The 72089-nt window shown below is 26.6% G+C and overlaps 4 long non-coding RNA genes across 4 annotated transcripts; all 4 read left to right on the forward strand.

Moving 5' to 3' along the window:
- The first annotated feature begins 1108 nt into the window (after positions 1-1108).
- LOC129957051 (uncharacterized) lies at positions 1109-7897 on the forward strand. The gene is made up of 3 exons (XR_008782726.1): positions 1109-1294; positions 3367-4620; positions 7651-7897. It is a non-coding gene; the product is annotated as an uncharacterized LOC129957051 (long non-coding RNA).
- A 7863-nt stretch (positions 7898-15760) lies between these two features.
- Positions 15761-20652, forward strand: LOC129957084 (uncharacterized). The gene is made up of 3 exons (XR_008782735.1): positions 15761-15848; positions 17655-17793; positions 20467-20652. It is a non-coding gene; the product is annotated as an uncharacterized LOC129957084 (long non-coding RNA).
- A 23143-nt stretch (positions 20653-43795) lies between these two features.
- On the forward strand, positions 43796-45785 carry LOC129957088 (uncharacterized). Its single transcript, XR_008782736.1, has 2 exons — positions 43796-43828; positions 45559-45785. It is a non-coding gene; the product is annotated as an uncharacterized LOC129957088 (long non-coding RNA).
- A 21916-nt stretch (positions 45786-67701) lies between these two features.
- LOC129957077 (uncharacterized) lies at positions 67702-70516 on the forward strand. The gene is made up of 3 exons (XR_008782734.1): positions 67702-67715; positions 68858-68887; positions 70304-70516. It is a non-coding gene; the product is annotated as an uncharacterized LOC129957077 (long non-coding RNA).
- Positions 70517-72089: the final 1573 nt, after the last annotated feature.

The raw sequence follows: 72089 nt of genomic DNA on the forward strand, positions 1-72089 counted from the left end.
ACTAAGACAAAATAAAAACGGAACTAATAAAAACTGTTACATTTCATTAAAAGATATTAACTAAATTTTCGTTAACTTAATCAAACATTTTGAGATATTTTTAAAAAAAATTAAATTCGCATTAATTTGAAAAATAAAATTATATATAAACAAAACTTTAAATAGGAAACTAAAAATTAATTTAAATAATTAATATTTTTAAAATAATTTTAAATTATTTTTAAAAATTATTTAATATAAAATTATTAACTAAAATAAATAATCAATTTAAATTCGTATGGAAATCATAATAATTAAAATTATTCAAAACCATGCTCATAAAAAATAACGAAATGTATAAATATTTCTAATCGAAAGCTTAATAAGCTAATAACAATTTTTCAATAGATTTTAAAATATTAAATTAATTATGCATTAACACTGTGCCTCGATGTAGGTAAGAGACTCATTCTATAGAGGGTCGTTTTCCTTATATAGAACACAGATTAATGTACAATTACAGTTTCATCCATTACTAAGATTTAAAGCAACAAATTTCTTACTTCTTGATATAATTTTATCCTCAGAGAATGGAATTCTGATATCTGGCTAGTTTGAGCCATCCTGATTCAGAAACACGGTTTTCAAATTTGAATATATTGGAAACGAAAAACATATGACTTGTTATATATCAATTACAGAAACAAAGTTTCCGTACATCTCATTATCCAATAAGTAAAATAACTTCAAATGAAATAATTTCGTGAAAAACACAATTAATTTCTATCGAAATCCATCTTTCTGCTAGTTAAGATCCAAGTATAAAATTTGAGAATTCCGTCAATAAATGTTCATACTCAACAAAAATATTAGTCATGAAAATATAGATGGGTTATAAAAATATCTCTTAAAAATGAATGAATGTCTTCAAAAAATTCTTAAAATTTATTTATTATAATAATTTGGGAAGCCATAAATCAATTTTTATAGTTTTGTAACAGATCTCTTTTTGCTAGATATCATATTTAATCCATGCTAAATATATATATATATTTTATTATTTCCACCTGCCTTTTCTTGTTACTCTTGTGCAGATTTTATTGCTTTAAAAACACTGAAAATGGGATTAAAGTTTTTCAATGATTTATTTTAACTATCATTCCTATTTTAAACCCTGTGTGTGATTCATCTCGAGAATATATATACTTGAAGCCAAGTGTCCCAAACTCAGTTCAAGCCCTTTAGCAGAGAACAGTCTTTACAATGCTTTCCAAAGTTTTGAATGTTTTGGCTTTTGCCGCTCTTTTAGGATTGGGTAAGTGTCCTTTTAAAACATGATTTTAACTTATTTAATTTTTATTGTATTTAATATCTACATAAATCTTAGATTCAATCTCATAATATTCTGCTCGAAAACAAGATTCTAAAGGACAAGACATCAGCATTCTGTTATTTTCCGTGTTAGTCCTAGTACATTATTTTCTCTAAGGTAATAAAAAATCTCACTATTATATAAAATTGACGAATAAAAATGGAACTGTCAATTAGAGTTAACTAGGAAAAATAATCATACGTGATAGAGGAAATATTTCAGAAAGAAAAAAATAGAGTGAATATAAGAAACATTTTATGAGAGGAAATGGAATGTCCAGATAAATATTCAGTACTTCTGTTAACTTCGGTACGTAAATCCTCATCCTGTGCTTAAATTATGGGCAGCATGCATCGATACAAAAAGAAGATTCTTCATATGCGTAAAGAACCAAATATCCTTCAGCAAATATTGTGAAGAGGAAGTTTCCGAGTCCAGATATCATCATCATCATTCCCCAAATATCCACTTTGGAGCTTTTTAAATTTCATATTTAAAACGCGAATGAATATTTATAAAAGGGCAGAAACTGTTCTAAAAAGATACAAAGAAAGATTTATCAGTAGCCTTCTTACTTGACCACTTAAATCTACTGATTTAATCTGTTTCTAAATTTGGAGTATAAGACGAGAAAAATTTGAAAATATAAAACCCGGTTAAAATCAAATAGCGGGGTCTCAGTTTTTTTTTTTTTTTTTTTTTTTTTTGAAAGAGACATAAAATATATACGTTCTTTGATAGTAAATGTTAAGCTAATCCAATACAAATTATAGTTTTGTTGATATTCCCAAATTTAAAAACTTTCAGTTTAAATCGTTAAGAAATTCTTTCGTTTAACTCTATGTGGGTAGCTAACATACCCTGTCTCTATTCCTACTTTATACGTTAGCAATTTAATCGAATTTTGGGATGTTGATTCAGATTAGTCAATTTGTCTTCATTTTTGTCAAAAAATCATATGATTTGCAAAATGCTCTTTTATGTTAGTGTTTAGTCTGCCGAAAATTACGGCAAGCTGGGCAACATTAATGTCAAATATAAGAGGAAATATAACGAATTAATCTACAGAGTAAAAGAAAGAAAAGTCCGGAAAATTACCATTATAGGTAAATATACTTGCAAAATAGACTTATAATTACTGACTAATTAAAAAATATATGATCAAATTCACATGCAGATATTTCAAAAAGACATATGACCCTTGATTACTGATTATTTTGAACACGCTTTTTCATGCGAACTTTTCTTAGTCGGATGTCGCCAACACCCAAGCGGGCATGTGCATTGAAAAAAAAAGAATATGAAATATGACAAATTTCTATATTATATTATGCAAATCATACTGAGAAACATGCAATACCAGATATATAAGCTTCTGCATCGGTTATTTCAAATAATTTTGGAAGATAAAATTGATTAATCCTTAGTAAGGTAAAATATTGAAAATAATAATAGTTGTTTATGTAATTATATTATCACATTTGAAATTTTAAGTCATTTTTATTTAAAACAAATTATTAATAAAAATTTTCGATATCAAAAGCCTCATGTCATCAAAATGAACGAAATGCAAGAAAATTAGTAGATGCTCATTTTTTATACTTGCTATATAATTTTCGAAAGATTTGTAGAACATTTACAAATAATTATCTCTATATCGAAATTTAAAAGGCTTATGAGCCAAAAACTATTTTTTTTAATATAAATCCCAGCTAAATTCTAATTAAATTTCTTAATTACCCACTAATGTATATTTGTCAAATTATGACTTTATATGCAGTTCTGAAATATAATTTTCAAACATATTATTTACATAATATTAAAAACTACATTATGTTTTTTTCTTTTGTTTTTTCCTTTCATTGTTGATCAAAATCAAGTTGCTGATGATTAGACAATTTCGTTTGAAATTAAATGTAAAGTTTTAATAAATTCTGAATTTCATAAAAATCAAGAATTTATTGATATTCCTTTATCAAAGCTTTAATTAAAATTTCGTCCCCTTTTTATTATAGCCTTGGGTAAGAAAACATTATCTTTTATTTATTTTCAACATTAAAGTAACGTGTACTTGAGAGGGCGACATTTCCTTCATGTAGTCTAGAAAAATGAAATTGATGACTATTTTGATTAAATGATATTTTGATAAAAAACTATTGATAATAGTTTGATGATATTTGATTTAAAACTATTATTTTTTTGCAAAAATTTTAATCAAGCTCTCCACTTTGTTCGTAGGCTAATTAATATATTATTTTTATCAAAATTATGTTAATATTATTTTGCAAAAATTGTTTTCTAATCGCATTATTTTTTGTTACAGCTGAACGTAAGTTAATTTACATGCTTATACTCAATGATCTTACCTCTTAACGCCATTAATGTTTTAAATCATCTTTAGTGCATCTACTATTAATATGTAAAACAAAATCAATGAAATCTTCAGAGTTGAAAAGTCAATAATGCTGAATAAAAAAGAATGAATTAATTTAAAATTATTTGAAAAGCATTATATTTAATTTAAAACTAAACGTTCAATATTTTGAAAATAATATTTTTAAAATTACTTAAAAAGTAAAAATTTTGAAAATGATTCAAACATAACTTATATGAATCATTTATAAACTCAAAGGCTATATTACTATTTAATTTATCCATGAATGTGTAAAGTATATTATTTATATTTGAAATATTCGCAGAATTCTCTCATAATGGCATTAATTATTTTTATTACAGCGGAACGTAAGAAATGTTTCATTATTTTATATACATAAGCATTTTAGTAACATTTTTCTTTTTCAAGGATGATGTGTTATAAAAAATTTAAAAAAAAAGAAATTAATAAAATTTTCTCTTAAAAATAGGAAATAATAAGATATATGCTCTTTTGTTGCAAAAAAATTAAACATTATTTAAACATAAAATGTCAATACTTACATTTTTTTTTAAAAGATATATATTTTTTATTCTTAATTATAATTGATAATTTTCGATATCCTGAAAATGCATAATTTTTAGACCTAAATTTATATTGAATTCTATGAATAATATTGTAATTTTGATAAATTTAATCATTTGTTAAGAAAATTTCTTTCAAATATAGAACTGTTTTTCATTTGAGTAATATTAAACTATTCAACAAAAGCAGAAAATATTTGAAATAAACTCCTGCAGATTATTTAAAACTTTCTTTCCTTGAATTGTCAAATAAACATCATAGTTATAAATAATATGTGTTTTTTCGTATTTTTCAGCCGGTCACAATGGCAGTAAGTATTTAAAAATGAAGTTTTTAATTTCTTAAATATTTTTATAACCTTGAGGCAAACTAATTGAAAACTGTTCAATATCTTTGAAAAAATACTTTCGACATTTGATGGTCCTGAATTTTTGAAGTAAAAGCACAAAACTATAAATAATCGAGAGTATAATTTCATTATAAATGCAAAATAATGCATTTTACGTAAGAAGTATTATTATAACAGTTTTAATAAAGAAAAAAAAGGAAAGCCCATAAAAGACCTAAGACTTAATTTTCTTACAACGATAATTAGCTTAACTTGCTTAAGTTTTCATATAAAATACAGTTCCATCACCTCACCATAATTTGAAATAAATTTACTTTTTAATTTAATAACAATAATATCAATGATAAACTATATCTTTAAATTGCATTTAAATGCTTACTTTGTTCGAAGTAGCCAAAGTGTAAAGCGCCGAAATCACAAAATTCTCATATGGGATGGAGGCTTTTGTTCATCCTACATCGTTCCAGTATTGAAATATCAAGATCAACAATACTCCTACAATAGCAATAGCCAAGATTAAGGCTCGATATTAAAGGCGTGTCAGTGTGTTATTATTCTGTTCTTTCTTCCCTTCGGACTTTCTGCCTTTCATTATCTCATGAAATGGTAAACAGCAAGCTTGTGCCATTAATGTTCTTTCCTCTTCTGAACGAGGATACGTGATAAAAAGTAAAACTATTTTTGAAATTCCTTCCATGGTGCATAGAATTTAAGAATGTGACAAATATTAAAAATTCTTCTTGAATAGAGAAAATTGTGAATTGATAGCATCTTAGAGAAGGCATTACCGTTCATGCAGAATATCGCAGTTGTTTTCAATGAAATCAGAATAATCAGTGCCATCTATATCTATGTAAGAACTTCCAAGCAAACAAAAGAACATTAAAATTCAACACAGACACCCAGAAAATGAATATAAAAAAAAATATTAACCAACCCTCAGAAGGAATTTGGTAAAGGAAGTTATTCTTGGTGTTCCTTTATCATTATTGTCGAAGTTAACAAGATTCCATGCATCATGTTCCAGTCTTAGGAACTTGATATTTGAGGTAATAAGTGACATAAATTCCGTTCCCGATTGATCCGAAAGCTCTGCAAATATTTTAGAAATAAATCGGAAATATGAAAAATTATTCCCATACCTATCTGGATATATTTTTTATGCTAGTAATAGCACAGGCTTGTGAAGCAGACATTAACAGAAAATCTCTATAATCAGCTAACATGTTTTTATTTGAAACATTTAAATTGATTCTTCTATTGAAATGATTATTGGATATTACAGGATAATAATTCTCCAATCTTAAATTCTCCTTAAAATTCTGCACTATTTCAGCCTTTTAACTGTTACTTGTATAAAAAACATGAACATCAAAGAACGTATTTCAAGTATCATATGGAGAAAGAGAAATTCCTTTTCTAAATCCATACTCTATTAAAATATAGAACTTATAGAAATCAATCAAGATGGCTTAATATATTATCTTTCCCCCATCCAAAATATAATGCATTGTAAAATAGTTTAATTCATGTAATGTCGAACTGATATCTTTTCAGCGAGGGTGAAGAAATCGCAGTCCATTCTAGACAGGAATGATATATGAGAACAACTTCATTGTTTGATTATCCTTAAGACATTTATTATACATATTTTCAGAATGGCATAGAATAGAATTATAATCCAATTAAATGTTGCGTGTTTCAATTCTTTGGAAAAAGAACCCTTTGAAATATTTCGGTCTGGAATAAAACTTAATAGTGTAAATTTTGAGCATTTAGCTTAATATAAAAATGCAAAATTCTATGCATGGCCCTTGATACCATGCAGTCCGTCTTTATAATGCTAAATTGATTTTAATCAGTAGATAACATGCAATAAAAATAAAAAAAATTTCTTTTATTTCTTCTGATTAGGGTGTTTTTTACTACAGTATCTAACAGGAATATTTTAGTTAAGATCTTCAGATAATAACTTTCTAATTATCTGTTTTTAAGTTTCATTTTTGACATATATCCCTTTTCAACGTACTTTTTACTTTTAATTTTGGAAAATTTCCTCCAATTATTAGGCTGATATTAGATTCCTAGTTTGTTTTCTAAAGAAACGTTGTGGAAAACTTCGCATTGGAACATTATTTTTTAATAGGATTTCACAAACAGAATTTCATGATGTACAATCTTAATTTATGCAAATCTAGGATTCACATATTCTCTTTTATGACGATAAAATGGAGTCAAAATCCTTCAACTGATGTCTTTAGTAAAACATTAATCGTATTTTCTTCGATTTTTATTTATTTTTTCTTAATTTACTTCACTATTATACTGAGACACTGGATATCAAATATTGACTTCAGGACACTTCAATTTTTACTTTTACTAAGCAAAAGAATGTCTTCACTTTAACTGTAATAAGTTATTCTATTTTATGCAATAATTTTTACATCTAAAACATGTTAAAACTAGTTTATCCAATATTGTTTCACGAACTCTTTGACAAATTATTAACATTCAAATGAATTAAAGTTACTGCAACTGATTGTTACAGTAATGTAGTTTTAATTGAGCAAAGAATAGTTTTTTTTGTGAATTATTTAATATAACCTTTAAACATGTTTCTTATAAATAAGTAGTTTTCTCGCATAATATTTATAATTATTTTATTTCATTAATATTATTGTTACAAAACGTGAAAATTACTTTGCAGGTAAAAATAGTCAAAATTACAAAATAAAAATTCTTTAATCTATAATCATAACTCGAAAAGACTTTCTCCCATTTTAAAATGAAAAATTATTTCACAAAGAATTTAATGTTGAATATGAATCTGCAGTTGTAATAAATTGAAGTAACCTTTTACAAACGAAAAATTGCGAATTATTTTTCCAAATTATATCCGTAAAATGTTTAAACGAAATATTATTAGAATATTATTTAGAAAAAAAGTAGTAATCCAGCATAATTAATATTAAAAAACTTTTCTTTTTTCAGATATATTTGATGATGCCGCCAGTGTTTTGGACAACTTCTTCGGAACAGGATAAATTTCACGGACATTCCTTAGAATGAGTTTACTGACAACAGCAATTATGGATACGACTGATTGAATCATATATTGCAATAATATACGTCTATACACTTTAAACAACCGACTGTAATTAGCTAAAGTCTATTCCTGTAATTTATTAAATACCCCCTGAATGCAAAAATTTTAAAAAATAAACATAATACAAAAGAATATGTCTAACATTTATTTCATTTCCTTAATGTCCATTTTATTTTTGCAGGTAAGAACTAAAATAAATAATTTTTAATTGTTTCCTTCATACATAGAAAATGATTTTTACAAACTAATTATATTTATTTATTTCTTCGGGTTTTTTCCTCTTCTACTTTGTGCCTTAAATGTTGTATCAAAAAACAATCATTGATTGCACATTTCATTTATCCGATACAATTATCATCAAATAATAAAACATGATTAAGGAAATCCAGTCCATTAACCATATTATTTGAGAAAAAAATGTGATATATTCAGCTTATTTAAATATTTATTTTGTTATTTCAATACAGTAATTCGTAACAATTTCTTTAACAAATTAAACTTTCTTTCATAAAATAATAAGAAGAAACTTTTAAGTTTGAAAGGTAAATATAATACTTTTTTAAATAATTACTAGCTAAAATTCCATATTTTAAATGACGATTGTCTTATAAAGGTTAAAGATATAAAAATAATGAATTTGTATAAAACTTGAAAATTCTTTTCAATACAAAATCACGCATATCTCTCTTATTTTTGATTATATTTGTATATCTTATTTATCCTTATTTGCAACTGCAAAAATACCTGTGTACTTAGCACAGATGAAGAAATAATATTTAAATTTCTTAAAGATGTTACTATCGTACTATTCTTTTTTAGCTAGATTGTATCAAATCTTCTTTATCAAATATCAGTTTCGCCAAGAATTAAAGATATAAAAAATATTTATCACAAAGTTTATAATTTTATTTCATTTTTCTTTCAATATCCGAGTATTAACTCTTTCGTGGTCCTTTCCTGTCCACGGAAATTTCTGTTCTTCAACGCATTAGTACAAATAAAAATGAAAGCTCAAACAATTAAGCATTTATAATTTGTTACTCTTGAAGCGCGTTACGGGTGTCCTGCAGAAATTTCACTTGAACACGCTAGACGCGTTGTGGAAGACGAAGAGATTAACTTATACATCATACACCATACATACAAATACACCATAATCGTCTTTCTCGTTATAAATAGAAACACAAAAAAAATCAATAGGCACTATTTCTTTTTTTTTATTATTTAATGAAAACTTCTTAGCTAACATTCAGGATGTTAGCTGATTATGATTCAACACAATGGTATTCCACGATGTTAGATGATGCATTGCAAATTTCTTTCCATTTCATATTGACAATATTTCTACAACTTTAACTGCAAAAAGTTAATCTGCAATATAAGGTGAAAATCACCAAGTGTAATAAATATAAATGAATGCTTTCTGGTATAAAATTTTATAAATTCACCTTTTTTATGTATAATATAAATGATCCCACACGACTTCTTTGAATTTCGCTATGAACCTAAACTTATTGATGTTCTATCTAAACGTCGAACTGGAATACAAATATTTCTATTGCAATTAGCTAAAATAATATCTTATTAATGAAACTGAAAAATAACAAGCATCATAAACCATCTCCCAAAAATGTTTTAAATAAATAGAAATTTTAGGCACTTTCAAATTATTTTTAACAAACATCATCCAGTTAAGGTATCCGACTACGCTGAAAACACTGGTTATCGACCACATTGGCGAATTCTTTTTTTATTATTATTTCTTGTAGTTCAGGCTTTCCTCTTTCCAAAATAGTATTTTCTAGGAAAAGGAAGGTCTGACCTATCATCCAGGAGAAAATTTAAAAGATAAAGATTAAAATTTAAATTAAAGATTAAATTTTAAAGATTAAAATTTAAAGAAAAATTTTAGCTAAAAATTATTTAACTTCAATTTTCTCAAACTTTAATTTTCATAAAAATTATCCACCGTTAACATGATATCTCAAAAACTAATAGAGGTATTTACATAAAAATATCAGCGTGTGTTTCAAATAATATGGGCAATTAAATGAACCAAAAGTTTTATTGTTGGTGAAATACCTTTTCATTTATAGGTGTTTTTAGAAAAATTAAGTTGTAAATTTATGGAAAAAATGTATATATACATATATTTTTACCCATAATTTCTTTGCATCTCAAAATGTTTCTTAGATTTTGGTTCATTTAATTCATCATTATATTGTATAACTTGTGTATAAAGAAAAATAAGATTGCTGCATTACAATTTTGTATAGAGTGTTAACCGTTTTGGTAAAATTTCATTAAAATTTACTACAAATTTTCCTATTTCTCAAAATATATTATATTTCCAAATAATTTTTTTTGTATGTATAGTATTTATAATTGACAATACATCTAAAAACCATAAATAGTTTTTAAAAAATCCATATATAGTTTTTAAAAAAATCCAATTGTTCAAAAATATTCCTTCGAACGTAGTCGGTTACCTTAGCTGCAAAATAAAACATTCTATGTTTTTGCAATATTTTTGCCTTTATTTGATGCTCTGTTTTTAGAAAAAATGCTGTAAACTGCAATGTTTTACAGAAAGATAATTTCAAATATAATATATACCAATATATTGATATACCAATTAAAATAATTTCATGTATATTAATTTTAACATAAAAACTATTTTCGTATGAAATATGATAAAAAAACGCCCTTTTTCCAAGATAAATGTATTGAAATGAAATTAAAAATTCAAAAAAAAATAGTAACGGAGTAGCTTAATTGTCATGCAAATCATCTGCGTAAAATTTCATTACTTAAAAAAATACGTTAAACTTTCTAATTATTTAATAATAATTTAGATTAAAATTGCATCAAAGTAAAGAAAATTTGAAAAGGCAGAATGTTTAACTTGAAATAATATAGATCGTCCGATGTGTCTGGAAGAAAATGTCAAAATATCAAATACTTTCTTATCGTCTGAAGCAGCTATTGTCGTGAAACATCTCAATATACTGTTTCAATTGCTGTTTTACTGTTTATTGCTGTAAATACTATTTCATTTGCAGAAAAGCATTACTTTTCTTACTTCTGTTTGAGTGATTGACTTTTACCTTCTTTTAAGCAATTAGTTAAGTCACTAATTTAAGACAATCGTTAATGTGGTAAAAATCATATTGAAATAAAGAAATTTTTAAAAGATGGTGTTAGAATTGTACAAAATTAAAATTAATCTTTATGAGTGTAATTTTATAAAGTTAATAATAATTTAGAGAAACAGAACGAAGGAATAAAATTGCCGCTGCAAATTTCAATTCCGAAGTTACTTAAAAATGTTTCTTCTGCAATAATCTTCCCTCAGAATTATTGCTAAAAAAGGCCAGATTTTGGTTAATTTCTATATAATTGAAAGTTATGTTAATTTTAAAACTTAGTAAAATTTATAGTATTCTTTCTCTTATCTATACTTATAATAAAGCTCAATGTGTGTGTGTGTGTGTGTGTTGGCGCTCTACAGGCCAGGTCATTTGACATACAGCTATCAAATTTGGTACATGTATACCTTAGAGGTCGAGAATGTGCACCTGGGGTCCCTTTTTTTGAAATTTTAATTATTAATTAAAAACTAACTTTCCCGCCAAAAAAATCTTCCATTTTTCCCACCGCCAACTTTTCCGCCAAAAAAATCTTCCATTTTCCCCACCGCCAAATAAGTAAGGCATCAGTTGTTTTTTTCTCCCAACAGTAATGAGGCTAGGGTTAACAGTTTTCGACAGATTATTTCAAACGATTCTGTTTATTTTCTTAATGTTTTATGAATTTAAAATTAAACATTGTTAATTAATCCATGTTTCAGATTCCTTCTGAAGTACTTTTGAATTAAAATAACACAGAAAATAGGAAATTAAAAATGTCTAATCTGCATAGCGTTACCCCAACTGGCGTAGAAAAATTTACGCATTTGCGTTAACGTAAACTGGCGAAGAAAATCCACGCATGCGCATTGTTCTGATTGTTGGCATGACAACCAACGGACGATTTAAATTATTTTTAGGTTAGTTGCATGCTTTTGCAAGTAAAATGTATTTATGTTAGTTATATATTTTTTGTATATGCTTATAGTTTTAAGTACATCGTTTTTTAAGTAGTTTTTTTAAACCTGTTTTCGACCGATTATTTTAAACGATTCATTTTATTTTCTTAGTGTTTGATGCATTTAAAATTAAACATTGTTAATGAATCGATCTGTTCATGATGAATCTGAGAAATTTTTGTTGACAAATTCTTGAGATATTACATAAATTAAGAAAGATATTCTTTAGTGACCATAAAGTTTAAACGCTCAGTGACTCTATTATCAGTAATCATATTATTAAAAAAATGCTTTGTTTCAGTAAAAAATATTATTATACTAGCCGCCTTTGGCGACCAGCCGGTTCGCCAATCTTAATGTTCGTTAAAATTTTAATAATTAAATATTTTATGCAATTCCTACTTTAATAGCTTCTTCATCAAAATATTTTAAAACTTCACATTTTGATAGTCATATAATTCTCTCATAATATTATAAACGCCTTCAGTCATAACGTAATATGTATCTCTCTCATTTTCAGTTAGTTCCCGTAGAATTTATACTATAAATTAAAGTGGAAAAGGATTAATCTGCAATTAATATAATAATATTTTTTACTGAAACAAAGTATTTCTTTATAATATGATTACTGAAAACAGTCACTGAGCGTTTAAACTTTATGGGCACTAAAGAATATCTATCCTAATTTATGTAATATTTCAAGAATTTGTCAACAAAATATTCTCAGATTCATTATGACCAGACCGATTCATTAACAATGTTTCATTTTAAATGCATCAAACACTAAGAAAATAAAACGAATCGTTTAAAATAATCGGTTGAAAATAGGTAAAAAAAACTAAAAAAACGATGTACTTAAAACTATAAGCGTATACAAAAAATATATAACTAACATAAATACAATTTAATTACAAAAACATGCAACTAACCTAAAAATAATTTAAATCATCCGTTGATAATGGTTGTCATGTCAACAATCAGAACACAATGCGCTTGCTTGAATTTTCAACGCCAGTTAAGGTAACGCAAATGCGTTTTTAATTTCCTTTATTCTGTTTCATTTTAATTCAAAAGTACTTAAGAATGAATCTGAAAGATCGATTCATTAACAATGTTTCATTTTAAATGCATCAAACATTAAGAAAATAAATAGAATCGTTTCAAATAATCAGCCAAAAAATCTTAAGCCTAGCCTCATGACTGTTGGGAAAAAAAACTGAAGCCGTACTCATTTGGCGGTGGGGAAAATGACAAGATTTTTTTGGCGGGAAAATTAGTTTTTAATTAATAATTAAAATTCTAATTAAAAATTCAAAAAACGGGCTATCCTATCTTTTAAGTTAGATCAAACTGCACACGGTGTGCAAATTTGATTAAAATCGGTTAAGTAGTTTAGGAGTCCATCGTGGACAAACAACGTGACACGTAATTTATATATATTAAGATTAAATGCAGATTAATCATTTACACTTTAATTTAAAGCATAATTTCTACGAGGGGTAACAGAAAATTAGAGAGATACATATCACGCTAAAACTGAAGGCCTTTATAATATTATGAGTGAATTATATGACTATCAAAATTTGAAGTTTTAAAATATTTTGCTGAAGAATCTATTAAAGTTGGAATTGCGTAAAATATTTAATGGTACGACCGGAGTTTTATCCCGTGCTTGGCGAAATTTTTAAAAATCGCAAACAACGGCCTTGCGAAATGTTCAAAAGCAAAGAAGCAGATGTTCAATTATAGTGCATAATAAAGATTGCCAGCTTTGGTGCGTTATCGCAAATTGGCGAAGAAGGGGGTTAAACTCCGGTTCAACCTATTTAATTATTAAAATTTAAACGAACATTAAGATTGGCGAACCGGCTGGTCGCCAAAGGCGGCTAGTCTTAAATAATAAGTCTGATCCATTTGTTTAAAAGGAGATGTGAAACAAATATATTTTATATATATCTAGACACAATTTATTCGTATTAAATATTCATGTTACTAAACTAAACCAAGAATATAGTATTTGTTGTTCATAATTGAATCAACAGTAATTCTTTCTCCTGCGTATTACTTATGATAAAATTTTAGAAATATATATATATATATATATATATATATATATATATATATATATATATATATATATATATATATATATATATATATATATATATATATATCTTTACGATAGGACGGACATATCTTCGTTAAAGATAGGACATTTAATGGGATTTATAAAACATCATTTTACATTAATGCGATAACTGAAATTGTTCCAAAAATTTAATCTTATAGGCAACTTTTTAACGATAGAAGAAAGGTTTTCTGGAATATTTCAAACGAACCTGAGAGCAGATTATTTTTTCGCCATTTCGTCAAAGAAGAATTTCTGTTCGAAATAGTTCTAGGTGAAAAAATATGTTGTAAAATTGAAAATTTTCAAAATAAAAATGATCATTAATGTAATGTATATGCATGAATTTTTTAGCAAGCATTAAAAAAAATATATTCTAAACCATTCCTACACATGGAAAACCACAATGTTACGATTCATTTGAATTCTGAGAACTCTAAAACATTGAGACAGAAATATCCTTTCAGGGATCATAGTGCCTGATGAACTGAAATATTACAAAAGGAAGTCAACTAAGAGCAAAGAATAGCTGAAAGCAATACAGAAAAGATTGAAAAATTAATCGAAAATCATTACTTCAGAAATAAAGTGCAGTCTTCTAGTATAAAATAACAAATATTAAAGAAGTAAAATGTATCACACAAAAAAATATATTTTCAACTCAAAATTTGTGTAAACAAAATAAAAAAAATTGGATATTCTTTAATTTTTTTTTTTTTTTCATATTTAACAGGGGGAAAATAAAAAAAAAGTCCTGAAGCAAAAAGATGGGGCCTTCATATGCATTTACTTTATTTCAATAATGGCCAAAATTAAAATAAATCAACAAAATTTTTGAATTTCTTTAAAAGATATTAACAAAATTTTCTTGGTGAGCATAATCAACGTTTACGAAATAATTTCTGAAGTATTTGGAAAACATGAATCTAAAACAATTAATATTATTCACGGATAAAGAACGAAAAATGAGGTATAGAATTAAGTAATTGTATTCTTTGAAACTTTATTTTCTAATCCAAAGCCTTCAATGATAATAGTTTATTAACTTTTGACTAACATATGAATTATTATAGTAAACTATCACTAATTAAGTACATTGAGATTCATGTTTTTCAAATAAAATAGTATGGGCAGTAAAACAGCAAACCATTATTAATTGTAATTTCATCTACGTTTAAGATAAAAATTCAGTAAGTTTACTTCTTCTTGAAGTAGCTCGATTCTCAGAGAGCAATTTATTCCGGAACTCTCTTTTCTAAAAAAATGTCTGACCAGTATGAGCATTCTAGAATCAGAAAACCGATTTTGAAATTTACATATGTAGTAAACAAAAAAAACTATAAATTACTATTTGCTAATTGCAGATTATTGTTCTTCCCAATATGCAATTTTCGTAATATGCAATATCTATTTTTATATAAAAAAATCTTTTTTTTAAATGTTTAATTTTAAATGTCGTTTGTCTGCTAGTCATAATTCAAGCATAAAATTTAGAAATTTTTACAATTATAACATATACATTACAAAAATACTATTCATAAATATGTTGGTATAAAATAATTTGGGAATCCATAAATCTCATTTTATAGTTTTGTAACAAATCTGTTTCAGTTTAACAGCTGCATTTATTCTACACCAGGAAAGAATTTATTCCTGCAATAACATTGAAAAGGGTTTTAAATACTTTTGTAAATGGTTACTACATTTTATTTAATGTATCTTTAATGTCAGTTTGTGATTTTTCTCGAATATATATAACTGAAATCAAGTCTCCCAAAATTAGTTCAAGAAACATTATCCAAGAACAGTCTCTACAATGTTCTCCCAAGTTTTAAATGCTTTGGCTTTTGCCGCCCTTTTAGGATTGTGTAAGTATCTTATTAATATTTAAATTCTCTTAACCCTTTGAAACACCATATTCTTTTCTTGTCACGATATAATGAAATATTTTTAGGATTGAGAATGACTTAAGAAAAGTGATTCGTTTAGCTTGTAAAATAAATTTAATTTAATTTATTAATTGATTTGATTAGTCAATAACTAAAAAATAAAAATAAAAAACATATCATTTTGTGTGACATAATAAATAACTGCATCTAGAATTCTATCTTGTTGAAAATGTTTTGAGAAATAACTACGAGATAAATAATTTTATTCAAAAATAAATGAATATGGTGGCGAAAGGGCATTAGAAAGAGGTTAATTGATTTATCTCCTTCTGAATTTAATCTTTAGGCAAAACCCAAACTTAATTTCATCACATCCTATTCCAAACGCGAATATGGAAAATAAAACATGAATTTACTTATATTTTCTTTCCAAGTCTTTCGATTAAAAATCGCAGAGTCACATTAGATAGAATATAAAGCAAATTACTTTTATATTTTTTTATATTGGTGGAAAATTTTACCATTGCATCACATTGATGGACAGAATAGTATACATGATGGATATGATCCAATATACATGCATATATAAACTAAAATGCGAAAATGCATGGGATATCTCAAATTAACGTGCCGTACCTCCTTTTGTCTAGCGAAATATAGCGATTCGATGAAGCATGAACTCTAAAACTCAAGTTCTCAGTAGAAATAATTAATCATGCCGCCTCAATAGACGTTCATAATTGCAACAGTATTAATATTGCAACAGTATAATTATTCAACAGCGCTGAATAATTATAATTGTATAATTCATAAATGTCAAATCTGCTTAATATCTATGTTTGAGTAAGCAACTTGAATTAAAATCAAAATCAATCTCTTATTAGACCTCCATTTATTGTTAAAAAATTAAAAATGCTTAAGTTGGTATCAGAATAAAAAAATTTCCAAATAATATGATAGGACCAAAATAAACTCAGTAACTTACTCAATTTAATAGTCAAAGCCATTCAGATTCACGAATAGTAATACAAAATAGTTATTATATTATCAAATGTTTTCTTGCATTTTTCTCAAAAATGTAGACAATAAAAAATCTGAAATAATAAAAAAAAATACTAAAATAAAAATGTTAGATATGAAAAGAATGTGAAGCAAGTGTAAAGTTTAAGTGTAAATGAAGTAAAGTATAAGCATATTAAGAATTCAATATTTATATTCCTTAACAAAAATTCATGTAGCTTCATATAAAAATTCTTTGCAGTTTCTCAAAATAATAATATTGATTCGAAACATATAATATACAAAAAGGAAATTCCATAAGGTTTCTAATGCAAAACTTTCTTTTATTCAAAATTCTTAATAAATCTATGTATTTTAAATTGAATAGCATAATACTTGTTCGGTAATTAAGCCATAATCCTAGTGTGCACTCAACTTTATTTGAATTTTTATTTTACTTCTAAGAATCCAATTGAAGGATCTTGCGATAAGATCAATATCAGCTTGCTTGTAGCAAAACTGCCAATTAAAGATAATTTGGCAAGCTTTTCCAACAATACAATATTTGATAAAAAATACCTCCAAAAACATTAAAAAAGCTTCTTAGAACAAAGGAAAGCAAAAAATATTTTTTTATAGAATCATAACTGGATTTTATATGATTAAAAGTGACATCATTAGTTGTCCTAAGACAGAATTTATTGCTATAATCAGATTACAAATGATGATAGATCAACAAAAGAATCATCCCAATTAATTTGTTCATTTTATTACTCTTTCAAACAGTTTGTGATTCATTTCGAGCATATATATATTTGAGGGCTAGAGTCCCCAAATCAGTTCAAGTGCTTTAGCAGACTACAAGTCTTTATAATGCTCTCCCAAGTTTTGAATGCTTTGGCTTTTGCCGCCCTTTTGGGATTGGGTAAGTGTCTTTTTAATTTATAATGTTCAGTTAAATGATTTACCTTTTATTGAGTTTTATATTCAGATTTTTATTCGTCTCAATGTTGGCCTATCTACTTGAAGACAAACTGTCTATTGAAATGTGTTTTATTGAAATATTGCTATTGGATATATCTTTATTAAAATTAGGATATTTTTGATAATTCACTAAACTATACAGAAGAAAAATGCTCTTAAAGTAACTCTAGAAAGGAGGATCCTGAAAAGTAATTCTAAGAGCCTCTTCCATTTTCCTCATTTTGGCAATTAAGTCTAAGAAAAAAATTATAGAGACATATTAGGGACATTATGAATCAATTCATATAATTGTTTTTAAATCATGTTAAATATTGGCAAATCTCTCTTGAATTAAAAGCTACTACTAAGAATTTTGTTGTTTTAAAAATGAATATTTATTATATACAAACATGGTTTTATATTTGACAACATTACAAATTATAGACTGAAATTTGTTTTAATGCTATATGGCTATTAGACATATTTTAATTAAAATTGGCACTTTTTTTTTGATAATTTGCAAAATTGTACAGAAGAAAAATGCTCTTAAGGTATCTCTAGAAAACGCATAAATTTACAAAATTCAAATGATCAAAAAGCAAAATCATAGCCTCAGATGTAATAGATTTTCTTATTGATTTTTCATAAAACATCATTATTGCCACAAAATTTCTGCTTAAAGATATTTAATTTTACTGTCTTGTTTTGACTTTATAAAATTTCTATTAATTTTGAAAATAATGTTTTATATCATTTTTTGCCCCTTTTTGCAAATAGAATTCCACAAAAAAAAACTTCCCGCAAGACAAACAATGTATTTGTCCAAAGAATGAGTGTTTCCAGTAGATTATCTCTTTCCCCTTATTCATGAAAACATGTGGAGAAACTAAATTGCTATATCGCCACCAGCATTCATACAAATGCTATAAACTCAAAATTGGCTCCATTACAAAGGTTGTATACTCAGGTCCTTTGGAGTGAACCATAAACAGCTACTCTGACCCACTGAAAGGCCCACGGATAAATTTCTATTACCGTACACCACGACAGCATATGCAGTGACTAAGGTTGAATCCTATGAGCCATGACCGGCCACGGTACAACTTCAGTATAAAGCACTTCAGCTCAGCTCATATCACTCCTGTACCCGTTAGAGGGACAGAAACCAAGCATTAAACCGAAAGCTTCTTATCCCTATATTTGACGTATAATGTTTTATATCGTTTTTCGCCCTGTTGTTGCAACTAGAATTCCCCTCAAAAACACTTCTCGCAAGACAAACAATGTATTTGTCCAAAGAATGAGTGTTTCCATTAGATTATCTCCTTCCCCTTATGCTTGAATACATATGGAGAAACTAAATGACTAGATCACCACCAACTGCGATTCAAATACTATAAGCTCAAAATTGGCTCCATTACAAAAATCGTATACTCAAAATCTTTAGAGTGAACCATAAACAGCTACTCTGACCCAACTAAAAGCACATGGATAAACCTGAATGATCATACGCCCCAACAGCATACGCAGGGACTAAGTTTGAATCTTATGAGCCATGACCGGCCACGGTACAACTTCTCCTGTATAAAGCAGATGCCTCTACCACTTACCATTTCTGTACCCATAAGAGTGGCGGAAATCAACCATCACACCGAAAGCTTCTTATCCCTATATCTGAGGTGATTCCTGGGAGGGGAGATTTGAGAGTGAAGTTCATCAAGTCTTCAATGAGAATATACCTGATCCTGAGAATACACCATCATTCCTCAAAGAATCTGTCAACTTATTTATCTATTCGGCAATGTCTTATACACAAAATGCCACATCCTCATTCTCTTCAAGCAAACAAGAATTAAAGCAAAGGAAGGGAAATCTGTGAAATTCAAAAAAATGTGTTAATATTGCGAAGATTATAGAAAAAATAAAGAATAATTGCCAAATTATTTGTAAAGGCATAAATTTAAAATCAACTTTCAACTAAGCAACTTAGTATTGTCAAAATAAAAGACCAGACTTAAGAAGTAAAAAAAAAAAAGTTGAAATAAAGAATAGATAATATTGAATACTAAAACACATTCAGCTTCTGTGGTTGATATTTTTTCTGAGATTTTGCTTCTGAGCAATTTTTGCACATAAGCCATGAATAAGTTCATAAATCTGTTTTGTTTTTTGTTTTTCTGAAAAACTATCATTTTAGTGAAGAACATGAATTTCAAAAATATTTTTCTACTATATTTCTTTATGCATGATTTATAATTCTAAAAGATTCGATAACGATTACGTTCACAGAGCAAATTACTTAAAAATAATTTTCCTGAAAAAAAAATGTATTTAAATTTTTTACTTGGCATTTGGTTTTTTTTAAAATTTGTCTTTATTAATAATTTGACAAATCCATTTTTTTTTCATGTATATGATTTACATTATATTGAAAGCTCATTCTACTTTTTGAAATGTTTCAGATTTCTTTCTCTCCTTTGCTGAACATTTAGATTCTAAATAATATCATAAATGTGCGAAAAGTTTCTTTTGAATTTCACAGTAAATTTTGATATTGATCTTAGTTATTTCTGTATCCATTGTTATTTCTGTATTAAAGCCCTTTTACTAATGATCTACTTCTTTTATCTTGCAGCTTTAGGTAAGAAGATGATCCTTTATATCAATCTCAGTATATTAAACACAAGTTTAAATTATACTTGAGGGCTGTTATTTTCATGATGTGTTTGAAGAAATGAATTCTAATTATGATGATATAAATTTCTTTGCAAATAGTATTTGAATCAATGTTTTATCCCATTTTTTATATGCATAATTATCCTTTAACCTAATAAATTTGATTTGAAAATCACTATATTAATTATACACAAATATCAGAATTTTTTTATACTTAACATTTATGGCAATTTTTGTTGCTTGCGTGAAACAGTTTCACAATAATGTATTCCATTTCAGTTAATGTCTAAAGCTTTCAAAGAGTTTTCTCAAATGAAATAAACCTTTTTCTTCAAATTGAATACATATTTATGAAAGAGTTATATTGTGATACGAACGAGTTAACAGCAGTTACAGTGGTTGCCAAAAGTGTGGACATTTTTTGAAAGTTTTATATTTTTAAACTTTGCGTGCTTGTAGAATGTATTAATTTTCACTTAAATACAAATGTTTATATATCAAATTGAAGGTAATTTAATGTAAAATTTATAACAAAAACAGTATTACAATATCTGTATTAAAAAAAAGTTACGCTCATTTTAGTAGAACAAACAAACACGAATCGTTTTGAATAATGACGTGTTTTGTAATAAAAGCGTACTAGCCGATCACAAACACTGTTCTGAGGACCCATCAAATGTCTGTTACTATAGTTTAGGTTATTTGGATGGTAAAAGAGTTATTGTTGTGGAAATATTTTGCGGAATGATGCATACCAGTACAATTAAATAGAGTATTGCTGTTTTTGAATATTTTAAGTCTTTTTTTTAATTAAACTAGTTTTAAACAATGTCACCAACAAGAAGAACTGATTGGACATCTACAAAACGAAGCCGAGTTGTCATATTGAGAGAAAATGGCCTCTCTTATGCTGAAATTGCAAGACAAGTTGGTGGTTCAGTGATTTGTTCTGGTGTACGAAAGTTCTGTTTAAGTTATGAAAAAACGAAATCAGTGGAAAATAAGGCCAAATTAGGCCGAAAAAATGCACAAGTGCTACTGCCGATAGAAAAATTAAACGGCTATGCCTTCAAGATAGAAAAATTTCATTAGATGCCATTAGATGTGAAATGAATGCAGCGGGTATTGCAGTAAGTTCAAGAACAATAAGAAGAATGTTATCAGGATTTGGACTACAAGCTAGAATTCCAAGGAAAAAAAACCATATTTAAATCAAAAGCAACGCAAAAAACGAGTTAAGTGGGCAAAAGAACACATTAAATGGTCAGAAAATCAATGGAAGCAAGTAATCTGGAGCGATGAGACTAAAATATCGTTCTTTGGTAATGATGGTAGAAAATACGTGAGACGTAAAGTAGGTGAAGTTCTTCATCCTGATTGAAGCAACTATAAAAACAACAACAAATACCATGATTTGAGCATGTATGTCTGCAGATGGTGTGGGCCGAATTCAAGTGATTGGTGGCATCCTGAATGCCAAAAAATACATCGAAACTGTTCTGGAACCAAAATTGATACCTTCCATCAGGGATTTCTTCCCCAACAAAGCACCATTTATTTTTCAGCAGGATTAATCTCTATGCCACACAGCAAAAGTATGGAAAGCATGGTTTCAAAATAAAGGCCTAGATGTATTACCATGGGCAGGGAACAGCCCTGATCTCAATCCAGTTGAAAATTTGTGGCGACGTTTGAAAATTCTTGTACGAAAAAAACGTCCATCCAATAAAAGACAACTTATTGAATCTATAATTGATTCTTGGCACCATGTGATTACGAAATATGAACTCCAAACATTCGTTCACTCCATGAAAAGACGCTGTGAAGCTGTCTTAAAAAATAAGGGTTATCCTACTAAGTGTTGATTGTGTAAGTATCACTTTAAAAAAAATGCAAATCTAAGATAGATCTTACTAAAATGAGCGTAGCTTTTTTTTTTGTAATACAGATATTGTAATACTGTTTTTGTTATTAAATTCTACTTTATATTACCTTCAATTTGATATATAAACATTTGTATTTAAGTGAAAATTAATATATTCTACAAGCACGCACAGTTGAAAAACATGAAACTTTCAAAAAATGTCCACACTTTTGGCCACCACTGTATATTGCACTAATATGGAATCAAAATCAGAATTTTGCAATTTCTAGATTCGATACTTCAACATGTATGCGAGTAAATGCATGCAACATTTTAATGAGATGTTATAACTCTTCTAACCAAGGTTTTGAGTGAGGGTCTAAAAATATGAAACTCTTAGCAATCATTAATTATAATAATACTTCTTTTTTAATTATTTTATCAATCTTCATATTACTGTTACATGAACTTAAAGCGCCTTTTTTTATAATTTTAAAGAACTGAGGAGACAATTTTATATTTATTTGGATTTCATTTTATTCTACTTTTATAAAGATTTTGTAAATTATCTTTATTTTACAATAGAAATTTGAATATCTAGCCTACTTTTTAGCAAAAATATGCATTATAGAAATTATAGATTTTCCAATAAAGCAAAAACTATTCTATTTAAGAGCAATAGAGCAATATTTAATGCGTTCATAAACAAATATCTCAAATTATTAGAATTATTAAATGAAAGTAAAACAAAATACAACCATTTTGTTAATAGAAACTTAAAACTAATAGTTACAGATTTAAATATAAAAAAATATCAATGTTCTTTGACAGCGCTTCCAAATATATGAAAGGTATCGAAGTGGTACGATAACTCATCTCATACTGCTTAACAACATTCGTTTTGAATGGCTGCATATGAACGTATCTTTTGTGAATGTCACTTGGTAGCGTTAGAACAAGACTTTATGTTTGTTGTTGTTGATTTAGTAGAAAAAAGCGCCATACAAGCATATATGCAATCTTTCTAAAGCTGCATACCAAAGATACAAAAGAAAGTGCGGCATAAGTAATATATCGCCTTGATATCATTTCTAGAAAGGCTCACATTCAACACTTATAACTGTGTCAAATTTAAGTATCCAAACGATATTAATGATTTCTGCTGAAATCAAAGTTGCAGTTTGCTTTGTTTTCTTTTAATAGCCTTCCAAATGTTATTCATTTAAGAAGACCTTGATTATTAATCATTTTTCAGACCTGAAATAAAAGATATTAGCAAGCTATATGTACCAAAGTAAACGTAATACATAAAGCTGATGCTAAGATCTAAAAAAGTGGTAACTTAGTATATCATGGTATTTATGTTATTTACTGCTCATAAACAAGAAGTAAAAAGTCCTCAAAATAGTACACGTAAGTGGTGTGCCACTTCAAATGTCGACATTTGTTCTTGGTTAATGACTGTAAAATATGTATTGAAATATCTCTTCTACATTTCCAAAGTAGATGTTTATCATTTATTCGATTATATATACTTCCTGATCTATATATATAATGACTGATCTATATGTATAAAAAAAATTAAATCCTTGTTCAGTGTACTTTCTTGATAAATTTGTATTTATTATCGTTGAATTCGTGAACTGATCAGATTTTAAAACCATGATTTATTTATAAAACTATATCACATCAGCTTTGAAAATCTATACTAAATGTCATTTGAAGGGAGAAAAAATAAAGCACATATAGATACTATCGAAAAATTCTAAACCTATTGTTTATTTTTATTACAGCTGAAATGTCCCATATTTACTAACAATTTTAATACCGTACAATTTTCATTAGAATTCACATTGAATAATAAAATAATTTTTTAAGTATTTTTCTAAGAATGAGAAGATATTTCAATGAAATCTTTAGATCTCTATAGCCAAAAATTGGGGGTCGCTATTTTATTTTTCTGCATAAAATGTAGAAATAAATTTTAAAATAATTAAAAATTACATTAATTTTTATACGTATACTGTGTGTATTTTCGTGTATTCTCAAGTGTTATTATTCGAAAATAATATTTTTTTATATTTTTCGTTGGAAAATTCTAGTCTCGTAAAAAATTATTTCTTAGAACTAGTTTTAAATATAATATGTGTATCATCATTTAATTATATTCAAATATATTAAAAAGTATACGTAACATTATTTCCTAACCTATTTTTTTTTTAATTACAGCTAAACGTAAGAATTTGTCGCAATTTGTTTATAGATAAGCTGTTAATATGTTAATACATTCTAATGTCAGTCATAATTTTTATAGGTTACCAAAATTTAACATAGCAATATAAAAATGCTTTTTCTATTTCTGAAAAACAGATGAATATACTATTTTAATAATCTAATAATAACTGCATTTCTGATAGACTGTAATATTTCTTATAACCCTTCTTAATCACAATTCATAATTTTTATATAAAATATCTGCAAGTAGTTTTTAGATATTATTCTATATTAAATCCGATATAAAATTTTTCATTTTTGAGAGATTTAGGTCTTTAGGGAATTATTAATTAAAATTAGAGATGTTAATTTTTATGTCTAATTTGTTTAATATATTTTTATTAAAATATTTCATGAATCATGAAAGCAGAAAACATTCTAATTCCTGTGATATATCTATGAGAAAATGAAGGATGAGAATGTTTTAACCATACTGAAGTTTGCTATGACATATTTTTACATTTCTTTGGTGTTTGGATTATTAAATAAATCTCATAGATATCTACAACATGTGATTATTTTTTTCCTTTTTCAGCTGACGATGGCAGTAAGTATTCAATTATATATATATATATATATATATATATATATATATATATATATATATATATATATATATATATATATATATATATATATATATATATATATATATATATTAAAAATTAAAATATATATAACGAGAAAGACGATTTCATTATTAATAAAAAATATTAAATACATACTAAAATACTAAATGCTAAAATCATAAGTAAAAAAAAGAAATAATGAACTAAATTTCTTGAAATTTCTCTTTGCGTCTGTAATACATTTGCTATTAATACTGGTGTCTTCCTGAATTTTAATAAGTTTTTTTTTTATTTTATACCTGCAAAATTGTTAGAGACGAATTACATTTTTTATAAATTATGTTTAAAATTAAATTTTCTTCCGAGTAAGCCATTAGATGCATTCACAGATCATCTAATCTGGGAACCAACCTTTTCTGTTCTCAAATTTTTCCAACTTGCAAATGACTAAAGTGTCATACAGTAGCATTATGCAAATTTAACCCTTCATCTCGCATTTTGTTATAAGGATTTAAAGACACACTAAGGCATTCTATAAGCATATGCCTTAGATGACTGTAAAATGATTTTATAACTATTTGATTCAGTGACAAAAAAAAAAAATTCAAAGTAATTCTATAATTGAGAAACCGCAGTTTAATAAATAACGTTTCCAATAGCGCTGTAGCGTAGTTAAGTTGAGACATTGTAATAATCAATATAAATCGTCAACAAATTTGAGCAAACAGATATTGCAAACAGAGTTGTGTTAACAGATATGATGGCAATTCAAAAATGTTGCAAAGAATCATTTTGTATCATCACCTCATCGTTTGATGCTCTTGGGTCATCCAAATATTTAAATGATAAAAGTAACGAATAATAATGCTATAGCATTATGCTAATTTTATCATTGCTCCCGCATTGTGTTAAAAGGATTTAAAAACTTCGATTAATATCAGTACAATTCGTCGGGTTTTCGTGTTCCTTAACATATTTTAAATATGAAAATACCAAGTTCCAGAGAAGAATTTGAACGGATTTAAATTCGACGCACGGACATAACATTTAAAAGGAAGGCAGAATTTCTGAAATTTCTTTTCTTCATAGCATTGCTATGTAACTCAGAAAGTATCATCAAAGATGATATAAAAGTAAAGTGATTGTCCACATTTCTTAATGATGGGCATAAGTGATTTCATAACTTCGAGAACCTAAGCGAGATGTTGCCATAATTACCGAGGGATGAAATATAATTTGGCAACTATAATAAGATAAATGGAGATAAAAGAAAGATTCGAGATTATTTACTTATTAATGAAGAAAATATAATCATTGAATCTTGCTTTCATTAATATTATGCTTATTTTCGAGTTCATGCATAGAGTAATCTCTAAGAATATACAACTAAATTGTCAACAAACTTACTACAGCAGATAAGAGTTCCGATTTGTGATAAAGAGCACTTTTCTTTCTTTAATTAGCCATTGCACAAATGGAAATAGCTTTTGAAAGCAATTTGGTCACTTCTTAAATCGTATCTTTAATCAAACTGAAGATAAAAAGTTATATGTTAGTCTTTTCATACGTAGTTGCAACATGACATGTTTCTAGCTTCTACTTAACTATAAATATTTCAGTCCTTTGGAAATAGTAACACTTGAGCAAATTAAATTTGTAATGAAAGAATGCACTCTCAGAATGCATGTTTTCCATTATTCTTCTGATTACGGATTTTTTAGCATTACTATGAAGGTTTTAGGATATATCTTTAAGTATCACTTTACAATTTAAATATAAAAATTCATATAGTTTATTCTTTCCTCATTTCGTTGTAAAGTGGAATTGAAATGCTTCTTGAAATTCTGGAGAAAGAATCAAGTTCCTGCAGTCTACTCCAATTGAACGTCATATATAAACTGAAAATTGCAGGTTTTCATACTCAAATTATTTTTTATATAAGCACAGTTACAGTTTTCTATCATCATTTTCTGCTCTACGCTGGAAATGACGATATAAGACTTCTTTTCATCAGACTACTTTTATGTGATTGGAATCACACGAAATTAGTTTGGTGAATGCAATGACTGTCTTTTATGTCTCGAATTTTAGCAAAGATTTTGCTATATTTTTTTCCATATGGCTCGATACTTCCATCGTTTTCAATGAATATTATTGCTAGCACTATGAGATATTTAAAGTTGTTTCATTTTTTTAATTCCCTATTCTAATTTGTTAAACTTGTTATATTTTACAAACGCGGTAAACAAAAAAATGTAGAAATATTAAGCGTAATAGTAATCATGTAACACAATGAAAAGTATCCTTTATCATCTCTAATTCATCAGTTTTGTAATAAGGCATTTAGCTAAAGTAGTGTCAACATGTTCTCCAGAATATGATGCTAATATGTAACGCACATATAAGAGATATTTGCTTTTAAGCAATGCAAATGGCGCATTGCTTAATGCAAATAGCGCATTACTTAAAAGAGCATTAAACACGCTTCCATTAATTAAATATTCTTTATTGCATAAAAAAAATATTGAAAAAAACTGAAGCTTAATAATTTTCTTTTTCTTTTATTTGATTTATTCTGGATTAATTGAAATAAAAACTAGAAATTTGAGCTAACAAACAAACAAATAATGTTTCCATTTTTTAATATTAGTGTACGCTCAATGTAAGATATTCATGAATTTACGAATAAAATTTATATTTTAAACCGACTACCGTTGATCATAATTCAGTAATTTTGGTTACCCAAATGATTAATTATTACTTTTACTTAACTTTGTATCAAGTAAGCGAATATGATTATTATGTAATGTGCCTGAATTAGCATTAAAAGAAAAACACAACAATTATCTGTAAAAAAAATCGTATAATCTAAGATTCTGATGTTTAACAATTTCTCATTTTGCAGATGTATTCGATGATGCTGCCAGCGTTGCTAATAACTTTTTAGGATTAAATTAGAAGCACCGATTTCACGACTGACAAAGAACATAGAGATGATAAAATTGCAATATGAGTGCAATGATTAAGTTTAAAAATATTTTTGATTAAAATAATTAATCAAAACTTCTCTGTGTATTTCTAAGTGCTCATTTAAGTACAAAAAGTGCAAAAAATAAATATAATTAAAAATATGTCTCTGTCTGTTTTTATAATTATTTCTCAATTGTTTTATCAATAAATGTTAATAAATAATTTTAGATTTGGCTAATCAAAGAACGTTAAAAAAAATTGAATTTTGCCTTTTTTTTTGTCTATATTAAAGCAAAAAAAATTCTGAACTTTTCCCATCGATGAAAACATTATATTTTAGAATGGTTTGCTGAATTAACTCATTTTAGGAACCTAATCCATTTACAATCATTACTTTTATTTTCAGATAAAAAAAAATTGATAATAACATCTGAATATTTTTTTATTATCGGAAATATAAAAAAATTGATAATGAAACTGAGCAATCAAAAATTAATCATAAGAAATTTCATATTGGAAATAGAAATATGAAATAGTCTATTCAGTCAAAAAATTAATTTTATTATATCTATCGAATAATTTCGGATACATTTCTACCTGTGCTTTGGGTAATCATTTAAAACTAATCAGAAGTTCTGAATATGTAATAATGATACTACAATTTGTAGAAAAATTTTCTCACACATATTCAAGTATTATAAGGAATCTAAAGCTATTGAAGTTTCTTTAAGGTCAAAATTCCACTGTCTTTTCTCTCATTTGAAGACTAACATCTTGCAAATGTCTCAACTAAATCGAAAAACAAAATTGTGAACTCTTAATTTTCAATGAACATTTGGGAAAATTTGGTAGGTATTAGCTTAGAATTACAAATTTAATATAACAATTAAAAGCGTTTTCATTAGTGCTCAACATTCCATTTTTGTTAATTACTGCGACTTTCCGATCCTTATTTTTGCTGAATATATTGTTCAAATTCATCATCAGGTATCGTCATCCGTATTAAATGGAAATTTAATTAATATAATTGATTAACTGGCAATTAAAATATTAAATTATCATTAAAACACACACACACACACACACACACACACACACACACACACATATATATATATATATATATATATATATATATATATATATATATATATATATATATATATATATATATAAAATTTGGGAACTCCAAAAAACTGGAAATAAATCATAATTTCGTTCATTCTCTCAAATTTCGTTAGAGGAGGAAGAAGAATATTTAATAAAGATTTAATAAATACATATAATGTTCTTTCATACAAAAAAATTATGTACCTATTGTCTATTCTCAGATACGGAAAACCTCTATGTTTTTGAGCATGTGCCAGAAAGCGCAGCCACTTTGATTTTATTATGCACAAAATGCGTTGCTAAATACTCTAAATTCTCAAAACAGAGGTGAGATGGAAGATCGAGGAGGAAATGTATGCATTTTTTAAGAAAACCTATTCTCAACGTAATAATAAATTTTATAGCAACCAATAAAATCCGTAAAATTAAATTACCTATATAAGCTAATTTATTAAAATAATACTGACAAAATGAGAAGAGGGAAATGAATAACTAGAAAATGCATCTATCCAGATGAAAATCAACAAAGAACTTCAAAAATGAGTATAAATTACCCTCCTCCGACAAATAAAAACGCTCAAAATTGAAAATCTTAAATAATTATTTTTTAATCTTTATTATATTATTCATGATTATAAATGTGGTGAAAAATTAAAAAAACATTTTTGATCTACTATACTGTGGGCTATCGCAATTCGGATTAAATGGATATTTCATTAATTTTAGCAATTACCTTCAGAGTAAAATGTAAAAATTTTGTTTTATCATCAAAAACACATGAAATTTTGAAATTTTATCAATATGGGAAATAGTTCGTTGAAAACTATACTCGAGTTCAATGAGAAGCAATTCATGTAACAATACATCATTATTTTTAACACATCACGTTTTTATGACATTATTTTGGTGCTAATATTTTCGAAAAAAAATCAGGTAAACGAGTTTTTGTCAAATTTTTCGTAAAATTGGTTTAAAAATTAAATGCTATTAACTTTTGAAAATATTAAGATATTGCAATTCTATCAGGAACTTACAATTATACAAAACTTCAGATTTCTAATACACAGGTCAAAGAAGAGGGTCGAAAATTTATGCAGACTTTGCTAATGTTAAAAAAGCCTAAATAAATAAAAGTGTATAAAAATAAAATTTTGGTAACTCTCGTGCAATTTAATAAACATGTCAAATCCATTTTATTTGAAAATAACTGAATAAAATTATAAGAGAGAAAAAAAATCAAACAGCTTTTACACTTTAAGTAAAAATTAAGTAAATTTCAAATTGGATGTGTCGATTTTCACAAACTATATGAAGCGTGAAATAGTAATAATAAAGCACGATGTTAGAAAGATATAAAAGATGATGATGATGATAAGATAAGATAAAGAACATCATTGTTCTTTTCTAATTTCTGCCTATTTCATGTTTTAAAAAATTTATACAAACGCACTTCATAGGGGTAGTGCATTTTCTCCGTTATATGGGCGTCCTGGGTTTGAGTCCCGGTTCGGACATGGTTGTTCTTCATCTGTTCTATCTGTGAGAATATGCCCCCTCCCCTGTAAAAAGGTGTTGTGCAAGCGAATATGATGCGTGAGTAGCTAAGACATACTGTTGGCCCTGGTTGGCGCTTCTCAAATAAGAGAAGCAAGTGAAAATTCAGGTATAATGAAATCTTAAAGCCAAAGATTTTCTAGTGAGAGCAAAACTATTTTATATGCTAAGAGGCAATAAACGAGATGTTATATAAAAAATACTTTTTCCATATAGCTACGCTTACTTGCCAGAATAAAAATCATTTTATGTCATGAGTGTGTATTATGATGGATAGTAAAATTAAATTTATCTTAAATAATGCTACAAGGTATCAAAAATTATCCACAATTACAATATCATCTCTAAATTTTTTTTTAAAATTTGTACATTATCTTTACTTTTCGCCAAAACTGCCAATTTCTAATTACTACACAAAATTTGTACAGCTAGATTATTTTTGGATAGTTAGATCGATGACTAATCGAAAAATATACTTTAATTAACTAAAAATATATTAAAGATAACTGCAACCCAAATTATATGGAATAATGTGGACTCAAATAAATTCTCGTGGCTATTGCGAGAAATGAAGAAACAGTGAAAAAATTTGGTGAAAAAATCAATAGACTACTTTTGCAATCTAGCGCAATTTGAAAGAGCAACTTTTTTTCAAAATCAATAGTTTTTCAATCCACTTAAACCCGCATATTCTTTGAATCCAGTATTTATGTAGCATTTCAATTAACGAAATGATTGCTGTTACAGCCTCATCAGATGGTCTTCTACCTACTGTTTAAAAGATAATTATAGACATTTATTCATGAAATTTCGAACGAATCTTGTCACAAGTCCATTTGCTTTTGAGCATAAAAGGAATTCCTAATCTTGCATAAATAGTAAGACAGTTGATTTGCAGGAGAATTGCCCGAAATATACTGAAAAAAAAAGCTAGATATTGATGTTTAGAAAATGTTCTTATCACAATTTTATACTTTTTCCCTTTTATACTTCTTTTCTGCTCACATATTGCTAGCTGAATCTAAAGTTCACTGAATTATAAAAATATAAAGAGGTTATATTTATAGAATTTTGGCGGTATTTCTTGCTACTCCACATTTTTGACAAGAAAGGTGAATCTATTGTAACTAGGGATTGCAATATCGGACCAAAATTTCAATACTGGTATTCGGTATTATTTAGATATTAATACCGGGATACCAGTTTTAATGCCGGTATTAGAAATTTTAGAAAAAGAAAGAAAACACAGGTGTTTCTTTGTTTGATTTATTTGCCAGTTTTATTAGAGAGTGTAAATATCACAAAAAAATAATATGTAACTTATAAATTATAACAGTATATAAAGAATCACAAAAAGTAAAGGAACATCTTATTTATTTAAATCACAAAAAAGTGTAAATATCAATATTCAGTCTGTGGTACCACTAAAAATCTTTGAAATGTGATTTTAAAAAACATAATGCATCAATTGTACTGTCATGAAGCATGGAACGTAATTTTGTGCAAAAATTACCAGCTGTCGAAAACGCTCTTTCGGCATCTACGCTAGTTGGTGGTACTGTTAGCAATGCTCGATATACTTTTTCCAAGTATTTACCTCTAAATCCCTCATCTTCAAATAAATCGATTTCTCGTCGGATGGTTTTGGATATAGATGAATTCTGTATTGTATTTTGGTTCGTTGCATTTTTTTTATTTATCACTAATTCTAAATTTTGTTCAAGAGATAATTCCTATTCACTATCGACATTAGTGTCATCATAATCTTCGATAACTGAACCGAATTCTTCTGAGTGTGGATAGGTTTGAGGGTTAAATATTTTAAGAAAATTTTCTCTAAACTTAATGAGATTTGAATTGGTTATTTTCTTTTCTTCTTTTTCATTTTCATTTTTAAAATCATTATAATTATGTAAATACCATAAGACATTTTCTATTTCGGTATACCTTTCTTCTGTGCGATTTTTCAATGTAATATATAATTCTTCAGATAGTGATGTGTGCTGTTCTTTCATGACTGCAACATGAAATTTATTGTTGAATTAGCTGTTAATAAGAATTATATGCCTCAATTAGCTGTTAATAAGAATTATCAGCCTCAATAGTCAGTTTTATTGGAAGTAGAGCTGACATAGTTCTGGATATTAAGTCAAATTCACTATCTGAAAAATTAATTTACAGGTTTAAGTCGATTATTGCTTTTTGGATTGGATTTCTCAGTTTCGAAATCAGTTTCATCATTAGGAGTAAACTGTTCCAACGTGTTTTAGAATCTAATATTAAAATATATTCGGTTTTATTTTCAGTTAGTATATATTTTAATAATATATCCTTTTTTATAGGGAACGTTTAAATATATTAACAATTTTTCGAACTTTATGAATTATAGGAAGCAATTCTTGATAGGTTAATATTTCATCCTCATTAGCAATATCTTCTTCAGCAATTACATTGTCATTATCCTCATTGTCAATATCACTCTCTCTTACTCTCTTCAAAGTTGGAATCCGAAGTTTCTATATCCACAGTATTTGGATTCTTCTGTTCTTTATTTTTTTGGTACAATACATCTATTACTCCTAATTGAATTCCATGTGCATAACACAATTGCTTATTTGCACCAATCAACTTTCCAACTTTTTCATAACTGTTGCTCCATCAGTCGTTATGGATACAAAATCTTCTTTCAGGGATAATCCAGGTTTCGCTAATTTAGATTTAAGCAATTAATTAAGCCCTTAATTAGCAAATTAATTTCGCCCGTTAGAGAGACATAGAAACAAAAACGTATACTATTTTTCTATGTTCGTGACCCCTGAACATATAGTGGAGACAAATTTCTAGTAAATACCAAAAAAATGGTATTTAAACTTGTGAATACCGGTATTACAAAATTGTACAAATGGCTCAAAATACCGGTATTCGGTATCCCGGTATACCGGTATTGCAATCACTAATTGTTACCTTATTTTCTGATAGTAGAAGAGAACTTAATGTTGCAGTAATAAACATTTTGTAAATTTTGTTTACCATTTTAGGGTAAATATAAAAACAGTCCTTTTCTTTCTGTATTTCTTATAATTACTAATTATTTGATTATTTCGACAAAACAGACTTTTAAAGCTCAGTTTAGCCTAAAATATTTTCATAGCTCTTCATTCGAAATTGGTAGTTTTGGCAATTAGTTGATGTTAAGATCAAACATGACATTTATTCCTTAACAAAGACGATAATGAATAATAAGATTTGTCAAAAGGAATTGTTTTATGAATTTACAGAATGTTTCGGGCTATATGAAGAGCCAGGTTCCCACCATATAGAAAGATGAATAGTTTTCAATAAAATAGCAATGTGGCTGTCAACTCCATCACACCGAATACGCTTCACAAGTTGTAGTCTGAGCTTTAATCATTATTGCAATGTTTCCACTATAACAAGTGGTTCGCGATTTGGTAGTGTGTAATTCAAAAAAATATCAATAAAAATTTTGTACATTTGTTAAATATGAATGTTAAAATAGAATGAAGGTTTCGTTATTAATGTTTGAAATCTTCGAATTCATTATCTGCTTTTGAGCAAATTTTTCTAATTATATGTTGACAAAAATGTATTTATGTAGTTATTTTACGAAATATATTGTAAACTGATGAACTAACTTGAAGAAAAATGTATAACATAAGTGAAAACTTTTGTATCTATTAAATGTTTGTTTTTAACGCATCCATAACAATACCACTGCGTTCTGAACAATTTCTTGTAATTGTTTAATGATTTGATTTATTCAGAAGTCATACCAAATTTATTTTGTTTCATTAAAATAACTTTGAACAATTAATTAAACCTAAAGGCGTTTAAGATCTATTAAGGAGAAACAAATTAATCGGTCGGAAACTAAGAAAGAAGAAAAGACTTTTCAGGATCCTACTTTCATTTTGATTCTTTTGAACCTTTTGGTTGTACACATTGGTTATAGATGGCACAGATGTATAAAAAGATTTTCTTTTAATCTTTACTTACGTAACGCTCATTTATTTTCTGCACAATAAAATCACTTGAATAAAAATCACAATCCGAACTTACATGTTCCGAAGTATGTAATCTTCAAAAAAATTCGAATAGGAAATTTTAAGAATCTTGACATTTCAGAGCTATCTAGGTTAGAAAAGAACAATATTGGTATTATATTTGTCAATATGTCTGTAAATACGATAACTCAAGACCGATTTGAATGACACCGGAAAAAATTTAGTATAAGGATGCTATGCCAAATTTGTAAACTTCTATCAAATTTTGAACGAATACATTGAGATGAAGTCTGATTGGCTGATATTCGCGTGTAATTGAATTTAATATCTATAAAACGTAAAAAGTAGATAGATAAAATTTGATACGGACGCATATTACCTAAAATGAAAATTTTTATCACATTTTGAACTAAATCAGTCGGTTTGTACTTTCACTTGAACGTCAATTACTGACTCACAACGCCATTGTCAAACCAATGAAATCTTGTATCTAATCGTGTAACTACAGCTCTCGTTTGCTGTCAAATATTTGTTTCAATCAGTCGGAAAAGGGCTTTTAAATTACATATTCGCACAATAAATTCAGTAAAAATGATAAATTTACGTAACTTTTGTTCACCAATGTCATACAAGACATTCACTGCTATATCCAATCTCTATAATGTTATGCGAGGGGGGCAGTTTGATGAGGTTTTTATTGGGGAGTACGCGAATAATTTTGGGGATCTCCCTCTCGCTGGTGTTTATTATTATTATTATTATTATCACATGCAAAAATTCATAACCTGATTACAAATGAAAGAAAGGAGTAGATGCTATAATTTGTTAATGTATAATATTTCCTATCATAAAGAAAATTAAAGAATTATTCGAGAAAAGAATAGAACTTTCCTATTTTTTGCTAATTTTTTTTTAAATTGCATGAAATGGATTTGATTTAGAATTAACTTAAAGCTTAATGCATGGCTACTTGCATATAAATAATTTTTGGATAGAAACAACAAAATTAGTATAATTCAGGTTTTTTTTTAGTTTGTGAAAACATAATGCTATAAATGAATTATGGTTATTATTATTTTTGTTTAAACATGCTTGGTGACCGCATTTCAAACATTCAAGTTTAGACATTCATTCTCTCATAATTTACTTCATATTTATTTTTAATATTCGGTGCGAATATCATTGAGAAAATAAATATTTAATTGGTATTATTATAAAACATTGGCATACAAAACTTTTTCGATCATATTTGAATATACATCGACTCCACTTTACATTTTTTAGAGGAATTTCTAAATGAAACATGAATAAATAAAACCGCTTGGAAATAAATAGAATATCTTGTAAGGAAATTATATTTCAATCGAAATTAATGTCATTGACCCTGCTTTGTTTCAGATTTTATTTCTTTATCACCTTTAATTTTTCTCTTAAAGTGAAGATAAAGAACTTAGTCCAAGCTACTTTAAACGGGCAGATATACCAATATTCTCATAAACCATCAAAACAATGTAATCTAAATTCTTTTTCTTACAATTTTGAAATTAAACGAAACATGTTTAATAGAATTCCAAATGATTTCTTATGTAATTAACTTAATAAAATATTATAGACCTAATTTTCAAATAATATTGTTTTTCAATCTTTTGATTAGGTTTACTTTATAAAGTTTTAAGATAAATTGAAAATTTGACTGAATCTGTATTATCTCACAAAAAAATGTGGAATTTTTAGATCTTAATTAAGTCTGAAAAATTAGGTTTTTAGATATATATAGCATAAATTTCTAAATACATTTGCCCAGAATTGATGTTACTATTGAGAAATTACGTTTTACATTGATAAAAAAATTATATATATGTTTTACATTAAAGAATTATAAAGTATTATTATGTTACAGATGTAAGATAATAACGATATTTATAATCTTGCTTCAGTTTCAATGTAATAATAATCGCTCATTTAACAGAGGAGGGAACAGAAAATAGAGTTTTGTTTCTCTGAATATTAATATGTAGCAACGGCTGAAATTCTTTGAATGTTCATAAAAGATTTGGGATTTACATGAAATCTATAGGAAATTATAAGAAGATTTTCAGATACTTAGGAAAATATGTTACAAAAAAAAGTAGGCTTAAATTCCATGACTAAAGAAAAAATTCGTCTAATAGAAGTAAGTAATGAAACGGAAAATGGCAAGAGCTTGCAAAGAATCATGCTCATTAATTGAAGCATAAGGAGATCAACTTTAGAAAAATTTCAGATGAAAACACTGCTGTTGCTTTAGAGCAAATTCAATACAATACACATTAGGCAAGAATTTTAACAGTTCATTTTGGTCTTAAAAGATGGGAACATTCTGGCTAAAGCTGAGATCTTCCCCTATTTCTTCAATTTCTTTGAAACACTGTGAAGTTTCATATATGGTGACAATTAAAGTTTCGTATAATTAAGTGATTTAAAAACTATCGAAAGATTAATTGCATAAATCTTTGAGTAAGAATGAAAATTTATGCGCTGAATAACCAAAATTGTATCATTCCATTCATGAATGGCATATCTGCTTAATATCTATGTATGTTTCAGTAAGCAACTTGGATTAAAATCTCTTATTAAACCTCCATTTATTGTTAAAAAAATTAAAAATGATTAAGTTGGTATCAGATGAAAAAAATTTCGAAATAATATGATAAGACCAAAATAAACTCAGTAAGTTACTAAATTTAATAGTCAAAGCCATTCAGATTCAGGAACAGTAATATAAAATTAGTTATTATATTATCAAATGTTTTCATATAACTTTCTCAAAAATGTAGACAATAATAAATCTGAAATAATAAAACAATTTCTAAAGTAAAAATGTTAGATATGAAAAGAATGTTTAGCGAGTGAAAAGTTTAAGTGTAAGTATATTAAGAATTAAATATTTATGTTCCTTAAAAAAATTCATATAGCTTCATATAAAAATTCTTTGCAGCTTCTCAAAACAATAATATTTATTCAAAAATTATAATATACAAAAAGGAAATTCCATAAGCTTTCTAATGTAAAACTTCCATTACTTCAAAATTCTTAATAAATCTATGTATTTTAAATTGAATAGCATAATACTTGTTCGGTAATTAAGCCACAATCCTAGTGTACACTCAACTTTATTTGAATTTTTATTTTGCCTCTTAGAACCCAGTTGAAGGATCTTGCAATAAGATCAATATCAGCTTACCTGTAGCAAAACTGCCAATTAAAGATAGTTTAGCAAGCTTTTCGAACAATACAATAATGATAAAAAAAACTCCAAAAACATAAAAAAAAGCTTCTTTATTAGAACAATGAAAAGCATCAAACATTTTTTTATAGATTTATAGCTGGATTTTTTATGATTGAAAGTCACATTATTAGTTGTCCTAAGACAGAATTTATTGCTATAATCAGATTACAAATGATGATAGATAAACAAAAGAATCCTCCCAATTATTTTGTTCATTTTATTACTCTTTCAAACAGTTTGTGGCTCATTTCGAGCATATATATATTTGAGGACTAGATTCCCCAAATCAGTTCAAGTGCTTTAGCAGAGAACAAGTCTTTACAATGCTCTCCCAAGTTTTGAATGCTTTGGCTTTTGCCGCCCTTTTAGGATTAGGTAAGTGTCTTTTTAATTTATAATGTTCAGTTAAATGATTTACCTTTTATTCAGTTTAATATTCAGATATTTACTCGTCTCAATGTTAGCCTATCTACTTGAAGACAAATTATATATTAAAATGTGTTTTATTGAAATATTGCTATTGGATAAATTTTTATTAAAATTCGGATTTTTTGATAATTTATGAAACTATACAAAAGAAAAATGCTCTTAAAGTAACTCTAGAAAAGAGGATCCTGAAAAGTAATTCTAAGAGCCTCTTCCATTTTCCTCATTTTGGCAATTAAGTCTAAGAAAAAAATTTATAGAGAAATATTAGTGACATTATGAATCAATTTATATAATTGCTTTTAAATAATGTTAAATATTGGCAAATCTTTCTTGAATTAAAAGCTACTACTAACAATTTTGTTGCTTTAAAAATGAATCTTTATATAATAAACATTATCTTTATAAAATCTTTATATACAATCATGGTTTTATATTTGACAATATTATAAATTATCGACTGAAATTTGTTTTACTGCTATACGGCTACTAGACACATTTTAATTAAAATTAGCACTTTTTTGATAATTTGCAAAACTGTACAGAAGAAAAATGCTCTTAAAGTATCTATAGAAAACGCACAAATTGACAAAATTCAAATGAATCAAAAAGTAAAATCATAGCCTCAGATGTAGTTTGGCTATGTTCACTGAATAATTAGATTTTTTTTATTGATTTTTCATAAAACATCATAACTGCCACAAAGTTTCTGCTTACAGATATTTAATTTTACTGTCTTGTTTTGATTTTATAAAATTTCTATTAATTTTGAAACAAAAATGTTTTATATGATTGTTTGCCCTGTTGTTGCAACTAGAATCCCCCCCCCCCTAAAAAAACCTCCCGCAAGACAAAAAATGTATTTGTCAAAAGAATGAGTGTTTCCAGTAGATTATCTCCTTCCCCTTATGCTTGTGGAGAAACTAAATGACCTGATAGCCACCAGCACACGTACAAATACTATAAGCTCAAAATTGGCTCCATTACAAAAATCGTATAAGAATCTTTAGAGTGAGCCATAAACAGCTACTCTGACCCAACTAAAAGCACATGGATAAATCTGAAAGATCATACGCCACGACAGCATACGCAGGGACTAAAGTTGAATCCTATGAGCCTTGACCAGCCACGGTACAACTTCTCCTGTATAAAGCAGATGTCTCTACCACTTACCATTGCTGTACCCATAAGAGTGGCGGAAATCAACCATCATACCGAAAGCTTCTTATCCCTATATCTGTGGTGATTGCTAGGAGTGGAGATTTGAAAGTGAAGTTCATCAAGTCTTCAATGAGAATGCACCATTATTCATCAAAGAATCTGTCAACTTATTTATCTATTCGGCAATGTTTTATACACAAAATGCTACATGCCCATTCTCTTAAAGCAAAGGAAGGGAAATCTGTGAAATTCAAAAAATGTGTTAATATTACGAAGATTATAGAAAAAAATAAAGAATAATTGCCAAATTATTTATAAAGGCATAAATTTAAAATTAACTTTCAACTAAGCAACTTAGTATTGTCAAAATAAAAGACCAGACTTTAAAAGTAAAAAAAAAAGTTGAAATAAAGAAGAGATAATATTGAATGCTAAAACACATTCAGCTTCTGTGGTTGATATTTTTTCTGAGATTTTGCTTCTGAGCAATTTTTGCACATAAGCCATGAATAAGTTCATAAATCTGTTTTGTTTTTTTGTTTTTCTGAAAAACTATCATTTTAGTGAAAAAGATGAATTTCAAAAATATTTTTCTGCTATATTTCTTTATGCATGATTTATAATTCTAAACGATTCGATAACGATGACGTTCACGAAGCAAATTACTTAAAAATAATTTTCCTGAAAAAAAATGTATTTAATTTTTTTACTTGACATTTGGGGGTTTTTTTAATTTGTCTTTATTAATAATTCGACAAATCCATTTTTTTTTCATGTATATGATTTACATAATTTTGCAAGCTCGTTCTACATTTTGAAATGTTTCAGATTTGTTTCTCTCCTTTGCTGAACCTTTAAATTCTAAATAATATCATAAATGGGCGAAAAGTTTGTTTCTAATTTCACAGTAAATTTTGATATTGATCTTAGTGAACCATTGTTATTTCTATATTAAAGCGCTTTTACTAATTGGTCTACTTCTTTTATCTTGCAGCTTTAGGTAAGAAGATGTTCTTTTATATCAATCTCAGTATATTAAACTTAAGTTTAAATTATATATATGAGAGCTGTTATTTCATGATGAGCTTTAAGAAATTATTATAATTATGATGATTTGAATTTCTTTGCAAATAGTATTTGAATCAATGATTTATCCCTGTATTTATATGAATAATTATCCTTTAGCCTAGTAAATTTGGTTTGAAAATCACTATATTAATTATAAAAAATTATCAGTATATTTTATACCTTAACATTTATGAAAATTTCTGTTGCTTGCGTGAAACAGTTTCACATTATCGTATTCCATTCCAGTTAATGTCTAAAGCTTTCAAAGAGTTTTCTCAAACTAAATAAACCCGTTCTCCGAATTCAATACATATTTGAAAGAGTTGATATGAAAGAGTTGACAGCAGTTATATTGCACTAATGTCTGTTCAAAATTTTGCAACCTCTAGATTCGATGCATGCAACATTTTAATTAGATGTTATAACGCTTCCAGCCAAAGTTTTGAGTGAGGGTCTAAAGATATGAAACTCATGATAATTATTAATTAAAAGAAAAGTCATTTTTCTAATTGTTTTATCAATCTTCATAATACTGTTATTCTTAATCTTCTATGTACTACATTATTAAGTTATAATATGTAAGCCCTGGCACCTTTCAATAGCTCCATTTGGGATCGGAGATTACAGGCTGACCGCCCAGGCACAAATACTTACAAATACTCTTATTATGGTGGCTGTTATTTGAATTTAAAGCATTTTTTATAATTTTAAAGAACTGAGGAGATAATTTTATATTTATTTGGATTTTATTTTATTCTACTTTTATAAAAAAAATTTAAATTATCTTTATTTTACAACTAAATTTGGATATCTAGCTAACATTTTAGCAAAAATAGGCATTATATAAATTATAGATTTTCCGATAAAGTAAAAAATATTCCATTGACGAAGAATAAATTTTTTTCTCATGCATTCAGAAACAAATATCTCAACTTAACAGAATTATTAAATGGAAGTAAAACAAAATACAACCGCTTTCTTTATAGAAACTCAAAAATAATAGCTGCAGATTTAAATTTTTAAAAAATATCAATATTCAGTGGGAGCGCCTCCAAATATATGAAAGATATCAAAGTGGTACGATAACTCATCTTATCGCCTTTCAATGCCTCAACATAGGCATTGAAAGGCTGCATATGAACGTATCTTTTGGGAATGTCACTTGGTAGCATTGGAAGAAGACTTTATGTTTGTTGTTGATGATTTAGTAGAAAAAGGCGCCATACACGCATATATGCAATATTTCTAAGGCTGCATACCAGAGTTATAGAAGTAAGTGTGGCATAAGTAATATATCGCCTTGATATCATTTGTGTTTCTAGAGCGGTTCACGTTCAACACTTATGACTGTGTCAAACTTAAGCATCCAAGAGATATTTATGATTTCTGCTGAAAACAAAGTTGTAGTGTTCTTAATTTCTTTTAATAGCTTTCCAAACGTTATTCATTTATGAAGACCCTGATTATTTATTCATTTTACAGACCTAAAATAAAAGATTTTAGCAAGTTATATGTACCAAAGTAAACGTAATGCATAAAGCTGATGCTAAGAAACATGGTAAAAATGTCCTCAAAATAGTGCACGTAAATGGAGTGCCAGTTCAAATGTCGACATCTGGTCTTAGTTAAAGACTACAAAATAAGTTTTGAAATATCTCTTTATACTTCCAAAGTGGATGTTTATCATTTATTCAGTTATATATACTTATTGATCTATATGTATAAAAAAAATTAAAACTTCGTTCAGTGGACTAGTGTTGATAAATTTGTATTTATTATCGTTGAAGTCGTGAATTGATCAGATTTTAGAACCATGATTTATTTATAAAACTATATCACATTACTTTGAATTCTTTTCAGTGTGAAAATTTATACTTTATGTCATTTAAAAGAAAAAAATATAAGGCATATATAAATGGTATCGAAAATTTCTAAACCTATTGTTTCTTTTTATTACAGCGAAACGTAAGAAATTGCCCATCCTTACTCCCTACAATTTCAATTACAATTCACATTGAATCATAAAAAAAAATTATATATTTTTATAAGCATAAGAAACTATCTCAATGAAATCTTAGCCATCTCTATAGTCAAAAATTGGTAGTCACTATTTTTTATCTATATAAGATGTAGAAATGACTTTTAAAATAATTAAAAATTATATCCATTTATATACGTATATTGTGTGTGTTTTTATGTATTCTCAAGTGTTATTATTCGAAAATAATATTTTTTATATTCTTTAATTGTTAAATTCTATTCTAATAAAAAATTATTTCTTAGAAAAAGTTTTAAATACAATATGTGTATCATCATTTAATTCATCTTCAAATGTATTAAAAAGTATATGTAACATTATTTCCTAACCTTGTTGTTTTTTAATTACAGCTGAACGTAAAAATTTGTTCGCAATATTTTTCTAGATAAGCAGTTAATATGTTAATACATGAGAGATTCTAATGTCAGTCATAATCTTTATATGTTACCAAAATTTAACATAGCAGTATAAAAATGCTTTTCCCATTTCTGAAAAACAGATGAATATTCTATTTTAATAATCTAATAATAACTGCATTTCTGATAGACAGTAATATTTCTTATAACCCTTCTTAATTACAATTCATAATATTTATATGAAATATCTGCAATTAGTTTTTATATATTATTCTATATTAAATCCGATTTAAAATTATTCATTTTTGAGAGATTTAGGTCTTAATAATTTATGCATTGGTTGCTAAGAAAATTTCCTTCAAGGAATTATTAATTAAAATTAGAGATGTTAATTTTTATGTCTAATTTGTTTAGTTTATTTTTATTAAAATATTTCATGAATCATGAAAGCATAAAACATTCAAATTCCTGTGAAATATTTATGAGAAAATGAAGGATGAGAATGTTTTAACCATACTGAAGTTTGCTATGACATATTTTTACATTTCTTTGGTGTTTGGATTATTAAATAAATCTCATAGTTATCAATAACATGTGATTATTTGATTATTTTTTTCCTTTTTCAGCTGACGATGGCAGTAAGTATTCAATTATATATATATATATATATATATATATATATATATATATATATATACGATTTCTTCATTAATAAAAAATATTAAATGCATACTAAATTACTAAATACTAAAAACATAAGGGAAAAAAAAGAAATAATGAACTAAATTTCTTGCAATTTCTCTTTGCGTCTGTAATACCTTTGCAATTAATACTGGTGTCTTTCTGAATTGTAATAAGTTTTTATTTTTATTTTATACCTGCAAAATTGTTAGATACAAATTACATTTTTTGTAAATTATGTTTAGAATTAAATTTTGTTCCAAGTAAGCCATTTCATGCATTCCCCGAACGTCTTATCTAGGAACCAACCTTTACAACCTTATACAACCCTTCTAGATAGATTTTTAATTACATGATTTCCTGTAGATATCATGTTCTCAGAATGCATTTTTTCCATTATTCTTCTGATTACGGATTTTTTAGCCTTACTATGAAGATTTTAGGATAAATCTTTTAGTATAACTTTACACATTAAATATAGAAATTCATATAGTTTATTCTTTCCTCATTTCGTTGAAACGTGAAATTGAAATGCTTCTTGAAATTCTGGAAAAAGAATCAAGTTCCTACAGTCTACTCAAATTGAACGTCATATATAAACTGAAAATTGCAGGTTTTCATACTCAAATTATTTTTTATATAAGCACAGTTACAGTTTTCTATCATAATTTTCTGCTCTACGCTGGAAATGACGATATAAGACTTCTTTTCAGCAGACTACTTTTACGTGATTGGAATCACACGAAATAAATTTGGTGAAAGCAATGACTGCCTTTTATGTCTCCACTTTCAGCAAAGATTTTCTATCGTTTTTTCCATATCGCTCGATATTTGCAATCGTTTTCAAATTAATATTATTGTTATCACTATGGGATACTTAATGTTGTTTCATATTTATAATTCACTATGCTAATTTGTTAACCTATAATATCATTGCTATCACCATGGGATATTTAAAGTTGTTTCATTTTTTTTTTAATTCCCTATGATAATTTGTTAACCTTGTTATATTTTACAAACGCGGTAAACAAAAAAATGTAGAAATATTAAGCGTAATAGTAATCATGTAACACAATGAAAAGTATCCTTTATCATCTCTAATTCATCAGTTTTGTAATAAGGCATTTAGCTAAAGTAGTGTCAACATGTTCTCCAGAATATGATGCTAATATGTAACGCACATATAAGAGATATTTGCTTTTAAGCAATGCAAATGGCGCATTGCTTAATGCAAATAGCGCATTACTTAAAAGAGCATTAAACACGCTTCCATTAATTAAATATTCTTTATTGCATAAAAAAAATATTGAAAAAAACTGAAGCGTAATAATTTTCTTTTTCTTTTATTTGATTTATTTTGGATTAATTGAAATAAAAACTAGAAATTTGAGCTAACAAACAAACAAATAATGTTTCCATTTTTTAATATTAGGGTACGCTCAATGTAAGATATTCATGAATTTACGAATAAAATTTATATTTTAAACCGACTATTGTTGATCATAATTCAGTAATTTTGGTTACCCAAATGATTAATTATTACTTTTACTTAACTTTGTATCAAGTAGGCGAATATGATTATTATGTAATGTGCCTGAATTAGCATTAAAAGAAAAACACAACAATTATCTGTAAAAAAAATCGTATAATCTAAGATTCTGATGTTTAACAATTTCTCATTTTGCAGATGTATTCGATGATGCTGCCAGCGTTGCTAATAACTTTTTAGGATTAAATTAGAAGCACCGATTTCACGACTGACAAAGAACATAGTGATGATAAAATTGCAATATGAGTGCAATGATTAAGTTTAAAAATATTTTTGATTAAAATAATTAATTAAAACTTCTCTGTGTATTTCTAAGTGCTCATTTAAGTACAAAAAGTGCAAAAAAATAAATATAATTAAAAATATGTCTCTGTCTGTTTTTATAATTATTTCTCAATTGTTTTATCAATAAATGTTAATAAATAATTTTAGATTTGGTAAATCAAAGAACGTTTACAAAAAAAAAATTAATTTTGCCATATATTTTTTTCTTTGTCTATATTAAAGCAACAAAAAATATTTATGAACTTTTCCCATCGAAGAAAACATCATATTTTAGAATGATTTGAATGATTTGCTGAATTAACTCATTTTAGGAAACTAATCAATTTACAATCATTACTTTTATTTTCAGATAGAAAAAAATTGCTAATAACATCTGAATATTTTTTTACTATCTGAAACATGAAAAATTGATAATGAAACTGATCAATCAAAAATTAATAGTAAAAAATTTCATATTGGAAATAGAAGTATGAAATTGTCAAATCTTTGAAAAATTATTTTTATTATATCTATCAAATAATTTCGGATACATTTCCACCAGTGATTGGGTAATTATTTAAAACTTATCGGAAGTTCTAAATATGTAATAATGATACGACAATTTGTAGAAAACTTTTCTCACACATATTCAAGAATAATAAGGAATATAAAGCTGTTGAAGTTTCCTTAAGATCAAAATTCCACTGCCTTTTCTCTCATTTGTAGATTAACGTCTTGCAAATGTCTCAACTAAATCTAAAAAAAAATTGAGAACTCTTAATTTTCAATGAAAATTTGGGAAAATTTGGTACGTATTAGCTTAGAATTACAAAATTTAATACAAACGATTAAAAGCATTTTTATTAGTGCTCAAAAGTCTATTTTTGTTAATTATTGCGACTTTCCTTGTTTATTTCCTTATTTTTGCTCAATATATTGTTCAAATTCATCATCAGGTATCTTCATCCGTATTAAATCGAAATTTAATTAATTTAATTGATTAACTGGCAATTCAAATATTAAATTATCATTGAAAACACATATATACAAAATTTGAGAACTCCAAAAATCTGGAAATCAATCATAATTTCGTTCATTCTCTCAAATTTCGTTAGAGGAAGAAGAATATTTAATAAATATATATATAATGTTCTTTCATATAAAAAAATTATGTACCTATTGTCTATTCTCAGATACGGAACACCTCTATGTTTTTGAGCATGTGCCAGAAAGCGCAGCCACTTTGATTTTATTATGCACAAAATATGTTGCTAAATACTCTAAATTCTCGAAAACAGAGGTGAGATGGAAGATGGAAGAGGAAATGTATACATTTTTTTTAACAAAGATATTCTCAATGGAAAAATAAATTTTATAGACACAAATAAAGTCCGTAAAATTGAATTAGCTATATAGGCGATTTTTTTTAAATAATACTGACAAAATGAGAAGAGGGAAATAAATAACTAGAAAATGCATCTATCTATCCAGATGAAAATCAAGGTCTAACAAAGAATTTCAAAAATGCGTATAAATTACCCACTGCGTATCGCTCCTCCGACAAAAAAAACGCTCAAAATTGAAATTCTTCATTTCTCGAAACAAACAATAGCAGCGATTTAAAAACAAATTTGATTAAAATGATTAAAAATATTTTTATTAATGTGTTAAAAGAATTAAATAATTATTTTTTAATCTTTATTATATTATTCATGTTATAAATGTGGTGAAAAATTTTAAAAACATTTTTGCTCTAATATACTATGGGTTATCGCAATTCGGATTAAATCGGTATTTAATTAATTTTATCACTTACCTTAAGAGTAAATATTTTGTCTTATCATAAAAAACACATGAAATTTTGAAATTTTAGCGATTTGGAAAATAGTTCGCTGAAAACTATACTCGAGTTCAATGAGAAGTAATTTATGTAACATTACATCAATCATTATTTTTAACACCTTACGCTTTTATGAGTTTATTTTTATGCTAATATTTTCGGAAACAATTCAGGTAAACGAGTTTTTGTCAAATTTTTGCCAAATTGGTCTTTTTTTCTTAAATAATATTTGATTAAAATTAAATACGATTAACTTTGGAAAATATTAAGATATCGCAATTCTATCAGGAACATACAATTATACAAAACTTCAGAACTTCAGATTTCTAATACGTGGGTCAAAAATTTATGCAATCTTTGCTAGCTTTAAATAAACCTAAATAAATGAAAGTGTATGAAAATAAAATTTTGGTAACTCTCATGCAATTTAAAAAACATGTCAAATCCAGTTTATTTGAAAATAACTGAATAAAATTATAAGAGAGAAAAAAAATCAAACAGCTTTTACACTTTAAGTAAAAATTAAGTAAATTTCAAATTGGATGTGTCGATTTTCACAAACTATATGAAGCGTGAAATAGTAATAATAAAGCACGATGTTAGAAAGATATAAAAGATGATGATAAGATAAGATAAAGAACATCATTGTTCTTTTCTAATTTCTGCCTATTTCATGTTTTAAAAAATTTATACAAACGCACTTCATAGGGGTAGTGCATTTTCTCCGTTATATGGGCGTCCTGGGTTTGAGTCCCGGTTCGGACATGGTTGTTCTTCATCTGTTCTATCTGTGAGAATATGCCCCCTCCCCTGTAAAAAGGTGTTGTGCAAGCGAATATGATGCGTGAGTAGCTAAGACATACTGTTGGCCCTGGTTGGCGCTTCTCAAATAAGAGAAGCAAGTGAAAATTCAGGTATAATAAAATCTTAAAGCCAAAGATTTTCTAGTGAGAGCAAAACTATTTTATATGCTAAGAGGCAATAAACGAGATGTTATATAAAAAATACTTTTTCCATATAGCTACGCTTACTTGCCAGCATAAAAATCATTTGATGTCATGAGTGTGTATTATGATGGATAGTAAAATTAAATTTATGTTAAATAATGCTACAACGTATCAAAAATTATCCACAATTACAATATCATCTCTAAATTTTTTTTAAAATTTGTACATTATCTTTACTTTCCGCCAAAACTGCCAATTTCTAATTACTACACAAAATTTGTACAGCTAGATTATTTTTGGATAGTTAGATCGATGACTAATCGAAAAATATACTTTAATTAACTAAAAATATATTAAAGATAACTGCAACCCAAATTATATGGAATAATGTGGACTCAAATAAATTCTCGTGGCTATTGCGAGAAATGAAGAAACAGTGAAAAAATTTGGTGAAAAAATCAATAGACTACTTTTGCAATCTAGCGCAATTTGAAAGAGCAACTTTTTTTCAAAATCAATAGTTTTTCAATCCACTTAAACCCGCATATTCTTTGAATCCAGTATTTATGTAGCATTTCAATTAACGAAATGATTGCTGTTAAAGCCTCATCAGATGGTCTTCTACCTACAGCTTTTACACTTTAAGTAAAAATTAAGTAAATTTCAAATTGGATGTGTCGATTTTCACAAACTATATGAAGCGTGAAATAGTAATAATTAAGCACGATGTTAGAAAGATATAAAAGATGATGATAAGATAAGATAAAGAACATCATTTCTTCATTTCTAATTTCTCCCTATTTCCTGTTGTAGAAAATTTATGCGGGTGTCCCGCCATAGGGGTAGCGCGTTTTCCCCGTGATCTGGGCGTCCTGGGCTCGAATCCCAGTTCGGACATGGTTGTTCTTCATCTGTTCTATCTGTGAGGTGTGTGACTGTGCCCCCTGTAAAAAGTAGTTGTGCAAGCGAATGTGATGCGTGAGTAGCTAAGACGTACTCTTGGCCCTAGTTGGCGCTACTAAAACAAGAGACGATCCCTTGGCTTAATATCGCTGACTTCGTCAGCGAGCTTGTCCTTGGCAAGGGCCATTAAAAAAATTATATCAAATACACCAAACAGGTGGAAGTAGATGTATTTTCTCATCATAGAAAAAAAAAGAAAAATGATGATTTTACTTTCTCTTATACAGGTGATAAATTTGTAGAAGAAAAAACGTTATTGTAATATATTGGCCCAACCAATACAATAATAACATTTGTAACAAATTATTGAAAATATACAAATAAAATAAAATCGTTTTATCTTTTTCAGAGCAATGACATAAAATCATTATATCTAAAGTCGTCAAATATCTGGAAAATAACTCTGTACAGTTGTTTATCATAAGCAATTCATAAACATTCCGTATCAAATAGATTGAAATAGAACAGCAGGGTTAATTGAATTTCACTTTATTATACTTTTATATCAATAGCTGAACTACTTGAACATGTCAATTTCAGGAGATATTAGAGACCAAAATTATGCAGATGAAAGAAAACAAATTGCTTCTAAAAACAATACAAAATTGTCTATCACAATATGAAGTATCAATTGTCTTATTCATGAAAATTTGAACAACATAGGATATTTTATTCATTTGAGAAACAAATAAAGCATCTGACAAGCGAAATCCTTCCTAATTAAAACATAAAAAAGAATCTTTATTTTTTCTTTGAATTTACTAATTAAAGATATCAAAAAAGATATAATAATAATTCGTTTATTATTTGTTAGTATACGTTAAAGAATTTCTATAAATATGTGGATAGATTTCTATTTTTAATTTCATGCAACAATAAGGATGGCAAGAAGGCCAACAGATCTGCAAATATTTGATACAATAGATTCAAACTTGTCTTTTATTGAAAAATTATTTCTGGCTCATCGGTATTAATCAATATGAAATAGAAATTGTATTTTCAGAATAAAATTTAATCTTTTTTTATGGCTACACATTTTCCATTTAAGGTCTGATTCCTAAAGATCACAATTAATTTTCCTCTTAATTGCATCAAATTTGAAAGGATTTTCCACACCGATATGTTGACAAAATAGTCTTTGAAGACAGTATGAAAACATATTGTTTACTATAAGACACCCGACAATACGGTTGAATAGATACGGTTTGTAAAATATTTTGTCTCTTGCCAGAAATATATTGCATTTTGCTGACACTTGTCGAAATGTAACACTCAATCAGTCTTAAAAGCTCAAAATTTTAGAAAAATTAGGGAGAAAATATCATCTCAAAATTTTATAATAGTACCTACGTTGATTTTATTTGCATTCTTAGTTTTAATTAGAACTATTTTTTAAGTACTGAAAGAGCTGCGACAAGACTCTTTCTTTGTGTCATTTTAGATCAATTATTAATGAATTAAATTGAATTTTCTTTAAGTGCGATTTTTAATCAATTCATATATCTTCATTTTATTTTTAAATTCCTTTGTATCCATAGTCAATAATATTGAGTGAAATTTTATAAAAATAACCCATTTAAATTTCGATTATAAAAAACGGAAATTTCATTCTTGTTGCATGTTTTGGAAAATATTTCATAGCATATTAGAGGAAATATAAAACTATCGCAATTACTTTGGCTCAAATATTATAGAATGAAATGACAGGAGAACAAATACGTTTCTTATTAGAAAGAAATTAACAGATCATATCTTTATCTATTATCTATTGTAGAATATAATATTCATACAGGAGTCCGACAAGAGTCTTGTACGAATATTATATTCTTCAATAGATTTCCCTTGTAAGGCTAAATATATTATATTTTTTCAATAGATTATTATGAATATTTTATTCTTCAAATATAATATCTATGAATATTATATTTTTCAAATATAATATTTATGAATATTATATTCTTCAACGGATTTTTCTTGTAAGACTAAATTGAATTTTTCTCTTAGCGGGATTTTTAAACAATTCATATACCCTCATTTTATTTGGAATTTTTTTTATATTTATAATCAATAATATTTTGATAAATTTTATTAAAATAACTCACTTAAATTCCGATTATAAAAAATGCAATTTTATTCTTCTCAGACGGTTTAAAAAGTATTTCATAACACGTTAGAGAAAGCATAAAACTATCTCAATTGCTTCGGTTTAAATATTATGGAATGAAACTACAGGAGAACAAATACATTCGATTTTAGAAAAAAACAACTAATCATATCTTTATCTATTATCTATTAATGAACATAATATTCATGCAAGAGTCTGGCAAGATGAATGCTGTATGTATATTTGTATATTTCCATTAACTTAAGTATTGAAAAAAGGAAAAGAAAACATAATACTATTTGATTAGCCAATGCTTCCATTTCATTTTTATTACCCATCAAATCGACCAAGAAAGATTTTATATGATATTCTACACTAAAAGATAATTTTTCATTCTTTTCCATGAAATTGGTTTGGAATAATCTTTTATTACCAATTATTAGTCTTTAAACAACTTAACCGTTCTTTATGATGTTTAGCAGATATTACATTTCGATTAGACTAGATTTTTCTCGAGTAGCCATTCGCATCTGTTGGAATGAGGCGAGAAAATGAAATATTTTTTTGTGGAATATCTTTGTGCTGATGAATATCTCTGCGATTACGTTACTCGCATCCCTCATTCCAATCATTCCTTCTACTTTCCGCGACATTTTGAAGATGTAGTTATATGCTTATGATATTGAGCAGGCTGTGTGGTCTTCTTATATGTCGTCTTCCCTATATGAAATAAATGTGCTATCTAAACGAACTCTTACCAAAGTCTTACTAAAAAACAACATCTAATAATTTTCATTTTATTTATTCATTTTTTAAAAATTAAATAGCCCTTTCATCTATGGAAAATATTTTTCTCGTCTTCAAATATTTTATTATTTATTAGCAACTGATAAATTTAATGCAAATTTCAGAGAGTAAAATGGTTTTTCTTATATATCATAACTTGAAACCGAACGAGTTGAAGCATTTTTAAGCTCAATTAAGTATTTTTAGGCCTAACAAATAATGAATATTACATCATGTTATTTAAACACAACCTGAAAAATTGGTTGCTTCTGCAAGGGAGAGTTCAGTAAATAGAACATCAAAAAAAGAACAAGAAAACTTTAGAAAACCAAAGATTTTTTAAATAAATAATTAGTATGATGAAAATACTCTTTTTAGTAAAATTCTAGTTTGATTTTCCGTTTTTCTCAATTCATTAAAGCAATGTAACTAGTAGCTGTTATTTTGTTCAACAAATACTTTATTTATTCAATGAAATAGTTTTACACGATTATGCATCTTATTGTATTGTAAATAATACATAAAATATCTTTGAACCTTATCAGAATTTCATAATTGTTGGAAATCTGCTTTGGTGTAATTGATGCTAAGAATTTGCATATTTTATTACAATAAATATTAAATTTAGGAAATATATTGAATCAGGCCCAAAATAACTTTTTTTAATTGCATTCTTTTTAATTCCCATGAATTTAATCGCTTCAAGTTGTTACTACCACCTTAGAAACTTCATATTCATTCTAAGATCAAATATATTTAGACAAGTTTCAGAGTGGGAACAGAAAATAAGATTCATATGAAAACGCCACACGGTGATACTAAAAAGGTGATTAATCTGAAAGCTTTATAGTAGTAATTAATTTTTGTTATTTATGATTGAATATCCTAAAATCTTCAACTCAATATAAGAACTCGAATTCTGTTCATCAAAAAATACATGAATTTCGTTTTTTCTCATATAAAATTACAATGTCTAGTAACCTATATATATACAATGTCTATAACCTATATATAAAATTAACAGTTTATTCAAATAATAAAGAAATACTTTTAGTGAGATTGCAGAAATTGATTTTGATTCCTAATCAAAATAATTGTATTATCTTTTAAGGATTAAAAACAGGTGAATGCTACCAGTAAAGAATTATAAGCAATTTTTGGCTAGCACAGTAGCGTTAAAATTATCCTTAACATTGCCAAAAACAAACTATTTATAGATGAGTTTAAAAAGTGAAATAGGTTTAATATTTTAAGAAAAAGAATTGTTAAAAATTGAGTTTAAACTCATTTTGAAAATTAATTGAAATTTCATAAACTACATGACATATATGGAAATGATATTCATGTCATTGGAATGTTAATTTTCGGAAGTTTACGAGGCTTAAAAATAATTTTTGCGAAATATATCTTCAGATGAAAAAAAACTATCTCTATCGTCATTTCATTCCCTTTAGAAAGTCGTATTTACTTTTTATGTAACACAGGTGCTCTCCCAGTTACCAAAGAATGTATGAATTAATTTCACTTGAAATTTTAAAATTTGCTGCTTATAAGAGTCGAAAAAAAATCCAGCTATTCAAAAATATATTATATTTTCTTATTTCACTTAATCTGCAATAATTTAATTTTAATTCGCATATTAAATCTAAGATTTTGTTTATTGCTTCTGAAATATTACCTATATATTTTTCTCTTTTTTTTGTAAATTATGTTATATGTCTTTTTATTTGCATCGGAACTAGAGAAGTTTGTTGGCATTACTAAAATAAAGGTATCTAAATTTTGTTTGTCTATAAATATTTAGTAATGGTACTAAAATCCTTCTGTAGGATTTAAATTCAAAAAAAATTCAAAAAGTTTTAACTAATAGCCTTTGAAATTCGACCATATGAAGAATAAGCTTGAACTAAAAGTTTGCTATGATGATTCGGTCACGAGAGCATGTAAGGAAATAGTAAAAAATAGATGAAGTAAAAAAGGATTTCGGTCCGTTTCACAGAAAATTGACTTACTTATATTTTTATCAATGTTGTTCGCAAACTATGGGGCTAATTTTTATAGAAATAATGCAATTATTAAGAAAAATATAAAAGCATTTTTTAAATACCAAATTTTTTTCATGTCTTTGTTTATAACATACAGACCTTCAAACTAAATTATACAGCTCCCCCATACATACATTTACATGGCAACGTTTTGCAAAACTTTAAATTAAAACGCAATTTAAATATGTTGAATATCTGAGGAAATATGAGTATTCATAATAAATAGCTTTTAAGTACGAATAAGAAAATTCTAGTATACGACTTTCGGCATAATTTCAATACCAGATACGTAATAGTCTGAAACAACTTTTATAAAAAAAATAATTTAATTTAAAAGCCGTGAAATTCAAACATTTGTCGGCATTGTAATGAAATAATTTATAAGAAAAAAAATCTAATGAAGGATTTTCCTAAAACTGATATTGTTTAAACTTTATTCTCGAGTAGATATATTATACGTTCAAATATACTAAAAACCTGGTAAAACTTAAAGTATAAATAAATAAACAGTAAATTAGCTCCATTATCAATAGAAAAAATCATCATATTATTTGCATTGTAATCATAAATGTTTGAATTGCATGGCATTTACTTTTGCTCTCTGAGCTGACCATTCCATTCCTTAGTATCTGTAGAATGTCAAATAAATTGGAACATCGAATTCGACCAAAATCATAACATCAATGAAGGAATTCTAAGGTTTATAACAAGAATGGAAAGCAATCCCTGCAGATACATCCTAAAAATTAATAGATAGCTTTCATCATAGAATAGCTATTATGCATTTTAATGCTTCAATACATTAAAATACGACCACACTTTATTTTCATAACTGACGAATCAACAGGATGAGAAAATCATGAAGGTATCCGAAGGTATTTAACTATATAGTGCATATCAAGTTATATAATATTACAATTATAGTTGGAATAAGTGAGTAACGTAATAAATTTTATTTATGGAATCTGGTTTATTGCAATTTAAAATATTATTATTTATATTATAAATTAAATTATTTAAATTAATTTATTCATAAGTATGCGAATTTGCTTCATATATTTTGAACCTTTATACAGTTCAATATTCATAGATGCAGTTTTAAAAACGTTTGAAGAAAGCTCCAATTTATTTCATCTTTCTTCCAGAAAAGAAATTAAACTCTTACCTTTGCAATGCAAATATTTTGCTGAATTTTAACTTAATTAAATTGAAATAATTATATAATTTTTCCTATATTCCGTTTAACAATCATAATGTTCCATGCAAAAGACTATAATGTGGAAATCTAATTATCATAATACAGGTTCCCTAAACAGACAACAACAACTTAATGCAGAAACAGGACAATTCTAATTCCTATAATAGAAAATATGTATTATGTTTTAAATTTCTCGTAAAATCTACAAACTCGATATTGTGACAAATATCAGCATTTCAGCATTCCCTGAGTTTGAGCAAGACATTTTTTCATCTGTCTGTCTGTGACTATTATAACATTAAACTGCTTTCGGTAACCTGATGATATTTGATGCATGGATTTAAGATCAAATTTGCAATTTTTTATCAGAATTTTTTAAAGTAAATACATTCAAAGGAAATTTGTTTACTGGCTGTTCGAATATAAGTGAACTCGACAAAAAGTTAGTTTAAATAACCGCATTATTTATAAGATATCTCAATACGAGAAAGACATAAATAAGTACAACTACAAGATTTAATAGAATAAAATGTTATGATTCATATTCAAACATTAAGAACTTTACATTTCTCCCATGAAATAATAACTAATAAAATATGAACAACAATTTAAATGGTCATTAGTAAAATTAAAAATTATTGGCATGATATTTCAAGATAGTTTCTGTGAAATATTATAAAATCAAATGACATATAAAAATATTCCAAGTATTTCAAAATTCAATATTTATTATTCTAGAATATTTTAAATATGATAACAATTTGGTTACTTAGTAATTTTACTTAAGTTTTTATTCATTTTAATTAATAATATTTAAGCATATTTTCAATTTAAACTAATAATGTCTATGTATAACTCATCGGCCAGTTTAAATTTTGTTTTAATTCTGAAAATTTTTAATTAATATGTTTATTTACTTTTATTTTGTGTTAAAACTTATTAATTTCAATGTTTTGTAAATCTATGAATAATAAAAGAATTTTTTTGTTTCATTCTCTTTCGAAAGTATTTGAAGAAAAAGTAAGTAAAGAATTCAACGTTTTTCAAGAATTATTACACCGTATAAATTATTACAAAAGATTGAAAAGGAGAAAATATCTGAAATAAATAAGCAATTAATCGTATTTCTTTCAATCAATAAAATGAATTAAAAATATATGAGTCAAAATTTAATGTTATCGTTTTTAATATCCTTTAGAATTTATTCATTTTATCTAATGGTTATGGAACTTCGATATCAAACTTATTTTAGTCATGAAAATTTCAAGAAATTTTTTAAGCATCAAAATGTTAACTTTCAATGTCTTTGAAAAAATATTTTCTTCTTCGAAATGCATCAGGTGAATCTCTATTATTCTGAAAATAAAACAGCGTAATAAAAAGTAATAATTAATTTACCAAAAATAAATTAAAGAATGATTTTCTATTTTACTAAATTCAGCAATTTAATGTTGTCTTATTTAGAAGAAGAGGATTTTAAAATGAGCTATTTTCAGAGAGACTATCATGTCAATAATAATATTATGTTTAAGAGTGAGTTTAAGATTGCGTTCTAAAAAATTAAAATTTTAATTTTCCTTTAAAATTGTATAATATTTTGAATTAAAATGGAATTCCTTTTATTTTTGAGGCTTTTTAAAATTAAAATTTCGTAATTTATTTTTACTGGAAGTTGTAGGTACGAATGCTTAACATCTCAGAAAATTATAATATTAACTTTATTATCTTGGTTTTTGATGATATATTGAAATATTGGCTTGATGATCTGTGTCCAAGATTTTTGTCTCTTACATTAGTTATATAACTCATTTTCAACATCTTAACTTTACAATTTATCATTTCACACATTTATATCCAGATGTGAATGCTTCGTAAAAGCAATATTTCAATATATCTACACTACACCTAATTCGACATGTCAAACAATATTTTCCCATTGTCACTTTTAGCACGTCGAGGAAGAGCGTCGCATACACATCCTTTTATATATTTTTTGTAATTATTTTTAATAATCTTAGTTTTCATTCAACGCTGAAAAGTTACTGCTTAAAATTTGAATATTATATATATAGATAAAATACTATCCAAATAATAATTTTTATTATCCAAATTATAAGTTCTACTAAACCAGCAAGTCATATTAATCTGATAATTACTTATTAATTTTTCATTATCCTAAATTGTCATTTTTGTTTTTTCTTTCACTAGTTTCTATCGCTTAAAGTTTTACAGTAAAAATTTTCTCTGGAGTATAAAATCAATTCAAAAGATTTGTTTAACTATTCATAAAATTCGTCGAATAAATACACAGCTAAAATGAAACGCAAAATGTTAAGATACGTCTGCATATTCTAAGAATATAATTCAATAAATAAATATTAAATAAATGAAGTATTATAATTCTAAAATATAAATTAATAATCAACCGGAAGAAATAAGCATAAAATTTGATAACATTATTTGACATCCAAAAAATGTAATTGTTTCTCTTTTTTTAAAATAGGCAATAAAGAACTGTTATAAAAATTATGAAAATAGAAAATAAAATGTTACAAAATAGAAATATGAAAAAAAAAACAAATTCCTGCAGTTATAATACTCAAAACGGATGTCAAATTCAAAAATCTAAAATACAGAATGACAGTTAAAATTTAGAAAATACTAACAATCGAACTCAATAAACTTATAAATAATCTACAAATTCCGCATAACTATGCAGGATTGAAATAGATTAAATTTTTAAAATTATTCTCTATCTTAGAAAACCACAATCTAAAATAGAAATGTTTATTAGATTGAGACAAATTTTGCTTATTGAATATTTTACATTAATCAATAAATTTTGTTAATAAATCCTTTTCATTATTTTAGGTATTTTTCTATTAGCATACACATTATGTATTCGCCATTATGATACTTTAATAGATTAGATTCATTTTTTTCCAGAACAAAATGATATTTTTAAATTTTAAAATTAAACTTAATACGAATTTTTAAAAATTTAGCAATGGCTTCATGTTAAACTTGCAATGTCTAAATAGCAACTATCTTTGTATAAAATCACATGATACTACAACATTCACTAATCGGGCCGTATCTTTAAAAATATAAAATTCAGAAAAAGATCAAATTTAATGTTTGAAAGCCTTTTCATAATTTTTTGAAGTTTCTTATTATTAAAAGATAAAACTCAATCCTTCGTTATTTAAAAAGGTAACGATTCAAGAAATCTTGCTATCGCTAAACATATAAATGCATAATTGAAAATTTATCAGATTAAATTGTTTTACTTATTATTAATATATTTTATAATGTCATTTTCATTGTATGTCTAAAATTTTTACTTTCTTTACATTTTCATGTTGTTGCATAGTAGGCATTTCACAAAAAATTGCAAATAAGTTGAGGGGTTTTATAGAAAGCTGATGTGACTTTAAAATCATATTTTTTTATGAAAGTAATTAAAATTTTATTTGAAAAATATAAGTAATTAATGTATAATCAATATATTTAAAAAATCTTTTCTAATTTTTAAAATCATTCAGGAATAGAAAATAAGTAAAAACTGTTATATGTCTCCTATTATCAATAACAGCAAACAAACAATACGGAGCGATAACTTTTCATTTGAGTGAGAAAATAAATCTACAAAAAAGACTTTTCATTAATAGAATACCTTAGAATTATCTTTAAAAATATTTTAATTCAAATATCGATAGATTTGCATGCTTTAAAAACTTTAAACTGTTAAAAAACTGGTAATAATGAATTATATTGAAAACAAAGAATTTTCTTAATATTTCTTTCCCAAAGTATGAAAAGGTAATGATGAAATACAAGTTTTTATGATTTTCTTTATTTTACTACAAATAAATGTCATCTTTTTCTATGTTGAATAACTAGTTTACTTTTTGAAATACATTTATGAATACAGGATGCGACAAAAAAAAAAACTTGGACAAAGTTATTGCTTCATAGAATAGAAGCTAGCTAATTTCTTTTTAATTTGTGTTAAATTTCTTTTTGTCAACCATTTTAATTATAAAATATTTATAATATATATTCTAGTTTGAACTGTGTTTTTTTTTAAGTTTTACAATGTCAAACAAAAGATATGCTATTTTAGAGTTATGAAACGATCGTGTGAATGCTTAATATGACTCGAGAAACAGTGTCTCATGCAATCTGTCGTTTCAAAGAGCTTCGCAATGATAACCCACGTCCAGGAAGTGGACGAAAATGTAAGGTGAACACTTTCAATAATCGTGAGATCATCAAACAGTGATTTCAATGAAATCTTTAGGTTTTCATGAGAAAGATCGCTCGGGAAATGAGAATAAGTGACCTGTCAATGCGACGAATGGAAAAACAGTGCTTTAACTGTAGCCTTACAAGTTCCGAAAAGTTCATTTATTCTCTGAAGAAAAGAAACTCGTGTGGCTCCAAAGATGCCGAAGATGCTTTTCACTAATGAGAAATTCTTTACCGTCCAACAAGCTTATAACTCCTTGAACGATATGATCAGGTCTGTAGATGCCCCAAGCACCTCGGCAATTGTTGAACATCGGAAGTCGGTCAGGGTATGGGCGGAATTTGCGTAAGCGGCAAAGCACCTCTGGTTTTTATGGATGAGGGCGTTAAAATAAGTCAAAATGTGTACCAGCGGGACATTCTAGAAGTTGTTGTACATTGGATGCAATGCAAACTGGACGTTTCGACAAGTTTCTGCACCAGCTCAAGGTGAAAAAAAACACAAGAGTCAGGCAAAGCGCATTTTTCGGACATGCTACCATTTGGAGATTGGACACAATACTCGCCGAATCTCAATTCCATGGCTTACAGTGTATGGTCCATTTTGGAGTTTAGCATTTGCACTAAAGCACAGAAAAAATTTGACTCTTTAAAACAATTTCTTAGGTGGCAATGGGATAGATTAAATGCAGAAGACTTGCGGCCCATTGCTGAAAATTTCAATAAGCGTTTCCGCAATAGCTGCAAAACGCGGCCACTTTGAAGCAAATTAAATTTATTTATTAGCAAAAGTCTACTTTTATTATTATTTTTTTATATTTTGTTAATTAATTTATTTTTAATAAAGTTATATTGGAAATTGTTTGCCGAGTTTTTCTGCAACACCCTGTAACATAGGAATAAAATTTTAATTCGGCTACGATTTTTCCAAATCATGAAATAAATAGGCAATAATATCCTGCAATTTTATAATACATTGAGAACTAAATAGATATTTTGAGATTCATATATAGTGGTGTAAAAAAATTACTGAGAGGTTTTACCAGTTTAAAACATCTCCTGCTCTACATTTAAGTAAACTATAAATATAAGATTTTGAAAATAGCTTTTTCACATTCTTATTTTCTAATTTAATGGAAAATTTTTCATCTTAATTATTTTCTAATTTCAAGTAATTTATAATCCGATATTCAATATCTAACAAATTCGTTGATAAGAAAAGTGAAGCAAGGAATAAAAATTAGATAAAACTGAATTAGTTCTGATCTGATGATTTGCAATCTAGTTCTGAAATTCTTAAAAGAAAATATGTTTATAGAAAATTCATAATTGTTCTGAATTTTAAAGCTAATTCACCAGAATCCAGAGAAAAACTAATTTAAAACTAATCCAGGAAAAACTAACTTTAGAAACATGAAACAAGTGACGTAAAATAAATAAGAATATGTAAAATGATTTACATTGTGTTTTTATATAGAGATAAATTATAAAAAGTATTTTTATTTTCTAACTTCATTGTATGTTACAGTCTGCAAACTGCAGTTATAATATTATTGCTCATGCATTTAATTATGATCTGTCACCGAACCAGATGGTTAAATTTTATTTTATGATGTTGGATAGAAATTTCGAAAATCACTACTATTTTGGAACGTAAGAGTGAACGTTTCAATAGTATCACTCTTGAAATAAGGATACTATTCTTTTTGAAATCTATTGTTATATCGGAAAGCAAAAAAAATCAACTCTATTAGATTATATCCAGGAAAAATACTTTTTAAAATAGGAAATATCAACACGCATAAGAAAAATGGTCAAAGATAAAATTTCTACATTTTAGTCTTCCTGGAAATGAGTATTTGTTAACAAATGAACAAAAAAAAAATTAAAATTCAGTATTCGTAGAAATACAACAGTGAGATTACTTTGGAGCAGTAAATGTATAGAATTTATTGAATACAAATTTAAAATGCATTTAAACGTTCAGCACACACAAATGTATTAAAATGTTGTTGCAGTTTATTTAAAGACTCATCTTAGAAAGATGTAAAGTCACATTTCTTGCAGACGTGACTTTTCAAGAAAACAAAGCTATCGCGATGTGTCGGAAACAGAAATCTTGATTTAGTAACAAAAAAAACATATTTGAAATCATCTACAAACTAAACTGAACTTATTCGAAAATCCTGTAGTCAATAGAAAGAAGTTTCTTTTGCAGTAGCAAGTAATTTATTGCATATATTCACTTGGTTTATATTTTCTACTCTTGATGAAGTTAGAAACTACACAAATTGTTTCATCGACGGAAAAAAGGAAAATTAAAAGTTATATAAGAAATCATATTAAAATAGGCTTAAATATAAAACTGAATTTTTAAAAAAAAATGCTTAGTTTTGGTGCATTTGAGCATATTATAGCAAAATTTCTGAATTTAATTCTTTTTTTACAGATTTTTCACTTTTGTATATAATTTCTCGTTTTTGTTAATCTACTAAATTTAAATCTCAAATTAATTAAATAAAGCATGAAAAAGGTAATTTTTTGTCATTCATAGTATTTAATTTTATCCACCACCAATTTAATTCTTGAAACACAATTTTGTTTCATTTCATAAAATACAACTGATTTACGGGATAATAGAAACTAAATGGAAAATAGATTATCAGACTATAAAAAGATTTCAGTCAGAAATCTTTTATAGTTTAATTCTGTTCTGTTTTAATTTTATAACATAAGTTAACTGCTTTGTTTTGAACCTTTCCATAGTTTATTTGTGGTTATAATACTTTTCTTCAGTAAACACCGAGATGTAATTATCTCTGTGTGTGTGTATATATATATATATATAAGGGTTCTCTGTATTTTCAGTAGTACTCTAGTTTCAACTCTGAGTAAATCTTCAACATGCTTGCAAAAATCTTGTATGCTCTTGCCCTTTTGGGATACGGTAAGTTCCTTTCGAAAACTATTTCCTTTTTTTTTTTTTCTTCCTTAATTCTTTTTTTTTCTAATTAAAAGGAAACTTAAAAATTAAGCTAAACTAAAATCTAAAACCGCAATATCCATTTAAAAAAATCTTTAATAATTATCTTCCGAATTCGTTAAACATCGTACAAATCACTCAGATTTACCATACTGCAAATCTGAGGGGGCTCTTTATTAGAAAACTTCATTAATAACTAGAATTATAAGTATTAAAAATTATATACGATTGATTTAAGAAGTAGCATTTGATACATCTACAATGGTTTATCATCAGAAAAAATAATTTTTAAAATTGCGCTTCCACAGATTAGAAATACATGTTTCTTTCCCTTTTCTTCAAACAATTTGGAGATTTCGTTATGAACCTTTTATGACGACGTTAATAAATAAGAAGCGGAATGTCTTTCATAATTAATGAATTTACTAAACAATCTGCCGCAGTAGCCAAATACAAAATGATATTGATCGTAACAAAATATCCAAACTTTTAGGAAGACAAGAAAACCACCAACTTCAAAACACATAATATAATATCAGCAGCAAACTCGTTCACATTAAGCTTCTCTGAATTGCTAAGTACCAGAATGGCAACAAAAAAGATCTATTTCGAATCAAGTTTCCAAAACTAATCCTACCAGTAGTTCTTCAATAAACATAACTTATGTAACAGCGAAAAAGGTAATTTAAATTAAATAAAGTGAAAGCCATAAGGATGCAAAAATTGATCTAAGCCTCTGACCAGCAACTGGTCGTCACAGGCTCATATTATTTTTTGATAGAAACCGAGGCTTACATTATTTTTTGATCGACGGATCGTTGACGAAACGATCCGTCGACCTAACCAAAAATAAAATGATTAGTGATAAAGAAGTAACCAATCTTTAAGGAGGACAAGAGAACCGCTAGCTCCAAGTAACAAAATCGGATACCAGCCGCCAACTCATTCACACTTAGATTCTCTGACATGCTGAATAGCAGAACGGCAACTAAACATCAACTTAAATCAATCAGATTGATCGGATATTGATCAATCAGATTGACAAATTATTCTTAATCTTGCCGGTAGTTTTTTAATACATTTATCTGCAAGTGACAGCGACTATAGTAATTTAAATTAAATAATTTGCAAGCCCAAAGAAATCAAAAAAAGAAATGCACAGTCCTTCTAGAAAAAATATAATGAATTGCAAAATGAAGAGAATGCGATAAAAACTAAATGGGATCATGATAAACCCCAACATGATGATTTTTTTTTAAATATAAAGATTCATTAATGCACAATTCATATACTTTCACAGCATGCAACATAAAATTTGAATTCGTATTCGGAATTTATTAAAGTGACTCGCGGTCAATTGTAACAGTTTTTGGAAAAATGCTTATATAACTAAATTCATTTGCTTTTTCTTGATTATACTACATTTTTAATAGCTTTATTCTTTATATGCTTTATATCCTGATTAGAATGAAAACCAGTGCATCATTTAACCATAATCAATTTACATTTATTCAATGAGAGAAATTATACCAAAATTTTAATATTACTTATATTCAAAGTAAATTACGCTATCTGAATAAAAGAAAACGTTTTAAAATATTTGTGGTACTTTAATATTATATGTTTTTATAATATTTCTTTATAAATTTTATGAAGAAATATAAAGTATATAGTTTCATTTATTTAAAACAATTTTTAATTTTACTATTTTTATTCTTGCAGCTGCTGGTAAGAAATTCCAAACATCTTTATAACTCATGAAGTTATATTGTGTTTATATAATTACTAAATTACCCTTTATTCTACATTTTGAAATAATTCTAGAAGGAGTTATTGTTAATATTTTTAGACATTTTAATGACTGAATCATTGTTACTTTAATTTATTTAAATAATTTAAGAAATAAAATATTGCTAATGTTACTTTTTACAATTAATCATTGAGATATATATTTTAGATAAAAACCATTGAAACTCTTAAAAATTAAGCGAAAAAAACTACTTTTGATGATTTTAAGCAGAGTAAATAAAGCTTTTGAGGATAATGTAACATTTTTTTTTAAAAAAATGTGAAAGTGACGCAGAAAACCTTCTTTTGTAAATAATATGATAAATGAAGTCGCTTCTGCTGTTTTCATAATATTCTGATTAAACTCAATTCTATTGAAATTTATTTCAATCAAACAAAACTGCAGTGCTGAGATAAATAACGATGATGAAATCATTCCCTTTTTAAAGAAAACTTATTTAATTTTATTTGAAATATTTTAAAAATAGAGAACTGTTTTCAAAAAATAAAAAAAAATTCTAAGCTGTAATTAAAAAAATCCAAAATATTAAAAAATTTGAAATTATTGTATAAAAGCTTGTGAAATAGAACATAATAAAGATTTAAATAATATATATATAGATATATTAAATTAAAAAAATAAAGCATGCAGGAAATCTACCCAACAATAGCCTTATTTCTCTTCTGCTACTTTCAGAAAACCCCTTAAGATTCTCGCAAGAGCCATGAATTTCTCCGAAAGAGAATTATCTTAACTCTGTTATTTCAATCCATTAATTATGCTTCCGGTATGCAAGTCTGCTATAAATTAAAAATGCTTATTCAAGCTTAGGATAGAAGTCCAAAATAGAATACCAAATGAAGTGTCCTACGCGTGCGTCGTCTAAAGATGGTTCAGAACTATTATCATTTCCTTTCAATAGCCAGAGTAATGCTTGAAAGTAGAGTAAAATTTTGATTAAATTTCATGATTTTGATATTCTTTTTTATTTTGTTAATTATTAAAAATGTTCTTATTTCTCTATTTTTCTTATATCCAGCTGCAGGTAAGAGCATTTTAGAGTATATATTGTTTGAACTTTCATATTTCTAAGAACTATATTTAAATCTGTCACACAAAGTCAATTCATTCTGAATGTGATCTTGAAACTCAAAAATCTGTTTTAAATATGAAAAAAATAAATTCACAATCATAAAAGTAATAACAAATTATTTTATTCATAAGTTAAGCAGAATATATTGTACATACCTCCTATTATTAAAATACTTTGAACATTTTATATGAGAAAATCGTTTAAAATTCATTCGTGTTTTAGTAAACATAATAAATGTAATTAAAATGTGGATAAATAGCGTACATTTATTGTCATTTTCACTAAATTAACTGAAGCATTTTGAATATGGGAGCACTACAATTATTTAGCATAAACATTTTAATTAAATTTGGATAAAAATTGTAGGATATATTTCAAAGAAAAATCTTGCCTATTTCAAGTAATTATAATTTGATTAATTAAAAGTGAATCAAATGTCTGGAGGAGGGAACATGTGCCAAAAATAAACAAATGGCATACTTACTATTAAGCTATTAAAAAGGAAACCAAATCTCTAAGTAAACCACGAATAAAATAAATGTTTATAAAACAGTAAATACAAAAATAGGAAAGTGATTTTGAGATTCACTCGTATATACAAATTACACAATGTATTAGTTCTACACTCCAATAAAGAAATTGAAATTACTGTTTTTTTCTAATGTAATTAACAATGTTCCAGTTGTTTTAAAATGAATATCGGTGATTTGACCTTAGGTTATACATCTTAAATGTTGTATTAAGATTTAATTCAATTTTAGATTGTAAGATCAAATATGCCAGTTCTTAATGTGTGTATACTCATAAGCTGTTATTGTTTTGTATTATCTGAAATCTTCAATAGAAAATGTAGTCTTCCGAAAAAGAAAGCAATGTGTTTAAACTCCCCAAAATGTTCATTACAGTTCAATGTGCTTTATGAATTAGTTTCAATTTAGATAATAGCATCCGTATTTGGCTTCCTCAATGTGACAATGTTCCTAGATATCTTTGAATAAATTATGAAAGTTTAAAATTTTACATTCAGATTTTTTAAAAAAAGATCGCATCTGTGTATTTCTTTTATGAGCTAACATATATAATTTTAGAAACAGGATTGAAGTTGCTTTGCATCAAACCGGTTAAACATGCTGACCAATATATAGAAAATACTCGTCTGTATATTAAATTTGTGCTGTGACCAATCGACATTGAAAATTTATAAGAAAAACAACTTCTTCAGTATTTATTTCATTTCAATCATAATTTATAAATCAAACATAATCTTATATTAGAACGCAAATATTTAGTTTGAAATATTCTGCACTAAACCATTGAGGCCAAACAAAGACTATAAAAATGCCTTAGTAATCTCCACCAAAACTACAGAGAATTACATAATTGTAAGAAAATAAAATTATAATTAGCTACAAAATTGTAATAAATAAAAAATGCACTTATATTTTGAACTTCAGGTACATTTTTGTGGATTTATGAACGCAGTTTTAGGCCTATCGTTTTTCGCTATACTGATATTGAAATAAATGATTAGCAAAGTCATGGGAACTAAGAAATGCATCTTAAAATCCATTCATGTGAAAATCTAATAAGTTATACTCTAATTTCGATGAGGCACTTACATTTAGTCAGGTACCTGTTGTGGATATTACGTAATCGAATCATGCTTTAACTCTCAATATCTTTTGTCTTCATGGTCTTAGAAATCTTTCCTTTTATCCATAGTCATTACGTATTTCTTTAAATGCAAATGTTTTCATTTATTTTCGTTGTATGGGCCACAATGTTTACTTTAATGTAAACTTAAGATAAGGTTCAAAATGGGGCAATTGTTGATAAGTGACATGATATTATTTATTTAAAAAAAATAATCTTTATTTTTTAATAATTTATAATATGATTAGAAGTAATAACATTTGATGCCTGTTGACAATGACCTCTTGCCTAATTAAATCTTCATAATTAATGTTCATAACTATTGGTTTTCCCATTCCTTATTAATGATATTCATTTGTTTTTTTAGTCCATCACCATCGTAAGTAACATATTTTGAATACTTTATTGCCTCATAGCGTTATTTACATATATAATCTATATCTATGCATATATAATTGAATGGATATTTTTTCTTTGTTTAAATCTTATACAATTAAATATTCTTAAAAGAGAAGAAAATATAGCGTACATATTCTTTAATGTATGGAAATATTAGCCTACGTTATTAGAATGTTGCTTACTTTTCTGAAGGGAATGATAAGTAAATTGCAATAAAATAATGTTAAAATAATTTTATGTTTTTTCGCTATAATTTTTTAAATATATCAGGACAAAAATTATTTTTACAGCATCTTAAAATTCACGGTCTAGCTTTTCACTAACATCAGTTTCTGTTCCGCATAATTATTTTTTAAGTCCATGAAATTTTTCTAATTAATTGAATCAAAATTTTAAAGAATTCCATCTCTTTTTGTTAAAAATATTTAATCTGTTTTATTATTTAATCATTCTTGCGCTCATTTATTGTTAAGTTGTTTCTTCAGACATTTTTAATTTTAATTTTATTTCTTAATATAAGAATAATTTAAAGTGAATTCTAAATCGTCTCGTGTTCGAATCTTTAATAAGAATGTAAATCATCTAAATCGTTACATGATCAAAATTGAAGGAAAATTCGTTCAGCAGTTTTGAAGAAATTTTCAGAAGTATCTAGTTTTGAAGGAATCCAGATGTCCAATGTATAATGTTTAATTACAAAATACTGTTGATTAACAGACAATCATGTAATATCAATTTTTTCTCCTAAGTATTTGGTAATTATGAATACATCTGTTTCAATTAGTTTCAATATAATTAGTTTAATGAAGAACTCTATATCCAATTTAATGCATGCTTCAAAACTTTCACTTTAGTTTTTGTACTCATTCTTTTAATAACTCAAGATTATTAGCGGAAATCTTGTATCATAATACAAGAAATACATCTTGAATAGATAAATGCATGTTGTACGATTAAAAAAAACCACTGCTACACAAAGAAAGGGAATAATCATTATTCATGGCATAGAAAAGCCACATTCTATTTTTAAATTTCTAAAAATATCTCTATTTTTCCAAGAATAAAATGGAAAATATACAAATATATTGGATGATTATTGATAAAAATATAATTCGTTTTTAGATGAAGATCATCATCAAGGACACAATGGAAGTAAGTAATTATCTATGTAAATATCATCAATATATGTGTATACTTATATATATTAATAATTAGGCAAAAATGGCTTACTGTGAGGATAATACTTGTATACCATATTATAGTACCTACTCACAAAAGATTAAAAGTTTTAAAATTAAATCTTTCATGTTTAATAAATTTTTTAAATTTTCTGAAGAAACTATTTAAATATCTTTAACAGTCTTTTAGCAAATAAAATTCTTTAGATTTTTGAAACATTAAGAAAATTTTTATAGAATTATTAGTTTAATAGTAAGAATTAGTTAATATAGAAAGAATATTAATGTCTGCGTTTTGATTACCACTTAAATGTCTGAACTTAAAATTTTGAATTCGTCAATTTTCGAAAATTAAGAGTCACACTGTTTTTGATATCTTTCCATCACATGTCGTTACGAAGCTCAATTTCGTAAATCATTTTTTATACATTCTTTAAAACTTACAAATAACGTAGCCTAATTTGCAGGATGCATCCCGATGATTATATCCACTTCCTTAACTTCAGAATGTCTGCAGTTATATTCATAAAAGTGATGCCTAATACAAAACGGTTACAAGCGGCTATGCGTTATATGATGAAACTGCTTGCAGCGTCACCTAGTGCCAAATATTAAAATTAGTGTTCTAAACTCGAAAAATACACGAGGTAGGGGGAAAAAATCGGTTACAAAAATGTGCACCATTATGGATTACGGACAAAAAATGAAGCCTAGGAGGCAATAATGCTAACAGCATAATAGTTTAAATGCTCACTTTTTCTCTCGATACCAAATACATTTACATAAGGAAATAGGGGGGAGGGGGGGGGGTAAACTAGATATTACAATATACCTTTCATTTCACTGATCAAAATTCTCTCTCCCTCAAATCCAATGTGTATTTGAACCCTGGTTTCAATTTCATGTGTTTTACCATTTAACCTATTAGGCGACACATTTGCAAAAGCATCATTGTTATGTCACCAAAAGTCTTGCAATTTTAGCAATATTGCGCATGGAATACCAGAATTTTTTTTTAATACTAGAAAAATTGTTTATAAAAATTTGATCTAAACCGAAATCTGATAGATTTCGCTTCCTTCTCTGGATTTTTTTCTATTTGAATGTGCTAACTCAAAATCGCATCACGCCAGATGCATGAATTTTGTTGACCAAAATTCATAAATGCTTTCAAACTAGCTGCCGATAAGAAATTCCACAGGGCTTATTTGATATAGTTTATTATGCGACAAATTTAAACAAGAGCATTGAGGAAATAATATTCTCGGTATTTTTAGAAAATGTTTTCCAGTTTCGTGTGGCGAATTTAGTTTTAAATAACAGTTATTAAGAAATAATGGAAAACTAAATAAATTGTGCTTATATGTTTTCCTTTCTTTTCTTATTTCAGACTTTTTTGACGATGCTGCAAGTGTGTTGGATAACTTCTTCGGATAGAAATCAAAATGTATTATCTCATGATAAAGCAAATCATCAAATTGAAATATAATTAAGTTTACATTTTTTCATTGATCTCTGATTGATCTTTAATATAAGTCTTGATGAAAATCTTCAAACCGAAATTTCTCTGTATTTGGCAATAAAGCACAATTCTCTTTGCTTCTTTGTTGTCTTTCATTTCATACTATATTTTCTCTATAAATTGACTTACTGTGAAAAAGGACATCAAAAAAATCAAATGCAATAAAATGTTTTAATTTGTTTTAAAAATGAAGCTTTTATTAAAAAGTTCTTGACCAATGTTTCTCATTTGTCGGTATTAGTTTGAAATTCTTAAATGTATTATTTCAAAATTCATTAGATTCATGTTCAGTTAAGTGTTAAATATGAGAAAGTATTAAAACGACATTATTCATAGCATTCTTCTTTCAAGAATTTGTAATTAAAGTATGCTATATATGAGTCAATTAATTTAATGAGAATAATTAACTATGTAATATTTTTTAAAAATCAAAAATATTATTGATAGTACTTGTTGTTAATAGCAATACCTAATTTTATCCCAAGAGAAACAAATTAAATTGCTTCTTGGCAGTCCCAAAATTTGATAGCCATAATCTTTAAAAGTAAAATTTTATTTTCTGTTTAAGAAACTTATATAAATGTAACGTGAGAGCCGTGAAATTTTTTCAGCACATCAGAAACGCAAGAAATTCTTTCCAAAGCCTTAATTGAAATTTCTCAAACCCAACTGAGTATTCTTGCATCAATTTACAACACAAAGAATTATATGTTTAAATTAATTAATAAAAATTCCTTTCACTCATTCAAAGGAGACTTGCAATGCTAATAAAAATCTCAAGTTTAAAGTCAAATTTTCAAAATTGTGCAACAAATAATCTTTGTGAATTTTAAGAGGATTTAAAGATCCATTTCCACATATATATCATTTTTTAGATGGTACCATAATTTTTTTTTTTATTTCAAAGAATTTGCCATTTTTTAGCTGGTTACTGTACATTAAAGGGTACATAAACATTATAACTGCCTATTTGGTCTTAAAATGGCTTCTATTGGTTGAAAAAAATCATCATTTTTCTTTTTTATTGATTATAATTTATTTATTTATTGCTTGGTTCAGAAGGCAATAAAAATGTATTTTTCTTGTGACTAAGATTATCGTATTACGTTTGTTGGTTGAGGATGTCTGCTTATCTTTTGTTTCTTTAGTTCTTAAAATATACTAGACGACTGATCCTGTTAAATTGTATAAAATAAAAAATAAATAATAAAATAAAATAATTACATATTAATAATTTGCTAACATTCCGTTTTTTTTATAGTTTCATAAGTTATCAATGAAATTATTATTATTATTACTATTACTATTTTATAATGATACCAAACTCTAAAACATTAACAAAGATGCTAAATTTGTTTCCTAAAAAATATTAAATCCTTTAGTAACTTTAATTAATAGCATCAATTTAAAAATCAAACCCTTATTGGGATAAATATTTATGCAACTAGAGTACTTTTATGGTCAAAAAAATATATAATTATAGAATTTTTACAAAATTATAAACTGTTTCATAGTTGTAGATATCAATTTTAGTTTTAAAAGTTTCTAAATACCACCTAATGTTTCAAATGTAGACAAGATTGAAAAAGATTAACAATTGTCCAAACACATATAAAAAATTTTTATCTCCCAATATTCTAATATCTTTTGAAAC

This window comes from Argiope bruennichi, chromosome 2, assembly GCF_947563725.1.
Source record: "Argiope bruennichi chromosome 2, qqArgBrue1.1, whole genome shotgun sequence".
NCBI classification, from domain to species: Eukaryota; Metazoa; Arthropoda; class Arachnida; order Araneae; family Araneidae; genus Argiope; species Argiope bruennichi.